Below are 72,089 nucleotides of genomic sequence, written 5' to 3' on the forward strand. Positions count from 1 at the left end.
CAGCATCTGTGAAATATAAAGGCACCCTGCCAAGCTGGCAGGATAGTTGGTTTGTGTAAGGTAGCTTGAACAGGAACACGAAGAAATAGTGTAGTACAAAAAACCAATAGGATGCTAATGATTAAATATGCAACAAGGCTCACCAATATTAAGATAAATGATTATAGAAATAAAATTTTCGGAGGGTAAGGGAAGAAGCAAAGTTCTCTGAGGGAGGTTTCCTGGGTGAGGTGATCTGAACATCTGCCTACTGCAGGTAAATATTATGGGACAGAGTCAGGGGGCTGAGGGTCAGGGGAGGAAGGTCAGGAAAGAAGCTTGAAGAATGGAGCTGAGGCTGCCTTTTAGCCCCACGGTGGGGAGGGAGGGAATTGGGACAGGGCTGAGCATCCCACACCCTATGAGGGCTGGGTAGACCAGCAGCTGAGGAGACCCGGGAGGCTGCTTTCACCTCTCACCAATCTGCTTCTGGGTGTGGCGGTAATGTCCTGTGGGTGAGTCCCTTTCAGTTCCTCTCTCCCTCACTCACACTCTCTCTGTGGGACTTCTATGGTGATAAGATGTGAGAACATGTCAATTGTACCCAAATGAGGACGGTTAAATGCGGTCTTTGCGGCTTTAGCTCAGCTGTCCAACTGCAGCCTTCCTAAGGTACCCCTTGAGATCAAGACACAGGGAGAAGGAACAACACGCACACTCCCTGCTGGATTTGGAGAGAACTGAGAGGAAGCTGCGGTTTAACTAGACCTTCCTTAGGTAAGACCGTCAACATTTGTAGAGCACAAGATGCGGCTAAGAACATGAAACTTCAAGTTTTCTCATATTTGAATTACAGCTGCTTAGCAATGTAACCTAAAATTGGAGACTTTGTTCATATATTTGTACATATAATATTCTCATTAATCTAAATATTCCCAAGCAGAAACTCTAAAATAGGAAGATATGTAAACAAGGTGGTTGATCACTCTTGCATTAGCGTTTACACCCAGCTCAAGAAAGAAACAGAGGTCTCTCATTGTTCCTAATGTTCTTCCTGTGGGCATCCACCTGGACTGATATTTTCCAAGATTCTCTCAGATCAAAGATGGAGTCTCTGGCATTTATGCTGGAGGCAGCAATTGGAAACATATTTAGAAGAGTGGTGTTAGGAATAGGCAAATGTGTATATAGGGTGTGGTATGATTTGGTGTACATGCATATATGTGTAGGAATCTGGCAGAATTGTGAAGAGAACTTTCTCTGGTACCCACCCAAACACCTGCCCGTCCCCATCGTTGCCCTGTTCTTTTCTCCAAGGATCTTTCAAATCCCTCGTGTTACCCTGCTCTTACTCCAGGCCCAAGTCCTGTCACAAAGGTTGTTTCAGTCCATCCAGGGTGCTATAGCAAAATGCCTTAGACTGGGTAATTTATAAACAACAGAAAGGTAATGCTTACGGTTCTGGAGACGGGGAAGTCCAAGATCAAGGCACCAGTAGATCTAGTGTCTGGCGAGGTCCTATTCCTCATAGACGGCACCTTCTGTGTGTCCTCACATGGAGGAAGGGACTTATAAGCTCCTTGGGCCTCTTTTATAAGAATACTAATTCCATGCATAAAGGCTCTGCCCTGATGACCTAATCAGCTCCCAAGGGCCCCAACTCTTAATACTATCACAGTGGGGATTCAATTTCAGCTATGAACTGAGGGACACAAATGTTCAGACCACGGAAAAAGTTTTTAAACCTTTCTAACTGTGATCGTGGGAAGAAATTTTTGCTTCACAAAGACACACACTGAAAAAGTTTGTGAAACGTTATCTACCTGTACCATCTATCTTCTACTGTAATGCTTTCTACTTTTTTTATTTAAAAATTGTGAACTGCATCTATCAAACTAATTTCACAACCCATGGTGTTTTGTAAAGCACGACTTCACCTAGTCCCAGGAAAGGTGTTGATAAGCAAGGTGGATTATTGTTTTGCTTTGCTTTGGTTTTCAATAAGCATCAAGGTTTTGCTACTGCTTGAGCTTTTTGAATTTTATCTGTGAGCTCCAGAAGGCTCTCTTGGCAGCCTGGGTAATGAAGAAAGTTTGTACATAGACTTTCACTTCCATCCCACTTGGGAGGGCAGCCCCCAGGACTCTTGTGTGCTGCTCTGCAAGCTGTGTGTGAAGGACTTGCAGCAGTGGGTGCTCCTCCAAAGCACACTAGAGAACGCAGTGGGCAAGAGGTGCAGTAGTTTTCCCAACATTTGAATTCAGAATTAATTTATCTTGTTGACTTAATGCTACAGAAAGTTCTTTGAAATACAGCATCAGTATGATTCGTCATAACTATTTTCATTTTAACCTTTGTTTACTTTGAGAACTAAGAAGGAGGTCTTGCAGCATCAGGTTCATGGGCTGCTCCCTCTTTCAAGAAGAAGAGTAGGACATCACTGGCACACGAAGGCTAGCAGGTAGGGACTGAAAGTGTCCTTGGAAAAGGCTAAAGAAGGGTTCCTGTGGGGAGAAAGGCAAGAGCTACAATAGATTTAGCTAAAATAAGGCTGCAATGGAGTTGCAGTTACTGGCCAAATGAAGAAGCCAGTAATGTGGAGTTCAGATCATAACAATGAAAAATAAACAAGCCAAATCAGGAACATTAAAGATAGTTAAACATCAATCTGAAACTCAGGGAGGTATATGAATAGAAAAAGTGAGTATCCCTCTACAGTGACTCTGATATAGAAAAATGATCAGATTTGTTGTTCAATTTCCATTCATTAAGCATCTGCTCAAATTGAAGGGATTTGTCTAAGGTCACACAGCTTGAAACTGGATTTAAATCCAGATCTCGGCCAGGTGCAGTAGCTCACACCTGTAATCCCAGCACTTTGGGAGGCTGAGGCGGTTAGATCACTTGAGGCCAGGAGTTCGAGACCAGCCTGGACAACATGGTAAAACTCCGTCTCTACTAAAAATTCAAAAGTTAGGCATGGTGGTACACACCTGTAGTCCCAGCTACTTCAGGGCAGAAGAACTGCTTGAACCTGGGAAGTGGAGGTTGCAGTGAGCTGAGATCATGCCATTGCAATCCAGCCTGGGTGACAGAGTGAGACTTCATCTCAAAATAAAATAAAATAAAATAATCCAGATCTCTCTGATTCCAAAGGTCATGTTCTTTTCACAAAATTCGCAGAATTCCACACACTCCCAAAATTGTTTCTAATCTAGTAGGACTATAAGTGGATGGTTTTTGTGGGTTTGTTTTTCCTCCTTCTTTTTCTGTATTTTTCAATTTTTTTTTTCCTGATTATCTTGAGTGCTTTTTTCTTAAATGAAAAGCAAACCCAATATACTCTTTGTTTTAAAAACATTGGCCACTAGAGGATGATTGCCAGTCCAGGAAAGAAACAGCATTTCATCTGTCTCAAACTGTTTCACCACCACTGGTTTATTTTTATTTATTTATTTTTTCATTGTCTGTATTTCTTTTCTGGCCATTTTATTATTTGTTTCATCTCATGATTATTTCTGAAAATATTTTTACATATCGAGGAAAGGGTTGCTCAAAATGATGTACTCAGACCTAAAATAAAGTATAATCGGTACCACCTGATCATGGAATATACATACCATTAGTGGTTTTGATAAACATTTTAAAAATGAAAGAATTCCTAAAGCTATAGTGACTTAACAAGGGACATTTCATTATATAAGAGCCTGGTGAAAGGGGAGTAGAAGTAGAAGTTTTTATTCTTTTTTTTTTTTTTTTTTTTTTGAGACGGGGTCTAGCTCTGTCACCCAGGCTAGAGTGCAGTGGCATGATCTCGGCTCACTGCAAGCTCTGCCTCCAGGTTTCACGCCATTCTCCTGCCTCTGCCTCCCGAGCAGCTGGGACTACAGGCGCCCGCCACCATGTCTGGCTAATTTTTTGTATTTTTTAGTAGAGACGGGGTTTCATGGTGTTAGCCAGGATGGTCTCGATCTCCTGACCTCGTGATCTACCTGCCTCAGCCTCCATGAGTGCTGGGATTACAGGTGTGAGCCACCACGCCTGACCGCCACTGGTTTATTCTATCCCTAAACATTTTTCAGACTAGAATGCATTTCTTATTTGAGATGCTCCTTATTCTAATAATTTCGTCATTCTGGGGCCACATTTTTAGGCTTAATTCCATTTTCTTTCTTCTCTTTATTAGTCAAAACACAGTTAAACTTTCTAGCTCTTTTTTTTTTTTTTTTTTTTTTTTTTTTTTTTTTTTTTGCGGAGGGGGGAAGGTTGACATAAAGTCCCCAGTGGAAGGAAGTGAATGGAGAGAAAAACTCTTAATTATTAAGGTTAAATAATGGTCAGTATAGCAGGGACTGAAGAGCTCTGATCTTTGAAAGCCTACAGGGAAGCTTTCTCTTTATAATAAAAGGGCACTATAATAAAACAGATTTAGGAAAGTTCAGGAAGGGGGCTGCAGAAGCATATCCTCTTTGCAATTAACTTTTTGTTTAACCGGTCTTAATTCTGCGCCATTCTTCTCACTCCTATTATCTTCACATGTGAATTGAGCAATCGTGACCTCATGCTACTTAGATCCAAAGGTTACCCAAGAAAACACTTGCATGGACTCTCTATAACTTGCACCCTGAGAAAATAACCCCAATAATGTGGTTATTCCCTTCTAGGGCACACTCCAGAAATGCAGCCACAGCAATATTTCTTATGTATGTGACACTGCAACTTTGATATTTGCTTAATAAAATTTGGCAACACATGATCCGAAGTGCTTAGTTTTATTGGGGCACTTTCTAGGTGATTTGTGTCCTCTGATTTGATTATTCAGTCCAGTAACAGGGAAAGTAAAGCAAGTGTGGATTAAGCAAACTGGAAAATATGAGCATAATAATTTTGTCAAATGAAACCACTGTCTTTTACCCCGCTCTGTCTCTCCCTGAAACTTGTTTGCAGTGTATACCTTCCTTTTTTTTTTTTTTTGCATGTAATCATTTTGTCCTTATGGTAGAATAGGAAATAAGTAGTGATTATTTTATTCCAGTCTTTGGCTGGCTAATTCTTGTTACCATAAAGGGATGGGCAAATTAGAGCATCTTTTGTGGCCTAAGGCTCACTTGTTTCCCCAGAGACAAAAGAGACTGAATGCAAATGCTCTAGACAGGTCTGAAGAGCAGATTTTTGTGGACTGAATAATCAAATCAGAGGACACAAATCACCTAGAAATTGCCCCAGTAAAACTAAGCACTTCGGACCGTGTGTTGCCAAATTTTTTTAAGCAAATACCAAAGTTGCAGAGTCACATACATAAGAAATATTGCTGTGACTGCATTTCTGGAATGTGCCCTAGAAGGGAAAAGTGGTCAGGGTCTGGATAAGTCTTTCATGTTCTTGTGACACTGGGAATAAACAATTCTAAGTAATGAAATTTCTAGGTTACAACCTGGAAATCTTCTGCAATATGAGAGAAGGCCAAAGAAGAGTTATGAGGGACAATGGGAAGGGCCTAGGAGACTTGTTTGGGGAGAAAGAAGTGCATTTCTGTAAAAGGAGTAAAAACCACAAGGAAACTCCCCATCCAGTGTAACACCAGACTGCGGTTCCCAAAGAGAACCATTCTGAAAGGGTATAACCAACTGGCCAATTTCATGGCCTCAGGATCAAATGTAATCAACCAATTAAGAATGGATGTGGACCAGAATTCTCCTGGTCATGACAACAGCAAGGAGAATCAACCAGAAACGCATCCTTCTGCTGTGTCTGGAAATGCAATTTTAAGTTGGACTCCAAATCAAGGCGTTTCTTGTGGGCACCTCCATTCTGATTCCTTTTTCTGAAACTCCTGGCCCTGGTGCTTTGGCAAGCTGGGCTTCGAATCAGGCCATTTACTTAAGTCAAAAGGCTCTGTCTGTCTCTCTTTCTCTCCCTGTCCTTCCCACTCTCTTTTAGGAAAAAGAAGCCCAAACCTAGAAGTCTTGGGCCCCGATCTCATCTGTAGCCCATGCCAGCAGCATAGTGGCAGAACACACTGCTTTGCTCAGGATGGTTTTTAAGCTTTAATCTTCTCAAATTAGAGGGGATTAAACCTTTTCTAATATTTCTGGCAAGCTTGAGGAATATGCATCCATAGAGATATAAACTTTTCTTTCTTCTTTTCTGTCCACCACTGTATTGCTGCATTAAGAAAGCATTGAACTGCATCAGCTTCTAAACTGGCTCCGACTCAATGAACTGACGGTCAGAATCAGAGAAGGAAAAATCTACTGAATGCCATACCTGGGGTAATGGAATGGAGTAGGAGGTGAAGTTGAAAGCATTTGGCACTCCTTTAATTTTAGACAAAATTCATTCAGTAACTTTGATACTTGTAAATTCTGGTGGTTTAGGGGTCTTGTCTTCGTGAATTAGCTATGAAAGCTACATTGATGGAAAAAGTTAGTAAAGCGGGCCAATCTCTTAACTAGGAGAGAATGTGGATCTCTATGGGAATGTGCTCTTGTTTCCAGGGTTTCCACAGGAAAAAAAAGACTTGAAGCAGTTTTTTGTTGTTGTTGTTGTTGTTGTTTTTTGCTATAGGGAAATGCACTTCTCATTTATTGAGTCCTATCTTTTCATTCTTCATTGCCTTTTGGGAATGATTTAGCATGTTTATTACTTGATACAGTGAAAAGTAGTTTGAGCTCCACATTCACTTTAAGAGAGTCTGACCGCAGAAATCAAAGAAGATGAAACTGGCCAGAGCTCTGCTGTACACCACATGAAGTACTTTCAAAGAGTCAGGTTTGATATATCTTAACTCTGTCGACTTCTTGTACTATCCCCTTCCATATGGTGGGTTCACACCAAAAGCAAAGGAAATGATGGCATTTCCTTTAACTGTGAGTGGGATTTTAGGAAAGACTTCTTTTGTTGTTGTTAAAATTACTCATGTAAGCTAAGTATGTCTCCAATAGGATGATGGCATAATGCCTGCTCCTGTACTTGTACCTTACCAGTGTTTAGATCAGTTGCATTTGGGCCTGTTATTAGATTACAGTTAGGTATAGAGTGGTATATCTCACTTGTTTCTTTATCACCAGCTCCTAGCTGAATTCCTGCCTCATACTAAAAACTCAGTAATACTTTCTTACTTAAATTAATGATGAACTCTGGTATTTTACTTAGCTTTGGCATGTAGCAAATGGTGCCCCTACCCCAAATATATGTGCCTGTCTTTTCACCTGGAACCTGTGAATGTGACCTTGTTTAGAAAAACGCTCTTTGCAGATGCAATTAAGTTAAGGGTTTTGAGATGAGCTCATCCTGGATCATCCAGGTGGTCCCCACATTCAAAAACAAATATCCTTATAAGAGACACACAGAGGACAGACACACAGAGGAGAAGGTGAGTAAGATGAAGGCAGAGGTTGGAGTGGTGCATCTACAAGTCAAGGAATACCAGTAATTTCTGGCAGAAGCTAGAAGGGAAGCATGGAACTGACTCTCCCTCGGAGCTTCCAGAAAGAACCAGCACTATTCACACTTGAATTCCAGACTTCTAGCCTCCAGAACGGTGAGAGAATGAATTTCTGTTGCTTTAAGCCACCACATTTATGGTAATTTATTATGGCGGCCACAGGAAACTAACACAGGATCTATAGGAAATGCAGAGAAAGCAGAGTATTTATTTTTCAAACATCCCTGTGGAACTGACAGTTTCCATTCCATATTATGTATAGGTTGACAGGCAGAACGTGGGCCACCGTGTTTAACCCAGGGTGTTGTACTCTACCGCAAAGTTTACTGAACAAAGACCTCCTGCTTCTGAGTTCTGGTCCAGCTTCACCTTGGGTGAGTTACTCTTTCTTCCTGGACTTCAGTTTCCTTGTTACAAAATAGAGGTGCTCTCTCAGGCTGGATCCCATGTATCTCACAGAAGTGTCAGAGGTGCGGTGAAGCATAGTGAATTTGTAGAAGGGGTATATGTGAGAGAGAATGATATGAGTGGCACGATTTAAGGCCTAGCTAGCAAAGCATTAACTAGTACAAGATGTCTAGATTTAGTAGTAGCCTCCTACCATGGGTTTATGGCTCCTATGTAATTTTGGAGAGGGGGCACCTGCTCGCTTTTTTTCCAGCCAGACCCAGACCAAAGCTTATATGTGTGTATCATTACATTTATATGAGGAATTAACAATCTTCAGATGACAACACAGCTGTGTCAGCAGAGTGCCTGCAGCTGAGTCAATATAAATTGTAACCAAGAACATTAAACACCTGAAAAATGGTCTATGCTCAAAGAACATCAGTCCCAAGAGAGGCCACCTGGCGCCTTGAGCTTTCACATGGGAGGCTAGACCTTCCTCATCAGCCCTTCAAACGGAGCCATCCTTGCTCATCCACAGCTAGCTTGGACCCAAGCAGCTGCTGCGTGAAATGATTGGGATGCTGCAGAGCCTCCCTTTTCCTTATCCTGAAAGCTCATGTCAGGGAGTCCCCTGTCTGCTTAGTGCTGTGAATCAGCTAAGGGTGGAGCGCAGGAACCTGCCCTGGAGGGCCCACAGCAGAAGATGATTCTTAGTCCCCATGAGAGCCCTGTTCTTGCCCTTGTCTGGGTGCCAGAAGTTGTTAATGCAGACTGAGCAATGCCTTGTTGGTCATCCAGCTGAGAAGAATTTGTTAGCAGAGTTTAATTTTCCGAAGGTCCCATGCCACAGAGCACACATGGCTAATACCCCGAGGCCTGAAAGCAGGCAGAGCTTGTATCACATGGCCCTTCCTAGCACCGGATCTAGAGCCTGATTATTTGGACTGGAATCTTGACTCTGTCCTTTCCAGCTGTAGAACTTCCCTAAGTCTCAGTTTCTTCATTTGTAAAATAATACTAACACAAGCTATTGTTACAAACATATAATCAGATAATTCTTAATAGAATTAATAAAACTAGAAAGGTCAAAATCATACATAGTGTATTCTTTGACCATTACACATTTCTACTCATGGGTGAAAGATGAAAGCACAAGGAAAATTAGAAAACATGTTGATCTTAATAAAAACAAGAATACAAAAAAGAACTATAGCTTTAAATGCTTACATTAGAAAATCTGCAAGGTATAAAACCAACGACATAAGTTTCCACCTGCAGAATCTGGAAGAGCAGGGGCAAAGTAAACACAAAGTAAGTAGAAGAAGGGAAATAATTAAGAAGAGAACTCAATAAAACAGAAAATGTCAACAAGTAGGATCCAACAATATGTCAAAAGTATAATAGAGCATGGCCAAGTAGGTTTTATCTTAGGAATGCAAGTTTGGTTTAACACTCAAAAATCAATTAATGTCATTCACTATATTAACAGAATAAAAGTGAAGAATTATATTGTTTCAATATGTGCATATAAAGCATTTCAAATATTCAGCATCCAATCATCAAGCTAGGAAGAGTAGGAAACTTCCTTAAACTGATCAAAACAAAACCAAACAAACCCTACAATGAATATCATTCTTTCTGGTGAAAGACTGAATTGCTGCACCTTAAATCAAGAAAAAGGTCCCTGCTCACCCTCACCACTTCTATTCAATGTGTTTTGAAGGTTTTAGCCAGTATGATAAGAAATAAAAATAAAAAATAAGGCATAAAAAGTTGAAAGGAAAAAGAATTTGCAGATGATATGATTGCTCGTGTAGAAAATATTAAGAACTCTACAAAACAACTGCTAGAACTAATGAATGAATTTAGAAATGCCACAGCTATGAGGTTAATATACAATAATCAATTGTTCCTTATACATTACTAGCAAACAATAGGAAAATTAAATTGAAAAAATACAATTCCATTTACAGTAGTAACTGAACAACGTAAAATACTTAGGAATAACTAAATTAAAAATGTCCAAGACCGCTACACTCGAAAATTGTAAAACGTGCTTAGAGAAGTTTGAGAAAACCTAAGTAAATGGGGAAGCATGACATGATTATGAATTAGAAGACTTGAGATAATGGAAATTTCAATTATCACCAAATTTGTCAGTGCAATACCAATAAAAATTCCAGCAAGCTCTTTTGTAGAAGTTGGAAAGCGAAAAGCACCTAAAATAACCTATGTGATTTTTCAAAAAAGGAACAAAGTTGGAGGACTTCTTCTACCTAATTTCTAGACTTATTATAAAGTCACAGTAATAGAGACATTTTGGCATTGATAAAAAATTATATATCTATTAATCTATCGATGGAACAGAATAGAGTCTAGAAATAGACCCACAGATACATGATCAATTGATTGATTACAAAGGTGCAATGGCAATTTAATGAGAAACAAAAATGCTTTTCAAAAAGTTGATGCTTGATATGAATATGAAAAATATCAACCTCTACCTCACAGCATACACAAAAGTTATCCTGAAATGGATGAAGGGCCTAAACGTAAAATGTAAAATTATAAAACATCAGGAAGAAACACAAGAGAAAATCTTTGCTACCATGGGATAGGTAAAGATTTCTCAGACCATAAAAAGCAAAAACCATAAAATAAAAAGAATTATAAAATTGGACTTCATCAAAATAAAACCATTTGTTCTTCAAAAGAAAGCGAAAGGGCAAGCCACAAACTTAGATAAAATGTTTGGAACACGTATATCTACCAAAGAACTTGTTTCTAAAGCATATAAAAACTCTTAAATATAAGAAGATAAGCATAAGTCTTATTCAGACACTTCATGTAAGAAGATATATGCATGAAAAATTAACATGAAAACACACTTAACATCATTAGTCATTAGGGAAATGTGAACTAAAACCACGATGAGATATCAGTACACACCTAATACAATAACTAAAATAAGTGACCAACCAAGTTTTGGGGAGGATATGGAGCAACAGGAACTCTTCTGGACTACTAGTGGAAATGTAAAATGGTACAGCTATTTTGAAAAAAAAGTTTGACAGTTCCTTAAAAAACTAAAAACAATAACCAAAAAACAAACAAACAAAAAACAACCACCTATCACAGACCAGGCCATTTTTCTCCTAGAAAAAAGAAGACCTACACTCCCATAAAGACTTGTGTACAAATGCTCATAGCTGCTTTATTTTTAATAACCAAAACCTGGAAACAGCTCAGATGTGTATCAACAGGTGAAAGGATAAACAAATTCTGGTACAGCCAGGCATCGCTTAATGAAATTGATACATTCCAAGAAATGTGTCATTAGGCAACTTTACCTTTGTGCAAACATCATAGAATGTACTTACAAAACCCTGCATGGTATAGCCTACTACACACCTAGGCTATATGCTATAATCCATTGTGCCTAGGCTACACACCTGTACAGTATATTACTATACTAAATACTGTGAGCAATTTTAGCACAATGATAAGTATTTGTGTATCTAATCATAGAAAAGGTACAGTAAAAAAAACAGTATTATAATCTTATGAGACCACTGTCATATATGTGGTCTGTTCTTGACCAAAGCATTATAATTCAGCACAACTTTATATTCATACAGTGGGAAACTACTCGATGGTAAAATGGATAATTTATTGAGATATGTAACAATGTGCATGTATTACTCTGTTCTCATGCTGCTGTAAAGAACTGCCTGAGACTTGGTAATTTATAAAGAAAAGAGAAGTGTTAAACAAAACGGGGAAAAGCCCCTTATATAGCAATCAGATCTCATGAGAACTCACTCACTATCACGAGAACAGCATGAGGGTAAACACTCCTGTGATTAAATTACCTCCCACCAGGGCCCCTTGCGGCACGTGGGGATTATGGGAACTACAATTCAAGATGAGATTTGGGTGGGGACACAGCCAACCCTATCAATGCATAAATCTCAAAATAGTTACGCTGAGTGAAGGAATCCAAGCAAAAAACAGAGCATATATTAATATAATTTAATTTGTTAAAAATAAACTGAGTCACATTCAAATATTCAAGAGTTTATTTCAGCAAACAGGGAGTCATGAATCAGGCAACTCCAGACTGCAAGTGTCTTGGAGGCTTCCCCAAAGGGGTATAAGGGGACACTTTTATAGACTAAACGAGGAAGCAAGGCAAAACAATTTTTAAAAATTGGTCAAAGTGGAGGAGTAGCCTTGTTTGGATCATTCCAGTGGAAAGTCCCTAATTAGAGGTTAGTTGCTACTTTCTGACTGGTGAAGCTTTGTTTTATGTACAGTGAGTTGGTTTTGGTTTGCTTATGTAGGGACCCAGAGCCCGGGAGCTACCTCAGCCTAATGGTCTCGTAATTAATTTTTTTAACACATTTACATAAAATTATAGAAAAATTTAACTAATCTACAGTGACAAAACCGATCAGTGGTTGCCCGGGGACAGTGGTGGATGGAGGAATGGATCACAAACAGGCATGAAGGAAACTTTTGGAAAGTAATGGAAATGTTTGTTATCTTGACGTTCGTGATGACTTTAAGGGTGTATAATATGTCAAAACTCATCAAGTTATACATTTATAATGTGTGAAGTGTACTTCAATTATATCTCAAAAAATGTAAAAGAATTTTAAAATAACATAGGCAGAGCAAAAGAGGAAAAATTAAACAAAGGAATAAAGATAAACCATGTTACATAATTTTGACAACTGTTGAATATGGATGCTAGATACAGAGAGGTTCATTATACTGTACTATCTACTTTTGTGCACGTTAGAAAATTTTCATAATATCATTTTAAAAAATACAACTAACATGCCTATCTGGGAATGATACCCTGCAGAGTCGGAGAGATATAACCTTTTTTTTTTTTAAAGACAGGGTTTCGCTCTGTTGCCAGGCTGGACTGCAGTGGCGCAATCTCAGCTCACTGCAACATCTGCCTCCTGGGTTTAAGGGATTCTCCTGCCTCAGCCTTTCAAGTAGCTGGGATTACAGGCGTGAGCTACTGCGCGTGGCTAATTTTTGTATTTATAGTGGATACAGGTTTTGGCCATGTTGTCCAGGCTGGTCTCGAGCTCCTGACCTCAAGTAATCTGCTCACCTCAGCCTCCCAAAATGCCAGAATTACAGGCATGAGTCACCGTGCCCAGCCTAAACTTCAAATCTATAGCCATTACATGGTTTGGTGACTCAAAAGTTAGAATACGTAGGTAAAGAAACCAGTGGTAGAAGGAGTGATTCCTCTCACTGTCACTCCCAGTGACCCTCTCAGGACATTTGTACTTTCCATTCTAGCACTTTTAGGCTCTGCTGCAGTGGAGGTACTAGTTCACAGGTGTTAAAGTGAACTAAATATGGCCTGATAAGGACTCCGTACTTCTATATTTGAGTCCTTGTGGACCAACCGGAACATAATAGGCAAACATGATTAAAACCTAACAGGAGTGTGTGCCTGTAACAATAGCTGAGTCTTGGTCAATCCCAGCAGTAGTACTTCAACCACTCATACACTGCTGAGTGTTCAGACTGTGTTCCAGTAAGGCAAACACCAACCTGTAACCAGTCCAGCTGTTTTGTACCTCACTTCCAATTTCTGTAGGTCACCTTCCTTTTTTTGCCGATAAATTTGTTCTGACCATCAGGCATCCCTGGAGTCTCTCTGAATCTGCTGTGATTCTGGAGGCTGCCTGATTAGTGTATCATTTTGTTTTCTTGCTCAATTAAACTCCATACAATTTAATTTGTCTGAAGTTTTCTTATAACACAGGGAAGGGTCACAATTATCAGGGAATACTGTCAGTGTGCCATTAAAACTAAAGCAGAGCTCTCACATGTTTTGCTTTCAGGGATCTTTTACACTCTTTGCAGACCAATGAGTTTTATTTGTGTGGGTTTTTCTCTACCACGAAATACCCTATTCATAATTAAAACTAAAAAATTTAGTATTTTTAAATGTAAATAAATTTTACTATTTAAAATGTAAGTAAATATGGTTTTTTAAAAGTAACCATAGTAAACCCATTACATGTTATTATAAATAATACATTTTAATGAAAAAATAAATTATTTCCAAACCAAAAGGTTTAATGAGAGAATGCTATTATTTTATATTTTCACAAATCTTTTTAATACATGGTTTAATAGGAGATAGATTCTCATATCTGCTTCAGTATTCACTCTGTTGTGATATGTTTCGGTTTAAGTATATGAAGAAAATTTGGTCTCTTGCAGATATGCAGTTGAAAATAGTGGACCTCTGTCACCCCCTAAAACAGTGTTGGGAACTGTCAGGGCTCTTTAGACCTCTCTCTGAGATCTTCTTACATAAAGATATAACTTCCACCTAGTCATTTTGGATTCCACATACTAATAGATCAACAGTAAAGACGAGAATTACTGTAGTGGGAGTGGTCATTGGTCCTGATTACTGTAAAGAAATCGGATTGCTCAGCTGGGCGCCGTGGTTCACGCCTGTAATCCTAGCAATTTGGGAGGCCGAGGCAGGCAGATCATGAGGTCAAGAGATCAAAGAGATCAAGACCATCCTGGCCAACATGGTGAAACTCCGTCTCTGCTAAAAATACAAAAATTAGCCGGGCATGGTGGCATGTGCCTGTAGTCCCGGTTACTCAGGAGGCTGAGGCAGGCGAATCACCTGAACCCATGAGGTGGAGGTTGTAGTGAGCTGAGACCATACCACTGCACTCCAGCCTCGTGACAGAGCAAGACTCTGTCAAAAAAAAAAAAAAAAAAAAAAAAAAAGAAAGAAATAGGATTGCTCATACAAAATGCGAGCAGGAAGGATGTCTAGAACTCAGGAAATTTATTGAGAAACTTTTTATTGAGTTCATACATTGTGATCCTTATGACCAGGTAATTCAAGCAGTCATAGTTTAATAAGAGCATGGAATCAGGGACTCAGATCCCTCAGGGATGAAAGTGTATGTTATCACATGAAGCAAACAACCTCGACTAGCAGGACTGCTAAACAAGGGGTAGAGGAGGGAGATAATAATTATCAAGGGTGACTTTGGGATCAACTGCAGCTGTTTAGATTGTATCTTACCCTATTAAACTTTCTGTCGTTTTTCTTCTTTTTTTTTTTTCCTCTTTTGAAATTCTGACCAATCATCTCCTGAAAAATCAGTGTCAGGACTGTGTCCATTTAACATGGGACCCAAAGGAATCTGAGTGATGCAAAGGCTGGACTGCAGCAGACACTGCCAGGTCTGTCCCACAGACCCTGGCAGAGCAACGGATGAAAGGAGTACTCAGACACAGGTATACAGTGTAAAAGCAGCTGGGGGACTGCCCAGCACTAGCGGCCAAAGAGTTAGCAGTCTCTAACAGCTGGAGATACTTGCTTTTATTCAGTACAGACATAATGCCAAAGCCTGGAGCAAACACAATCTGTGGGTAATTAACATTATTGTTCCCCTTGTGTCACACCCACGGATGATCAAAGTTCGGTTCCTGGTCAACATAAGTAAACAGGTCTGTTTAAGATAAATTCCCCTACACTTCCTTGTACCTACTCCTTACCCTCTGCCTCAAGGGTAGAGAACAGCTGCCTTCAGCTCTTCTCCCCCAAAGCTATGCAGAGGCTTCTGACTAATCAGAAAGCCTGCTCCTTTCCCTATAGCTTCTCCCACCACTCTGACCAATCTCCTACAGATGTCCCTGGAGCATCCCTCAACCAATGATGAAAGGCACTTGGTGGATAAATATCCTGGTTCCTTACACCTTGGTTGGGAAAACTCTGAGGTGTGTTATGTGTAGTGTCCTAGAGGTCCCTTGTGGGATAAGTCCCAGTTGCCACAGAAGTAAATGGCTCATTATCACACCCCGTTATTCTTTTTACTTTTCTCTATTTCACTTCACCTCTCCCTAACCCTTGATTCCTTGGCTATGACATCAAATAAATTACTAGTACTTAAGTCTTTGTCTTGGCAACTGCTTCTGGGAGAACCCAGTGAAACTTATCTGACCTGGGTGTCATTACAGCAGAGGTATTCCACCTAAATAACAATTACATGCATTGAAATAAACTGTTTACAGTAGATTTATGTGGTTCTTAAATCATGTTCTTCCAAATAATGATGTAAGGTTATAGCAGCGTGAAACACAATAAATTAATGTGTTGTGGAAATAGAAGACAATGGGTGGGTGGATGGGTGGATGGGTGAGGAGATATGTTACCATTGGAGAGCCCTTCTTATTATGTTATGGGTAGGAGTGAGCTTGGCCTGCAGACTGGTCACTTCTTGAGCTACTTTTTCTTTTTCATCACCCTTGCATTCTAATGTGTTAGCATTCTGTTTCCAATATGTGTTTAGCACTCTTTAAAATTTATTGTAAATCAAATTATTTCCATCAAAACTCTATGATCAGCCTTAGATATATCGTTCCATATGCTTCTTGTGAAATTCCCATTTTACAAAGAAATGTATATATGGACTTTCACTATAATTCTTTAAATGCAGGAGAGAACAAACATTTTGTCATGTTGTACTCATTCTTCTGGTTAAAAAAAAAAAAAGCATATATTTGGATTGGTTAAGGGAAAAAAAGAGGATATAGAAAATGGCTTGTACAACTGCAGCTATAAGCCAGATTTAAAAGTCCAGAATAACTACTATATGTACATTTGTGGACAATTGTATTTGTATGTTTGTTTCATGATAGCATGATATACAGGCTACCTTTACTGCTAGTTTTGGAAAAGTTAAAACTATTCTTAAAACAAAGTTGAAAATTTTTGTCTTGGGAACAATCATCAAAGAAACTGACTAAAATGTAGATTCCTGGGTGCCACTCAAGACTTATAGAATCATAATCCTTAGACTGGGGCTCAGGAATCTGCATTTTAAGTGATCCTACTGTGGATGGTTCTTGAGTCAGACTGAGAAACACAACTAGGGATAGACTCTTCTTGACTAGAACTCAAGTGGAAATCTTACATTAAAATTTATCAAAGTTTTAAGAGGGAACTCCAGAGGGACAAATTTCAAAATGGTGCTCTCTATGTTGAGGTCAATTAGGAGGAAGTTAGAAACCTGAGCAGGATCCCATGTGAAGCTGGGTCAACTTTTGATAAACATCTCAGATATTAGGACAAGGTCTGTAAACCCAGGCCCCAGCTAGCTATGGAACAATTACGTAGTACTTCGAAAGTCAGACAAATTTGATCCACTGGTATGTTCTTTGCTCATGTCCCTGTTGTTCTCTCTTGGCATGTAACAAAGTTGTCTTGGGAGTTACAGCTTAATTGTATCTACACTGGACTTTAAAAGGGAATTGACACACCTTTGGGTCCAAATATGGTGGTGGCTACAGTGTCTAACTTCGGAGAACCCCATGTAGAAGTGTGAGATTTGGAGGGATAAAATTGGAGCTGTCTAATAAGCTCCCTACCTCTACACTGGATTTTCCTTTCTGGATAATCATTGAAAGTTCTGGGTTTTATTCTAATAGAAAAGTAATTTTCCCTACCAGCTTCCTGGGCATTTGTAATAAAGATTTTAAGCCAGTTTTCAGCTACAAGTAGTAGAAAACTTCAAGAAAATTAATTTAAACAAGGAAATGAATAAATTCATAGGTAGGGTGGGCTGCAAAAATGCCTGAGTTCGTGACTCAACAAAGTTTTCAGACGTGATGATATTTTCCATCTCTCTCTGTCTCATAGCTTTTGAACATCTTAAGGCTGGCTCCTCAATTTTAGGGGAATTTGGTGTAAGGTTATTGGGTTATATGGGTGTAACCTATATATATTCGGTGTAAGGTAATATGGTGTAAGGTTATTGGGTTATATGGGATTATAAGATAGCTGCCATTAGGAATCAAGGAAATACGCTTTTTTTTTTTTTTTTTTTTTTTAGTGTCCAGCAGGATAGAGCAATCCCATCTCTTCCAAACTTGAAATAAAAGTCCTTTCCTTTTGACTAAGTGGACCAGTGCCCCAGATAGTTCACACTCCCCAGCCCTGGACCAGTAGCAGAATCAAGAGGGAATATCATGAGCTAATTGGCTTAAGCCTGCATCCTGGACCAATCACTGACAATGGGGATGGGATAACCACGCTTGGATCAATAAGAAGCCACCCCCAAACTGGGAATAGGGTCAACTTCCCCTAGGTAACAAGGACTACAAAGAAAAGGGGTAGTGGACACCTAAAAACATTTGGGATCTCTTTGGAAAAGACAGAAAAGGGAATAGATACCAGAGAAGCGATCAGTGGTTGACTAGACTTAACGGTACGGAGCTTTCCATTTAAAGGTTTCTATCCCAGCTTGCACGGAAACTTCTGCCACCCAATCTTTCCACATACAGTTGGAGAGGCTCTTCCCTATGACCTGTGGAAGAATCCAGGGAGCCCCTCAGCCTTAAAGTGTTTTGGAATGTAGTGGCAAGGTGGCCCAGAGAGTACCACCACAAATGGCATGACAACATTCTGTGGCGAGAATGATTGCTGTCCCCTTCAGGCAGCCAATTTAGTGAAGTCACGATACAGAGGAAGAAATAATCCCCCCAGAGGTCTTGCACACAGATATTTTTTTTTTTTTGAGACGGAGTCTCACTCTGTTGCCCAGGCTGGAGTGCAGTGGTGTGATTTCGGCTCACTGCAAGCTCTGCCTCCCGGGTTCACACCATTCTCCTGCCTCAGCCTCCCAAGTAGCTGGGACTACAGGTGCCTGACACCGCACCCGGCTAATTTTTGTATTTTTAGTAGAGATGGGGTTTCACCATGTTAGCCGGGATGGTCTCGATCTCCTGACCTTGTGATCCACCCACCTCAGCCTCCCAAAGTGGTGGGATTACAGGCGTGTTGCGCACAGATTTTAAGATGATTCTCACTTGTGAGAACACTGAGTGATAAATTGAGAAAACTATGGTTCTCATGTTCAAGACTATTTTCCAGTTGTTCACCCTATATTTCCTATTCAATGCCCCTTTACCCACCTTCTCTGCCCCATCCTGTTTTTCCAGATAATTCTCCCGGTCTAGTAACTCCCCTTTCCTTTTGCTCATTATCCCCAACTTTTAGTACTTTCCAGGTGGCCAGCTCTGGACCCTCTATCCTTCAGGCTCAACTTTGTACTATTTCATTTTCTTTGGTGCAATTATCCTCAATAACTGTGAAATCCAGGGCTCAAATCACTAACAACTAAAAGCTAACTTCTCTTTCCAGGCTGGGGATGCTTAGTCATCATATACTTCCTAGAAGGGAAGAAGAAATATTTGCCTTCCCTCCTGGGTGTGAGGAGTAGGGGCAGAGAAAGTTCCCTCCCTCCTAGAATGGGTTTAATCACTCCTTCCATTCCAAAGAAGCAAAGAGAAACAGAAAACAGGTAGTGATGTCACCATATCAAAACTGGTTAAAAACTCATATCCTGTTACCTTTATATTACCATATGTTGTGTCTTGTATGTTCAGAATAATTTCTTATAATTAAGGGAAGAAAATTATGATGTCCTTAGAACTTCATGTGTGTTGGCTTCTGTTCTTCCTCTGTGTGATCATGCCCCAGTGGGCTGGTGGAAAGGATCTGGTGAAAGTGATTTCATTAAAAATTTCTCTTTTATTGTTACATTGTCTGGGCCCTGGTCACAGAATCTCCCCAGCATCCTTAGCTTAGGTGGAATATTGTTACACCGAGCAGCTTGGATATTCTTGTAGTGTGGAAATGCAAAATGAATAAGAAAAAGCAGGTGTGCTTTTATTAGAAAAATCCTTAGACACTACAATGTGCAAGTCAGAGGATTATGGGAAGAAGGGATACCAGAAAAAAAACCCATCTTGCCCTTTGTTGAGCCAACTCTTGAAGCTTTAAGGACTGAAATATTTTTCTGGTGTGCATAGATAAAGACTTAAAGTTTCAGGTTTGCTTGTCTCTTACTAAAAGGAAGAAAAATATTTCTCTGCCTCCCACCTTTAACCACTTCATTTCAGACCACAGAGCTTATTAATATTCAGTGATATGTCTAGGCTTAAACAGATAAAAATAGCCAAGCCTTTCATTTAGAAACAGACTTCTGTAAGCACAAGCTTATTTTCTCTATCGCTGCAAGTATAACTGCCTGTCTCTGCAGATAGATCATCCATCTCCTTCCAGTGACCAGCTTGTGAAATGATGGTCATTGTGACTTATTTTGTTTCATGAAAGGCTGCCTGTTAGCACATTTGTCTGTTTCCCTTTCAACCCTACTTGAACCTGCAACTCCCCCCACCATATTAAAACACGTTAAATATCTGTTAAATATCCCTATATCTGTTAAGAGGAAGATTATTCTCCAGTAAGAGGCAATCCTTGGTCATCCCCAATGTTAGCATTATCTGCACATTATAGAGCTATGCTGTCTGATACAGCAGCTGCTGGTCATGTGAAGATTTACATTTACATTTATTAAAATAAAATAATTCAGTTTCTCAGTTGCACCAGCCACATTTCAAGGGCTCAGTAGTTGCATGTGGCTAGTGACTACTCTACTAGGTGGCACAGAGTATTTCAATTTTTTCAGAAAGTTCTATTAGACAGTACTGCTATAGAAGCTCTACTGAGTAAATGTATCTGTTGACTAAAGAAAAAAAAATCAAGCTTTTAGAGAATTAAAGTTAATTTTATTCAGAAGTCTTACTGAGGTCTATAGACTACGGTCTATAGCCCCAGGGCAGTTCTGTCAGCCTGTTTCAGCACAATATTTTAGCCCACAGCTTATGTACATGTGGTAGGGGTTCTGTACTTGCAAAACCACATAAAACTTGCTCAGAAGTTGTATTAAGGCAGAATCACCTCGAAGTTTGGGTGTAAAAATACATCTGGTTGTAGATTACAGAAGCATAATCACTAACTCTGTCAGATGTTATCTTATGTCCAGGAAAAGGCAAGGACAGGGTCATTTATCTTTTATGAAATGTAGTGACTCAGGCAAAAGACGTGAGGTGGGAGGGAGGTATGTGCTCTCTGTGTTTTGTCTCCAAAACATCTTTCAAAAGAGCTGCACATCATCGTAGAGTCAGAGGCTTTGTGAAATTATAACAGCAAAGGGAAATGAGCAAACATGGCTTCTTTGCTACTTTGTCTCACACGGTATATAGAAAGCCATTTCAAATTCCAGGTTGACTATGACTATTATTTTTATGACCGCTCATGATGTTTAACTAACTATAAGTTTTGTGGGGTTTTTTTGTCAAATGGTTTTGCGGGTTTTTTTTTTTTTTTTTTTTTTGGTCAAATAGTTCATGTTTTTCTTTTCTTTTTTCTTTCTTTCTTTTTTTTTTTTTTTTTTTTTTTTTGAGATGGAGTCTCACTCCATTGCCCAGGCTGGAGCGCAATGGCGCAGGCTCAACTCACTGCAACTTCCACCTCCCAGGCTCATGCCTCAGTCTCCCAAGTAACTGGGACTACAGGCACCTGCCACCACACCGGCTAATTTTTGTATTTTTAGTAGAGACGGTGTTTCACTACTTTGGCCAGGCTGGTCTTGACTCCTGACCTCAAGTGATCTGCCCACCTCAGCCTCCCAAAGTGCTGGGATTACAGGCATGAGGCACCGTGCCCGGCCTCATGTCTTTCAATCTGCAAAAAAAAAAAAAAAAAAAAAAAGACTCTTACATGCACCACTTAAGAGTAATAATCCAAAAACCAGGCAGTCCTTGGTCTAGTTCAGATGTCACCACCACCAGCTGTATGTCTCCCTTAACCTCTGAGTGTAGATTCTTCCCTATAAAATGGAGACAGTGATGTTGCCTGCCCTGCTATTTCATCATCAATAAGCAGGGATTGTGTCTTATGTCTTATTTATCTTTGTAACCATGAAGCTTAAAACAGTGAGTGGTATACAGCTGGTGCTCAATAAATGTTCATTAAGCTAAACAATGAAACAATTTACATGGCTCCCTTTCATTACTTCAACGTGTTCTTTGATATATAACTAGATGGAAGGACTTTATCTGCTAAAATTTGAGGAAAGGTGCCGATGGCAACATAAAACTTAGGCTGAAGAAAACATGTCTAAAGAGGATTTTTAGAAAGTTTTAAGGAAATTACAGCAAAGATCTTGTAAATTCTTGAAAGCTTTCTGAGTCAGTGATGCGATTTAACTGTTACCCTTAGCTGCACCTGGCTTCAAAGCAAGAGTGACCAGGCCTAGTTGTATACGGGTTACAGTTATATGAGAGATTAAAAATAGAACATGTAAATTAATTTCTCAGTATCATTTAAATGATAAAGGATCTTTTTCTATTTTGCCTTCTGTTCCCCACAAGCCTTACTACCTCCAAGTCTGTATGACAGCCATAGTTTTGAGAGGGTTTAGAGAGAGCACAATAACTTCTTGCCCAGTAGATACCGGCACTTTTTCATAGGTATGATATACATGAAGCCACATTTTTAAAATGAACACTCACAAGACAAAACATTGCAGACCACTGACCAATATGCATGTTTAAGTCAGATTTTTTCAAGTAGCGTCTAAATTACTAGGGAAGCAAGCCAACCAGCCAGATGTGTGTGCAGTAGAATTCCAGCTGAGAGAAGCACAGAAGTCAGGCTGTACTGGCAGTGTGGAGGAAGGGTTGGGTTACTCTGGGAAGACGTTCTGGAAAGAAGGACCAAATGTTCAAAACAGATTAGCACCCTGACAGATTGGGAACGGGTTGAAGAATCTTTGGGGCCAAAAGACTATGAGGATTACATTGTTCTTTGCTTTTCTTTGTAAAGTCAGGGCCCAGATGTGCTGCGCTCCAGGGATGAGCTGACCAAGCACATTGCCAGGTCTCAACTCTTCATTTACTTCACAAGGAGATAAAAGTCAGCTCTCTGCAGCTCCTTAGCACAGAAGAACTTGGTTCGGTGTTTGCCATTCATTATATGCCACCTTTGCTTAGGTGGTTTCACGTACACTCATCTTCATTAGGTGATGTTTGGTGGGCCTACGCTCATTTGCATGTTTTACAAGACTTTTGTCATGTCATTGAAGTGGGAAAATGGCCCTGGCTGTCTCTTTTCTAATCTGGCTTCTATATCTTATCATCTTCTTTATTTAATTAAATGGGAGTGATGCACAGATGAGGAGGTCTGGGGCGGTATTCAATTTTCTGTCTGGTATTACTTTGATCTGTTATTGATCATATTCTCAAAATACACTTTAAGGATGGTAGAAAATATACTCTCCAAATGTGGATTGGTGCAGACCAAATTCTATAAATTCAATAAATAACAAATTAATATTCCAAATCCTTTCCCTGCCGCTTTTGTTTTCTTAGGATAGTCATTCCAGATCTGAGTTCCTTTAGGATGTCAGAAGCTCTTTTGCAGACATCAGGCAGCATTTCAAGTCTTCTCATTTCTATGCTAAAACATTATTATGTCCTTTGGCTCCTTAGGTTGCATGGGAGTCTGGATCCTTCTGGCCTAAACCACATAAGTGATTGGTCAGTCTCAAATCTTGAGCATTGTCCCATCCTCTCATCCACCCTTTTCCAAAACACATACAAACACAGCTCATCCTGGGAGACTGTGTGGTCCAGGGAAAGAATAACTGGACAGACAGGGAGTACAGAGGCCTGGGTTCTAGTTGCCAGCAACTAGCGTAGACAACTCTCTCCACTCCTCTGTTTTCTTCAACTGCAAAGTGATAAAGCTGGAATAGGTCATCGATAAGGCACTGCCAGCTATGACATGCCTTAAATCCATGAAGCCTGGAGAATACTAAGGCAAAAACCATAGGGAGGGCAGAACTCATAAAGAGACTGCATCTCCTCATTGCGAATGTAAGAAAATTGGAAGCAGCAGACTTAGGCTTCTCAGTTGGTACTTTTCATCTGGTTTGGAAAGAAATCAGAAAGTAAAAGATAGAAGAAACACTTGCTTAAAACTGCTTCTTTTAATGAATTTCTTTTTTAAAAAATTGCCTTAAGTGTTTCTCCAGAAATAAGAGATTTTTCCTTTCCCACATCTCTGATTCCAGGAAGTTTCTAAGTTCTCTGTGTTGCAGAACATTTGGTAAAGTATTTGACTTATGGCATGGGATGATGACTATGAGAGAGCTATTTTTGGATATTTCTTTTATCTGAAAATCTTTAGGCACACTCTTTTTTTTTTTGGAGATGGAGTTTCGCTCTGTCGCCCAGGCTGGAGTGCAGTGGCGCGATCTCGGCTCACTGCAGGCTTCCCCTCCCGGGTTCACGCCATTCTCCTGCCTCAGCCTCCCGAGTAGCTGGGATTACAAGCACCCACCACCACGCCTGGCTAATTTTTTTGTATTTTTAGTAGAGATGAGATTTCATTGTATTAGCCAGGATGGTCTCAATCTCCTGACCTCGTGATCCACCCGCCTTGGCCTCCCAAAGTGCTGGGATTACAGGCCTGAGCCACTGCGCCTCTCCTATGCACTCTTAAATAGTTTTTAAATGTGTGTGTGTGCATCCATGTCTTAGAATTCATAGTGTATGTAGAGGAAAACGGATTAATTTCTCAAAAAAGTAAAATTTCATAAATTTATCTACTGTGCAAATTAGCAGCATATTCCTTAGTGTCTTCCCTAAGATTCCTCACTGTTTCTGTGTCATATTGCTCCTCCTCCTGTTGTACTGTTCTCCCACTCCTTTGCCCCAACCACATATACCCCAGGGTTTAGAGCAGCAGCTTCTAGACCATTTTCACAGTCTCTGATCCCGGCAGAATGCCTATTGAGTCTTTGGTCTTTATATCATAACCTTTCATTCATTCATCTAATCCAAAAAAATATTTTATATGCCAGACATTTTGCTAGATGTGTCATAAATAAAAGGAAAGGGCCCTGTTCAATCTCTCCACCCAATTGTAGGAGAAACTGACATTAAATAAATAATAGCTGATTATTTTGTTAAAATTATAATAGTGTTACATAGGAGAAGTCACTGTGTCTCAGGAGTGTAGAACGGGAAAACTAATTAGTCAGTGACTGTATGAGAGGAGTGTTAGGGAAGACCCCCCAGAGGAAATGATATTTTCTTAGACTTTAAAGGAAGATGAAGAGTTGTCCAGTTGAAGATAAAGTGGGGTGATGCCTAATGCATTGCTCAATAAATATTTGTTGAATGAATTTGTAAACAAAACTTCCAGCAAGCATTATGGGCATTGATTATGCGGCTAATCGTAGTAGTCAGCATGTATAAGAAGGTAAAAACTACGTATATTTTAGGACCAGGCAGCTCTTATTCATTCTGGCAGTGACATGGAACTGAGAAAGGCCAGCTGACCTAAAGAGATCAAACTTTTGACCTTGCCCTATTTAATCCAGGACCGTAAACCACTGTGGTAACTAGACACAGACAATTGTAATATTTGAATACTTCAAAAGCCTTAAAAAGGAAGAATATTGAGTCTCTTGTGAAAATACTCCTGATCACAATGTTTGCATTACAAACTGAAATCCAATGGAATAAACCCTGGCTGGCCTATGAGGTAAAACTATCATATTTTTCATAATGGCTGTGTAAACTCATTATAAAATCATAATTTTGAGGTTTCATACCCATCATGGTTCAAGATAAGTTAGTTTTGGCAAAATGCATCTTCTTGGCTTTAGAGACTGTGATCCATCTTTGTGGCATCAAAGAAGGGGAGCATAAGTGTTGACTGGAATCCCAAACTTTTCACCTTCCTTTGATGCCAAGCCAAGCCTAAGCTTTCATCAAAAGTACATAAATTTTTTACATGGTGTAATGAGGAGTTTGTAGCATAATTTGCAACATAGGTTGCTTTACTTGAATGGTTTTTCCCTTCCTGGATCCTTTTTCCTGACCTGAGAGAATGAAAATAAATCTCACATCATCTTCACCAATTTTCTCTTCATCCCACCTGGATGTGCGTCCTCTTAGGTTACCAACTGCCCAACAAATACGTCAACTGCAAGATATTCTATCAAGCAATTCACTACTTCCTCCCATCTCAATCTTCGGGCTGCGCATATGGAAATGAACATTTCATTATGACCGTATGACCTACAGATCTCCCTCCCTCTCACTCCCTATCATCTCTCCCAGGGAGGCAATCAAAATGAAATGATTTTAAGATTCTAGCACTCCCAACTCTAAGGTAAATAGCATCTGACGTCCTCATTAAGTCTATATTCAGTTTTTAGGTCTTCTGGTTGAAAGAAGAATAATCTAGAAGGACAACTAATATTTAAAAAGGTCTTTCCCCTAAAATTTAATATTGTAGGTGGTAGTACTTTTTTGGACAGCACAGACTTGGTTTGGAAATCCAAAAATAACAAAAGGTGGTTTAATTTTCTTACCCCATGTCAAGTTTTACCTGTTTTTTGTTTGTTTGTTTGTTTGTTTTAATTCTCAAAATAGGGATAGAAAATGTTGTGGTATGAAAAACTATGAAAGATCTTACCTCTGAAAAAAACTCCATTTGAATGAACCCTAATTTAATGGGCAGGTGAAAGGTCAGCAACCTAGAAAACTGGAGCATAGTCACGGAATTTACAAACCCTCTAACATTACTGGGCCTAAATTTCACCTGTATGTAAAGTGGAAAATAGTGGTCCCCAGCCCTTTCCAGAGTTTTAATGAAATAGTCTATTGCTTTAAATTAAAGACACATCTGCTAGGTTCCTTTACCAGCATCAGAGTTGATGTTCAAACATATTATTTCAAAATTATTCTGCGAAATGTTGAGGGTATCTGTCTTTAAAGTGCTGTTGTGAAAGTATATTGTTGAATTTGTAACTGACAGCTAGAAAGCGATATAAATCTTGCAAGTTGCACTGAGGTCTTTCTAGAGGAAAATCATCCAGCAATCATGAACTCCTGTATTATCTGTCACTATCTCATAAGTCACATGATTTGAAGAGAAGATCATTCGGAGCAGTGGAAAAATGAAATCAGACATAGCTGCTACCTCAGATTGAAGAGATGTCCTCTCTGATTCTTTAAAGCATTCCCTGTTCTCCTACCCACCTCCTCTGTTGTCTGCAGGACTCAAAAAGATAAGTTTATAGTGAGATAAGAATCCTCCAACTTACATATTAGAGCTTCTGCAATTAAGGAAAAAGAGAAATCAGGCTGGGCACCATGGCTCATGCCTGTAATCCCAGCACTTTGGGAGGCTGAGGCAGGTGGATCACCTGAGGTCAGGAGTTTGAGAGCAGCCTGGCCAACATAGCAAAACCCCATCTCTACTAAAACTACAAAAGTCAGCTGGGTGTGGTGGTGGGTGCCTGTAATCCCAGCTACTCAGGAGACTGAGGTAGGAGAATTCCTTGAACCCAAGAGGCAGAGGTTGCAGTGAGCCGAAATGGCACCGCTGGACTCCAGCCTGGGTGACAGAGTGATACTCTGTCTCAAAAAGAAAAAAAGAAAAAGAAAAATCTGTGGGTGAAGACAGATGGAATGGCATACCTTGGAGTAGCATTTGCTAATTCAAACCATACTAAGGTTGTCAGCACAGAGGGGAGTCCATCTGCTATGTAGATGAGAGAATGGGACCAGGAAAGTCAGGAAAACAAAGCCATGATTCTTTCAACTTTTTGGCACTTTAATAAATGAATGGCGTGTCCTGTCTTCTCCATGAACTCAGCAAAGCTACAACTAAGCACCTCACCTTGAAAGTTCACCATGTGCCCACTTTAACCTATGGATGGGCCCCTTGGCCCTCTACCTTTTCAGTGTCCTCAACTGCGTAAGCTTCCTGTGCTGCACTGACTGCTGTAACCAGGCGATGTTTTGGGAGCTTCAATGTCTCGTCTAGCACATGACCTGAGGCTGTAGCATGTTCTTTCAAGTTTTATCGCTAAAGAGGTCTCATTCGACTTCCTCTGACTGATCAGGCCAGTGTTTTCAGCTACCTGGCCCTTCTAAGTCAGGGTCACTAGAGTATCAGGAGGTTTGTAACTTCTTCATTGGTGTCTTGTGTTTTCCTGTCTTTGAACTTGAGGAAAGCTGGCTCTGGATGTTCACAACATCAACCAAACAATGAAAACCACAGCACCCTACAGGAAATTCTGCATTTCTCTCAAAACATGCAAAACACAAAATTGGGTGGAACCATAGAAGGTTATGGATAACTCACTACAGTTTGGACTTTCAAAGGTAAATGTAATATTTGACTCATGGCTGTTACTTCTGGGAGATTTTTCAGGAGAGATACCTATGTTTCTGAAAGTCTGTATGCTTGCCTTTATTTTTTCTAACTTACTATTAATTCTTGTCAATTCTGGTCATTTTGGTTAAACTCGTTTCTACTGTCACTTGTTCATGCTGTCCACTAATAAAAACAGTGATTTTTAGACTGTGCTTCATGGAGCCCTAGGGGCCCGAGAAAGCATTTCAGGAGCTATTTTGGGGCCAGGGAGAGGCTGAATGAGTCAGGAACCAGATCACACTGTTTCTGTCACCAAATACAAACACACACACACACACACAAACATACACACACAGATACAATACCAAATACAAAATGAGGCACAAAGTCCAATAAAAATAATCCCTTGTGTATACTATATATACATATGTTTTATATATGCATATATATACATGTGTATGTATATATTCATATGTATATATGGTATATATAATATATACTATGAGGTTGTATATATACTATGCCTCATATAGTATATATACAACATCTATAGTGTATGTATATATATACACACTCTGTGTGTGTATATATATATTTGTTTTGAAACAATGAAACTCTATATAAAACTTTGGAGAAAAGAGTTCTTTAATTAAAATGAGTTTGAAAAATCTCTGGGTTGACTATCCAAAACTGTGTATACTGTTGAATACAATCCATGAAATCCTAAGTAATATACTAGTAGAGAACAGAATTGTCAAGATTGCATTCCTTTTGGTTAAGTTCTGTGTGCATTAGAAAGAATTGAGTACAGACAAAAAACCATGCTCATTCATTTAGACATTCATTCTGCTACTATTTATTGACATTTTTTTTGTATGTGTTCCAGGCCCTGGGAAAACTAACCTACTTTTGTGAGATACTGTTGTTCTACCTGTAATGTGAGTGAACAAATCGTAATAAGGACAAATACAAGTTTTTAAATGTTTACCATATTTTCTCATTTGTTTCTTTCATCAAGCATTCAATCTGCTGGGTAATTATTATTATCTGCTTGCTTCAAATAAGGAAAGTGAACCTCAGAGAAATGAAGCAATTTTTTCGTGATCACTCATCCAGTGAATAGTCTTTCAACTCTTTCCTAACCCTCTCCAGCTTGTCAGTTTAGCTGTGGAATCTCAGACAGGGCACACTGCCTCTGAGCTCAGCTGAATCACAATAAAATATATGTAATATCTTTCCTATCTCATACGTTTGCAAAACTTTAAATGAGCTAACATGTGATAGTGCTTTTCAAGGCAAAAACCAAACCACATTATACTGGTACTAGTTGATGAATTATTTTTACTGGACTTTGTGCTTGATTTTTGTACTTTGGGCTTTGCTAATCAGAAGGTCAGAATCAATCATTATACAACTATGGATCAAAAGCAAGGCATGGGCAGTTGAAAAGACCACAAGTTAAAACGATGCTTCTCAAAATATCTGGGGTTAAAAACCAGCTAGTTATTTCAAATTCCCAGTTCCTCATGGATGAATACACAAAGTATAAACAACTCTTTTCTTGTCATTAGCTTTAAGGGATTTTAAATTATTGCAACATTCTAAATGCGATTCTCAATTTCGGTATGAATCTTGTCATGAACTGAGAAGAAACAGTTGTCAGTAGTCTGTGAACACACTTTCCACAGTACTGGGTTAGGATATCTGCAAATTGGTTGAAGTTTCAATTTTCAAAATTCTGTACAGAGTTGTCCTTGAACCTACCAATAAGAACAAAAAATCAGCCCCCAAAAAAAGAGAATAGGAGAAGAAAAAAGTTCTTCATACACTGTATCAGGTTCCCTAGTCTAGAGAAATATAAAGGGGAAATTTTGTCCCAAAGCAGTCATTTCACGATTTATGTAATAGAGATGCTCCAACCAAGGACACCATAAAACCAATTTGTATAAAGCAGGTTTTATGTATATCCATCACAAAACTCCTCTAAATGCTTCAACTAAAATTGAGATATAGTTGAAAGATTTTGCTTTCTCCTCTATAGAGTGAGAGGTTATATTAATATTCCTTCTAATATTTTGTGCTTTTGCATTGGAAGCTAACCCTGTGCCTAGGTATTATAACAAGCCAGCAGAATTTCTCTGGTAGGAACTTTCTGCCCAGAGACCTCTGTTCTATTGCTTTTCCCTTGCTGTTACTCACAACTGCATGTAACAATCTCATACCTTAGTTATCTTCTTTTTTTTCCTGCCATTTAGAATGTCTAGTAGAGCTGCAAATGGCATGTCAAATTTTATCAGGAGATGGCATTGACTGATGTGTGCAGCAAACACCCCTGAGTTAGACACTTTGAGTCATGTGCAATGAGCAGTTCAGTACTTAACGCTTCACAAAGCTCAAAGCTGTTTAAATGAAACGTGTATTTTTGGCTTTTGGTAGTCTATGCTGCTGTTGTAGAAGGTTATAGTTAGCAGGTTTAGGAAATATATTTTTGGGCTTTCTAGAGTGAGTAATTTGAATGGTACCAGCAGCAATTCTTTGTGAGCTGAAGACTTGATGCAGTCTCTTAGGAACTGTCCTTTTAGAAGTAAGAGCGGGTTCTTAGAGGCCACATCCTGCCTTTCAGATAGAGCTATCAGTTTCTCCGAGGAATAGTTCCTTTCATCCTACACATAAGTAGATAGTGAGAATAATTAGCACGATTGAAACCGCCTTTGCAAAATTATGACTGAGACAGTGAAAGAGATCTAACTTAACTGACTCCATCTTGCTTCTCACCTCCATGCTGTCCTTGTTCATTCCTGGGCATAGGACGAACTAACTTTGGGAGAAATTTAGTTTATAGTTTTAAAAAAAGATGGTTACAGCCCTTTCTCAAAGACCTCCTTCCTGCCTGGGGACTAGACCAACATTAGCCACAAGATTAGAAATTCTGAATTTAGGAGTCATAAAGCTGGAGGCTACAAGAATCTGACCCTCCCCAAACTGCTCCTAAGATCAGGGCTTGAGATACTTTGCAGACCCTGCACTTGATGGATCAGCTGGCACCGCCCAGATCAATAAACTGGCTCATCTGATCCTATGGCCCCCATCCAGGAACTGACTCAGCACAAGAAGACAGCTTCCACTCCCTATGATTTCATCCCTGTCAACCAGCACTCCTGGCTCACTGGCTTCCCCCGACCCATCAAGTTATCCTTAAAAACTCTGCTCCCTGAATGCTCAGGGAGATTGATTTGGTAATAATAAAACTCCAGTCTCCCACACAACCGGCTCTGTAAATTACTCATTCTCTATTGCAATTTCCCTGTCTTGATGAATCAGCTCTATCTAGGCACCCGGCAAGGTGAACCCCTTGGGTGGTTACACTAGCACTGGTTTTTGTTTGCCACTGCAGCATGAATTATGGTTTTTTAATGGCAATAGAAATTTTTTTTACTGCTCTTTATTTTATTTATTTATTTTTTTTAAGATGGAGTCTCGCTCTGTCGCCAGGCTAGAGTGCAGTGGCCTGATCTCGGCTCACTGCAACCTCTGTCTCCCAGGTTCAAGCGATTCTCCTGCCCCAGCTTCCTGAGTACCTGGGACTACAGGCTCCCGCCACCATGCCCAGCTAATTTTTGTATTTTTAGTAGAGATGGGGTTTCAGCATGTTGGCCAGGATGGTCTTGATCTCTTGACCTCGTGATCTGCCAGCCTCAGCCTCCCAAAGTGCTGGGATTACAGGCGTGAGCCACCGCCCTTCCGACTTTTCTATTGTACCACGCTGATGGCAAGGAAGGGCAGTAGGAAAGCCTGCCGAGGAAAGTGAGGACTGGCCTGCATATTCTTAAGCACTGTGGGACACTGTTCTGTTGACATTGCCCACCCCATTGCTTTCTCGGGGAGGGATGAGTCACAGCCAGATGACCAGCTTCTGGTCATCTACTGTACCACGTATGCAGAGGGAAGACACACTCCCAGAGAAGAAAATGCTGGGAAAAAGAGACCGCAGCCTTTGTATGGTGGCTCAATGTAAGTCCTTCTTGACATGTCCAGGTGTACAACTCCTCTTTGGGGTTGGAGGGCTTTGCTTTTGAGGGTGTAGATTGGGGTGTGGGGAAGTGGTGAAGTGATGTGAAACTGGAGGTCTGGAGCTCCCCCTAGAGGCCAAATGTATTTTACCCTGACTCAAGAAAGCCTGGAGCTGGAAGTCTGGAGGCTTGGCTCATCAAACTTAAAGTAAGAGTAAGAATCAGCAGTATTGTCAGCACTACCCCGGGAAGGGAGAGATACGAAACCTAGTGAACAGTGCAGGTCCAGAATCCTTTACATGAAGTTCTAAAACTCAAACAACTTTGAAAACGGAAACTCTTTTGAGACCCATTTGGCAACAATGTTTACCTGCAATATGAGGACATAGTCTTTATTATCTTAATGTATTTTTATATTTTATGACAGATATATTAATGTGTTTAATCATGAGAGGCTGCCCGTATTCCTACTAAGAATGTTAAAAGGTAGAGTTCCCACTAGGGATGTTTTAATGTACAGTATATGAACTGTTTACTTCTCTCAAATCTTAACAATTCAGAAATCTGAACTACATCTGGACCCAATCAGCCAAAGAACTATAGGCCTGTGTATTATAATGCTCACTACTGTGTGGGCCTCAATCACAGCTCAACCTGTGCCATGCGAGTTTGAACAAGTGGCTTACTGGCTGGAAGGCTCAACTTCTTCTTTAGTAAGATGGAGATATTACTAGTTTAGATATTAAATGAGTTTACGCACAGTGTTCAGCCCAGGACCTGGCAAATAGTAAACATCTAATAGTGTTAGTGATTATCATCATACTTTGTTATTATTGCTTAATCTGAGAAAGTGCATACCTCACTTTACTCTGATTCACAGTCACCAAAGAGTCATTTGACTACCAGTCACCAGGTCCACTGTTACTAGGAAGGTGAAATCTTGAATGATGAACATGAGCTTTTGGGCCACTGATGATCCATTATAAATCAATAATTTGATATTCTAGATCCTATCATAATCTCTTACCTAGAAAAATCAAACCAAACGAAAATCAGAGATACCCTTGGTTCTAAGACACACCTATACACCTACAACCTTACTGGTTGCAAGCAGGCTTTAGTTACAGCCAACCAGACAGCCAAGAGCATTTTCAAGGTGGGAAAACTAAGGCAAAGAAATAGAATAATTTTTTTTTGACATGAGCACAATAATTGAATGTGGGTCTTGGCTAATGGTTTGTCATTAGTTTACAATGATCCAAAAATCTAGAATAAAATTTTTTTTGTTTATTTGTTTTTGACACAGAGTCTCACTCTGTCCCCCAGGCTGAACTGCATTGGCACGATCTCGGCTCACTGCAACCTCTGCCTCTTGGGTTCAAGCGATGCTCCTGCTTCAGCATCCCTGAGTAGCTGGGACTACAGGTGAGTGCCACCACTCCCAGTGAAATTTTGCATTTTTAGTAGAGACGGGGTTTCACCTTGTTGGCCAGGCTGGTCTCAATCTCCTAACCTCAGGTGATTCGCCTGCCTCAGCCTCCTAGAGTGCTGGGATTACAGGTGCGAGCCACTGCACTTGGCCTAGAATAAAATTTTCTAAAATGTTGTACATAAAATACTAGTGCTGTAAGAATAAAAAAATTTCCCCAAATTATTTAAAAATGAAACCCTTCTTTCAGGGAATATTTATTAACACCCACAGAATTTGTGTTAGATAGAGTGTACCTGGGGGAATACTGTTTCAGAGAGTATCAACTTCTGTTTATAATTCAGGCAGATAATTCTTGGCTATTAGGTAATTTCAAGCATGTCAAAATTTATTTTTTTTATTTTATTTTATTTTTTTGAGACGGAGTCTCGCTCTGTCGCCCAGGCTGGAGTGCAGTGGCCTGATCTCAGCTCACTGCAAGCTCCGCCTCCCGGGTTCACGCCATTCTCCTGCCTCAGCCTCCCGAGTAGCTGGGACCACAGGCGCCCGCCAGCTCGCCCGGCTAGTTTTTTGTATTTTTTAGTAGAGACGGGGTTTCACTGTGTTAGCCAGGATGGTCTCGATCTCCTGACCTTGTGATCCACCCGTCTCGGCCTCCCAAAGTGCTGCGATTACAGGCTTGAGCCACCGCGCCCGGCCCCAAAATTTATTTTTTAAAAAATAAAATAATCACTCATCTGAATGTATAATGAATACATATCAAATATTTTATTTAATACATTAATGAAGAAATCAGTAAGATGTTAAAACTGATTCAAAAATAATCTGAAGAATAGACATATATAGGCACTCAGCAATACAGGAATGAATTTACTAATTGATGCAGAACTATTTAATATCTATAGGACAATAAAATTTAACGTTTGAAATGATCTTTCCAGCCGGGCGTGGTGGCTCACGCCTGTAATCCCAGCACTTTGGGAGGCCGAAGCGGGTGGATCACTTGAGGTCAGGAGTTTGAGACCAGCCTGGCCAATATGGTGACACCGTCTCTACTAAAAATACGAAAATTTGTTGGTCGTGGTGGTGGGCACCTGTAGTCCCAGCTACTCAGGAGGCTGAGGCAGGAAAATCGCTTGAGCCCGGGAGGCAGAGGTTGCAGTGAGCTGAGATTGCGCCACTTCACTCCAGCCTGGGCGACAAACAAGACTCCATCTCAAAAATAAAAATAAAGTCTTTCCTACAAGGCATGCATCAACTATATACCAATTAGACAAAATGCATTTGTATTTCTAAAGAGAAGAATTATTTGCATCACCCTGTTTCTCCAACTAAAAAAGTGATTAAAACAGTGATGGGGATCAGGACATGCTACAATATGGCACCTTTGCAAATGAGATATATAAATACGTTGGTATGCTCTTCTCTTGTTAATCCGTATTGTTACAGGTGCTCCAGCAAGTGAGGCTACAATCCATAGAAAGAGAAGATGTACCATGTGACTTTGAACAAGTGACTCACTGGTTCTAAGGCTCAGCTTCTTCTTTAGTAACATGTGGCTATCAGCAGTTCAGATATTAAGAGAGATTATGCAGTGTTCAGCCCAGGGCCTGGGAAATAGTAAACAGCCTTGTCAAAGCAAGGCGACTATTCCTTTAGAATCAGATAACTCCCTGGTTTTCCACTAGGTAACAATGAGCATTCCAGTGAACGCACACTGCAGTAGGCAGAATAGTGCCCCTCCAGCCCCACATCCCAAGACATCTATGTCCTAATTCCCAAAACCTATTAATATGTTATTGTGGCCAGAATTGGTGGGTTCTTGGTTTGACTGACTTCAAGAATGAAGCCACTGACGCCTGTGGTGAGTGTTACAGTTCTTAAAGATGGTGTGTCCGGCGTTTGTTCCTTCAGACATTCAGATGTGTCTGGACCTTCTTCCTTCTGGTGGGTTCATGGTCTCACTGACAGAAGTGAAGCTGCAGACCTTTGCAGTGAGTGTTACAGCTCTTCAAGTCAGCGCGTCTGGAGTTGTTCCTTCTTCCCTGTGAGTTCGTGGTCTCGCTGACTTCAGGAGTGAAACTGCAGACCTTCGCGGTGTCACAGCTCATAAAGGTGGCATGGATCCAAACAGTAAGCAGCAGCAAGATTTATTGTAAACAGTGAAAGAGCAAAGCTTCCACAGCGTGGAAGGGAACCCAACCAAGTTGGCACTGCTGGCTCGGGCAACCTGCTATTATTCCCTTATCTGACCCCACCCACATCCTGCTGATTGGTCCATTTTTCAGAGAGCTGATTTGTCCATTTTGACAGAGTGCTGATTGGTGTGTTTACAATCCCTGAGCTAGACAGAGTGCTAGACAGAAAAGTTCTCCAAGTCCCCACTAGGTTAACTAGATATAGAGTACTGATTGGTATATTTACAAACCTTGAGCTAGACACAGGGTGCTTATTGGTGTATTTACAATCCCTGAGCTAGGCACAGAGTGCTGATTGGTGCATTTACAATCCTCTAGCTAGACATAAAAGTTCTCCAAGTCCCCATTAGATTAGCTAGACACAGAGCACTGATTGGTGCATTTACAAACCTTGAGCTGGACACAGAGCACGATTGGTGTATTTACAATCCTTTAGCTAGACACAGAGGGCTAGACAGAAAAGTTCTCCAAGTCCCCACTAGGTTAGCTAGATACAGAGCACTGACTGGTGTATTTACAAACCTTGAGCTAGACCCAGGGTGCTGATTGGGGTATTTACAATCCCTTGGCTAGACGTAAAGGTTCTCCAAGTCCCAGCTAGACTCAGGAGCCCAGCTGACTTCACCTAGTGGATCCCGCACCCGGGCCGCAGGCGGAGCTGACTGCTAGTCTGGGGCCCTGCCTGCACTCCTCAACCCTTGGGCGATTGATGGGACCTGTCACCGTAGTTCAGGGGGTGGTGCTTGTCTGGGAGGCTTGGGCCCTACAGGAGCCCAAGGCGGTGGGGGAGGCTTGGGCATGGAGGACTGTGGGCTGCAGGTCCAGAGCCCTGCCCCATGGGGAGGCAGCTGAGGCCTGGGGAGAATTTGAGCACAGTGCCTGCGAGCCAGCACTGCTGGGGGACCCTGTGCACCCTCTGCAGCTGCTGGCCCAGGTGCTAAGCCCCTCACTGCCCAGGGCCAGCGGTGCCAGCTGCTCCGAGTGTGGGGCCCACCGAGCCCATGCCCACCTAGAACTCATGCTAACCCATGAGTGCCTCACGCAGCCCCGGTTCCCACCCGCGCCTCTCCCTCCACACCTCCCTGCAAGCAGAGGGAGCTGGCTCTGGCCTCTGCCAGCCCAGAGAGGGGCTCCCACAGTGTCATGGCGGGCTGAGGGGCTCCTCAAGCACTGCCAGAGTGGATGCCAAGGCCGAGGAGGCGCCAAGAGTTAGGGCTGCTAGCATGTTGTCACCTCTCATTATGTTACATGGAAAAGGGGAATGAAGGTTGTAGATGAAATTCAGTGCTAATCTAATGACTTTAAAATAAGGAAATTGTCCTGGTTTATCCAGATGGACTCAGTGTAACCACAAGTGTCCTTTAAAATAGAAAAGGGGGGCAGAGGGAGAGGTCATAGTCAGAGAGAGACATGAAGATACCACACTGCTGGCTTTGAAAATAGAAGACGAGGCCACAAACCAAGGAATACAAGCAACCTCTAGAAGCTGGAGAGACAAGAAAATGGATTTTCCCCTACAGCCTTCGGAAGAAATGAGGCTCTACCAACACCTTGATTTTAGCTTAGTGAGACCCAGTTCAGACTTCTCACCTCCAAAGGTATAAAATAATAAATTTGTGTTGTTTTGATCTACTAGGTTTATGGTGTTGGGGCTCAGAAAACACTACCCAAAAGTATTAAGAAATGAAAGAGCATGGGAGGGCCTCAGAAGCAAGAAGGTCCTTGTGACCTTCGCCTACTTTTCTGCTTGAGAACTGATCAAAAAAGAAATTCTCTAACCTAACTTGCCTGAAAATATTTCATAAGATGCTCATTCCAGAGGGGTCCTGCCCAATACTTGGGGGAAAGAAATGCTATAGAGAGAGGCCAAGAAGAATCTGAGCAGACAGGTCTTGCCAGGTTTTCCATCTCAGTCTATTATCATTAGATCATACCCTTTTGTCCAGTCACATTTCTACACAGTTGTCCATTCTTCATCAAACCTAAGCATAAAAATAGACCGTTTCCTATGGGTGTTTGGGTCTTCACTTCTTTTTCTTTTTCTTTTTCTTTTTCTTTTTTTTTTTTTTTTTTTTGAGACAGAGCCTTACTTTGTTACCCAGGCTGGAGTGCAGTGGCTCGATCTTGGCTCCCTGCAACCTGTGTTTCCTGGGTTCAAGCAATTATCATGCCTCAGCCTCCCAACATAGCTGGAATTATAGGCATGCACCAGCATGCCTGGCTAATTTTTGTAATTTTATTAGAGACGGGGTTTCAGCATGTTAGCCAGGCTGGTCTTGAACTCCTGTCCTCAAGCAATCTGCTTGCCTTGGCCTCCTTAGTGTTGGGATTACAGGCATGAGCCACTGCACTTGGCCCCTGGGTCTTCATTTCTGAAGGCTCCTGTATCATTATTAAACTTTGATTAAGTAATTTGTTATGCTTTTCTCTTGCTAACTTTTCTTTTGTTATAGGAGTATCCAATTTGACCCTTATGATGGATGAGGAAAAGTATCACATTTTCCCGCCTCTACAGTGGTAATTTGTCATGGTAGTTAAGAGAAAACCAATAGAGACACCAAGTAATCTCTGTGCCCATTTCAAAGTATTTTATAAACTTTCCTAATAAAAGTACCAAACTTTGTAAAAGTGAATTTAAAAACTTACAAAACTTCTTTAAATACTTAAAATTTACAATGTAAAATAGTGCATGAGACTATAGATAAAAGGACTTAAATTATTTATCAAATAGGAAAATTATAAGCAAAGTAAAAAGAAGTAATTAAAAATATTTGGCTAAGATTATGAAACAATCTAGAAGTCTCTTCAGACTTTTAACAGAGATGAGGTTTTAATCTTTTCTTATAGAATTAGTAAACACTTGATCATACTATAAATGTCTGCTAAAGAGCCTTCCCTAGAGGTTGAGATAGATCCTATATTTGAGGACTTTTGCCTAGATTAGGTAGTCATGTGGTACTGCTCTAAATTCAATATCCTCTGCCTACAACTCGGTGAGGATTTTGTTGTTTTGCAAATCATCATATTTTAGGAACAAGTGAATTTTTTTACCAAAGGGGATTTAGCTAACTGTGAATTCTTCAAGGGCTCACTTTGCAAATAGTATTAGTTGTGCCATCCATTGCTTGAGAAAGGTCATTCTTCCAGCTGGCTTAATGGAAAGAAAGGCTTCTATAAATGATTGTGTAGCAGAGTGGTATGTAAAGTACAGTTGATTCTTGAGTAACACAGGTTTGAACTGTGTGGGCCCTCTTAATGCAATTTTTTTTCAATAAATATATTAGAAAATTTTTTGGAGATTTGCAACAAAAAATCAACTTCCTTGCCTACCATAAGGGTCAAAGTGGATATTCCTATAACAAAAGACAGGTTAGCAAGAGAAAAGCATAACACATTTATCTAATTAAAGTTTTACATGATGCAGGAAACTTCAGAAATGAAGACCCAAAGACCCAGAGGAAATTTGAAAAAATTCATAGATGAACCATGTAGCCTGGAAATATAAAAAAAATTAAGAAAACTTAGGTATGCCAAGAATGCCCTAAGTATATGTAGATATTAGTCTATTTTATTATTTACTAGTATCAAATATACACAAATCTTTATAAAAGTTAAATTATCAAAACTTAAGCACACAAACATAAATGGTGCCATTCACCATTTTCAGTGCAGAGAAATGTAAACAAATGTAAAGACGCTGTATGAAATCATCACTGCATGAAATAACCTGTTGTTATTGCAGTGACCTCAAGAGTCATGAATATCCACTCAAAACATCTTGTTAAGCGAATCATCTCTGTGTGAGCAGTTTGTCTCTCCAGTGAATTGGATATCGAGGCAAGAAGTGATGTCTCATGGTTGTCACGTATCTTTCATTGTGTGTAGTGCAATACTGCAAACCTTGAATTACACCATGAGACACATACGAAGTACCACTAGTGATGCTGAAAGTGCTCCCAAGAAGCCAAGAAAAGTTATGACATTGCACGAAAAAGTTGAATTACTTGATATGTACCACAGGTTGAGGTCTGCAGCTGCAGTAGCTCACCATTTTAGACAGGTGGTTCAACTTGTAAACAGACACATAAATTTATGATATCCATAAATACATTAAGTACTGTAAATGTATTTTCTCTTCCTTGTGATTTTCCTAGTAATATTTTCTTCTCTCTAGTTTGCTTTATTGTAAGAATACAGTATATAATACATATAGCATGCAAAGTATGTGTTATCAACTTTATGTTATGGCTAAGGCTTCTGGTCAACAGTAGGCCATTAGTACTTAAGTTTTGAGGTAGTCAAAAGTTATACGTGGATTTTTCCACTGCATGAGAGTCAATGCTCCTAGCCACCTTGTTGTTCGAGAGTCAGCCGTAGTAATGGAAAGTACCCCTACTGCTCCCTTTCCCACTGGGAAGTTTAATTGGAAATGGCTGTTGTGGATACAAGCCACCTTGAAAATAATGACCCAGAATCCAAATTACCAAATTAAAAGGATGTTGTTGAGGAAACTTATCTACTCCTATTCCTTGCCCTGGGAGGTGACAAGGACAAGCTTCAGGAGACAGCTGAAGAAAAAGTACTTGAAAATGAAAAACAGAGGGTATTTGTGTTGGTGTTGGTGTTGGTGGTGATGTGTGTGCATGCACGTATGCGTTTGTGCATGTGTGTATGCATTTTTGCATGCATAGGAGCATGTGTTTGTATGTTTGTGTATGAGGAGAGGGGTTGCTGAATAGGTCTCCCTGCAAAGTTTGGGAAGTCAAAAAGTAGGACATAAAGTCATTCTATACCTTGGATGAATTTTACTGAGCACGGCTTTAGAATTGCAGCCAGCACCACAGGGCTATATGGAAACAGGGCAGCAAGGCTCAAAGAAAGTAAAGATTTCCCTGCATGCCACACCCAGTTTTCTTCCCTGGTTCGCAATTTGTGGGACTTTGTAATTTTCTTGTGGCTCTATAGAACTCTGGATGTCAGTTGGTAGTGCACATTTATTTGCCAACTCTAAGAGGCCACTTGGTAATCAAGGGGACAGAGAGACACAAAGGATGCTCATTTGTGTCTCTCTGTCCCCTTGATTACCAAGTGGCCTCTTAGAGTTGGCAAATAAATAGATGCTCACTTCTGCCTGGGGGAAGAGGTAGAAGTGGCTATAGTTTCCTGAAATCAACTGAAGTCACAAATCTTCCTAGGGAGAAGATGGTTGTCATATTTTAGCCAATTTTCAGCTGTCAGCTGCTGAGCCTGAGACCAGACTTAATGAGCTCCTTAGGAATGCAGAGATAGTGCAGGACAAATATTAGAAAGTGGGGGCATTCTCCTTTATTCTCTCCAGGGCCATTGATCCCAAACTGGCTTGGAGAAGAAAAGAAAGAAATATTTATGTGAATTGAATGGTCAGTATAATACATTTGAATTTGACTGGATGAGAGTAAGTATCTGAAAGTGACTGGGTTAATTTTTTGCCATCATTACAAATAGAAGATTTATGCTAAGTTATGGAACGGACTGTTTTTGTGCTCCTGAGTTAGGTGGACAGTTGTAATGGGAAAATACCATACTGGTTTTATCAAGATGGAGAAAATAATCCAGGAGATAAGTCAGGAGGAACAATATCCCAAAAGAACAATGGAATTGAAACCATTGTCTAGAAGTGAATGTGTAGAGAAAGTAACTCAGAGGAAGGAGGGATTGAATCTTCTGAAAAGTCGCAGCAATTGAATCTCCCCTCAAGCCCACTAACTCCTGGCTGTTTTGCTGATCTCTTTGGGAATTAATAATACAGCAGCCAAAGGAATCTGGAACGTATTGTTGGTGACTTTGAAGTCCAGGCTACAAATCAAAGCAGTTGGAGCATTTGGAAGAGGAAAAGGCATCAGGGAAGTGAACCATTGGCCACAGAAATTATTTTAAAGTGTTGTAGGCCATGATTTTTCATACCAGAACATCTGAGCTTTGGCAAGGGATGATGTGCACTGCATGAGAATAGGAAAACTGTGTTTGATAGGAGAACTTCTAGCCTGTTCAAAAGGGATTTAACCTGAAATATGAAACAGGATGAGGGGAAAAGAAACCATAGATAAAGCTGTAAAATAAGTCCGGTGATTAACTGATACAACATTGGAAGAACCATTGCCAAGAAAGTGCTCAGTTATTCTAACAAGAAAATATCAAGGAAGAGAATCAACAAGTAAATTTATGACCCTGTCTTACTATATATTCCAATGCACAGAGAATGGCTACAAACTAATAGAACTTGACTTTTAACACAGGTGGTCAATGCGACTTCAGGACATCGCTGTGAAGACATGAAGAGATGAGGCTTACAATTGTGACATGCTGTATGAAGGGTGATAATTAAGACTACTCTAGTTGGTGCAGCTACATCAAAGAGCAAAGTGGCAGCTCTTGGTCAGATTTACTATATGTATGTCAGCAACCCAGCAATTTGGCCTTTGGGCATATCTCTCAGGTTCATAATTATGAACTTAGGCAGGTTCATAATTTACTGCAGCTGTTTTGGTGGTGATAGGGAACCGGAAGCAATCGGAGTGTCCATTGGGGAAAAGTGGATAACCACATGTGGTAGGTGAATGCCAGAAAGCATCATGCAGCAGTTAGAACCAGCAGACTAGAAGTAGATATAGCCCCATGTATGAAACTAAAAAAGATGGTACTGAGTAAAAAAAGTAACAAATAGGACGATATATATGAAATAGAATATCAGTTATATGTTCTAAAATACATTCACATAGAAAAATTCAGCACATTTTGAAAGTACATTTATTAACACATGAATTCACTAGACATATGAGAATGATTTGGAGAGGTTGGGGTATGGTGATAAAAAGAATTTGGACAGACTCATATGATAGTATATCATGAACTAAACAGTATGAAGGGAGGAAGAGTGAGAAAGATAGAGAGGGGAGGGGTGAGACAGAGAGCGAGCAAGAGTGAGCAAGAAAGAGAGGGAGAGAGAATGTTTTAGTAGAAAGAAAGCAGCAGTAGGATCTCTGTAGAAAAAAAAGTACTGCATTACACTTGTAGAGAAACCCGTGCGTATGTCTTTGTTCTTGACAAAATCTTGTATGATGTGTTATCAATAACTAGAAGAAAGATGTAAATGTAATACTTAAAAACTTTTGATGTGACACAAACCTGGAATAATTGGTTACTATGTTGGGTGATGAACATCAGAAATAACATCTCAGGAGTAACCAGATAAGTGGTGGCTCCCAAGTTTAGTGCCACTGTCTTTCTCTGATGGTGATGTATAAGATACTTTCGTTGGCAAAGAGGAATCTAGTGATAGGCAACCAGACTTCTAGAGAAAACAGAGCTGTAACTCTACACCTGTGGGCCATTACTGACTCAGTTTTTTTTTACTGCAGTGGGAGACACTCAGGAAGAGCCCCCCTACATACACCATGGGACCTGAGCTGCCCTGATACCCATAATTTTTCCTTCTTATGAAAAACATAAGGAATTAATATTATATCATTATTCCCTGTTTTTCTAAAGTAATGCTATCAATAACCAGCATTTACTAAACTCATATTGTGACTCTAGTACTACTTTAAATTCTTTAAATAATGTATTTTAATCACTTTACAATGACTCTATAAAGTACTACTACCATTTACTAAACTCATATTGTGACTCTAGTACTATTACAAATTTTTAAAAGAATTTCTTTTAATCACTTTATAATGACTCTATAAAGTAATACTACAATTATCCTACATTTATAGGTCTGGAAGGAAACTGAAGAAGAGTTAAGAAATGTGTCCAAGGTCACACAGCAATAGGTACCAGAACCAAAATTCATACCCGAACTATCCGATTCCAAAATCTATTCCTTTAACCATTACACTGTAGCTCTCCAACAGTTGAGCTGCCTATTGCGTCAAGGAAAGAGAACATGTAATATTGCCAAATTCACTAATAAAAGGCCCTTTTAGGTTGGAAGGTGCCTGCTTGCTTTTTAGTTTTTTGGGTTTTGTTTTTTGTTTGTTTGTTTGTTTTACAATCAGCAAATGATGTCTTCATTTTCTCTGTTATGCACTAGGTTTGCAAGTTTGCACAGTCAGCTTGATTCTTGACTCTCTCACGCCAAGCCTGCAGGGCTTAACAGTAGTAGATGATCCTTTTATCAGAAGCCTTTGTACACCTGAGAACAGGCACTCAGCTAAAGCAATCCATTTCTCCAGTTCACTCAGTTTTCTTCAGTGCTTGCCTGCCTTTTATATCTCTAAAAGAAGAAAGAGAAACCTGCTCATAATATTTCAAATTTGACAGAAGAGTAGCGATAGGATGACACTGTGCTACCCAAGGCACACCCTCCTGCTGTCAGCCTCAGGTCACTGAGGGAGCAATGCCAGACCTGGGGCCCAGAACCTTTGGAGAAATGAAGAATCCCACTTTCAGGCAGAGGCCAGACATCCGTGTGAGTAATTGCTGAGGATGGCTTGGCACTGCATTTGATGGATGATAAAGGACATGTAAAACCTTATGGTTTCTCTTAGTGCCCTGAAATTTCCATTTCATCATAATCCAAAGAACCAAGTCTAATCTTGCCCAGAAAGGAGAGATATTTTTCATGTTGGCAGCCTCACTACACTTCTTCAGATCTCTTGTTTTTAAAAGCTATACCACATTTCTTCGTTCAGTCAGGAAATTTCAATCCTTCAGTCTCTTCCTTGCCTCCCCTCCCCTTCTCCACTCCATGTCTCTCCCCTCCCCTCTCTGTTTTATTTTTTGTATTTTGTTTACTTGTATCTGACAAGTATTTTGCGTACTTGTTTTTTGTTTACTAATCTGACATCCCGACTACATTTCAAATTTGTTGAGGAAACATATTACATTTTTCTCACCTTTTCCATCCCTCACCTGCCAATTTAGGAGAGTGTTTTGCATATAGCATTTCTCAATAACTATTTGGTGAATTAATGTACATATGCATGCATCCATTAGTTGTGGTTACTAATTTGTTTCTTACTAGGAACATCTAGGGGAAAGTCATTGTCTATAGTTGTCAGTGGATGTCATTTCATGACTCTGACCTTCCACTTTCTGGAAAATGTAACTGATGAGGTCTACAGATGCTCTTTATGATGGGCTTACATCTCCATACATTTATTGTAAATTGAAAATATCATAAGTTGAAATGCATCAGGTTATATCTTGATAAGCCTATCATAAAGTTGAAAAATGTCAAATCATTTTAAGTTGAGGACCATTTGTATTGTATAAGACTAGAAATAAATTATCTTCCCAAGACTTATCTACAGCTGAGAGTATCTTACTCTTCTCCTTTCTTCTTTTTCCCATCCTTTTTCCCTTTGCTTCATTTAATATTATCTTTTGTAGTTTTTTTCAAAAAATAAAATTATTAATTTTAGTGAGACTTAGGCTATCAATAACTTTAATTTATTGGAAGACTATTTTTTCTTTAATCCAATGGCCTAGGCTGAATTAGATTGATTTTATTGGCATAAAGATGTAGTGTTGTTGTCTTTTACTTAGGGCAGGGATTGGGTGGGATGAAGTTAAGTGTGGTTGGAGAAGCCAGCCTTGGCTCCTAGAATTTGATTTGATGCCAGTTGGTAGAAATTTGAAAGTTTCTAGTTCTTTTCAATATGACTACATAGTAAAGAGAAAAAATGTTCAAACTAGGCAGCTGAGAAATAATTTTCCTCAAACCATATAATAAAAAACTCAAGAAGCATTTTGATATTAATTTGGCTGCTATAAAGCTGGAAAAAACAAGGGATTTTTTATTTTTATTTATTTATTTATTTATTGGACAGAGTCACTTTGACACCCAGGCTGGAGTGCAGTGGCTCGATCTCAGCTCGCTGCAGCCTCCATCTCCTGGGTTCAAGCGATTCTCCTGCCTCAGCCTCCCTAGTCGCTGGGACTATAGGCATGTGCCACCACACCCAGCTGATTTTTGTATTTTTATTGAGACGAGGTTTCACCTTGTTGGCCAGGCTGGTCTTGAACTCCTGGCCTCAGGTGATCTGCCCACTTCAGCCTCCCAAAGTGCTAGGAATACAGGCATGAGCCACTGCACCCAGACTATTTAAAGGTTTTTAGTACATCATCAGGAAGCCAACTGCAACTTAGATGATCCTTACAAAAGACATGTTTTTTTCTATACAGAAAAAAAATGACCTAACCTGCTTCGAAATACAAAAATGCTAGTGCTTCAAGTGGGATTCTAGAAAATGTCACTTATTAATAAACTTTAAAGCATGCCTTTATGGTAGGCCAAAATATTTATTTGAAACTATTGATAGTAAATGAATGGCAGCTTTACTCTTGCTTCTACCTCTCCCTGTTTTTGACTCTTCATTATTTGTAACATGTATTCAAAGATTCTCCACTTCTTCCTCTCCCAGAAATGCAATTCTAGCTCTCTTGCACTCCTGGCCATACATATTGTAGACGCTCATCTTTCTGGAATGTGATTGGGTCTGGGCAGCCTCATGAAAATATTCCTATCATCCCAGCTTTATTACCAAGTTCAGTTTTCCCACAGATCATTGGGAAATGTTGATTGCTTTTTCGCATTATCTGACAAATATATCTACCCAGGAAACATGGCATCTAGTGCTCTGTTAAATTAACTTTGCTTTCTGGCAAAACTATATGGGGTAATGATATCAGTCATGAAAAAATATTGATAGTCATGTGTTTTTGGCCAGGCGCAGTGGCTCACGCCTGTAATTCCAGCACTTTGGGGAGGCCAAGGCAGGCAGATCACCTGAGGTCAGGAGTTAAAGACCAGCCTAGCCAACATGGTGAAACCCCGTCTCTACTAAAAATACAAAAACGAACAAGTCGTGATGGCAGGTGCCTGTAATCCCAGCTACTCCGGAGGTTGAGACAGGAGAATCGCTTGAACCTGGAAGGTAGAGGTTGTAGTGAGCTGAGATTGTGCCACTGCACTCCAGCCTGGGAGACAGAGTGAGACTTCCTCTTTCAAAAAAAAAAAAAAAAAAGTGTGGTTTTGTCTCCAATACTGTTTAGAATATCCCACATATCTTTGCTAGTTTCTCTGAAGCTTTTATTACATTTTTGAAGGTCTATATATCTCAGGCGAATCCAACATTGCTCATCTAATCTTCGCAGACTTCCTCTTCTTCCTAGACACATTGCTGGATTACATTTTCCAACCCTCAAGAAGTTATCTGTGGACATTTGAGTTCTAGGCAATAAAATTTGGGTAAAAGAAATATGACCACTTTCTAGCTTAACCTCTAAAACTTTGGAGTGATCCTTCAAGCCATTATTCTCAACTAGGGGGCACACACTCTTGTACACACACATCTACTCTCCCACCCCTCGGCACAACTGGCAGGTGGTCACTGGTGGCCAGGGATACTGCTAAACATCTTATAATGCACAGAACAACAAATGAGAGATGATCCAGTCCAAAATGTCAATAATACTGTATTAAGGTTCTTCAGAGAAACAGAACCAATAGGATATACACACATACATATAACGGGAGATTTATTATGAGAATTGGCTCACACAGTGATGGAGTCCTAGAAGTCCTACATTTGCCAGCTGGAGACCCAGAAAAACCGATGATATAATTCAGTCTGGGTCTGAAGCCCTGACACTCAGAGGCAGAAACCAGAGAACTGAGGGGCAACTGGTGAAAGTCCCAGAGTTGGAAGACCCAAGAACCAGGAGCTCTGATGCCCAATGGCAGGAGAAGATGGATGTTCCAGCTCAAACAGAGAGAGAATTTGTCCTTTTTCTATTGTATTATTGAGGCCGTCAATGAGTTGGATGTTGCCACTCTCATTGCTGAGGGCAGATCTTCCTTACTCAGTCTGTTTATTCAAATTCCAGTCTCTTCCAGAAATACTCCCATACACATACCCAGAAATAATATTTTACCTGCTATTTGGGCATCCCTTAACCCAACCAAATTGACACATAAAATTAACCATACAAATACTGAGGTTGAGAAAGACTGCTTTAAGCTTTTCCTTACTCTTTCTCCAGCCTGGATGCAGAGGGTCCACACAAGGATTCTGAGAACCTAAAAGTTGGTAATTACCACCTTTGTTGATTCAGACTGGGACTCTGAATCCCTACATAATGGCCTTCACTGAATGTCTAATTGGCCTGTGACTTGGGCAAGGAAGAAAACTTGTACTTTGTTAAGTCACTGAGATTTCAGTCATTTATGAAGCTATAGAATAATAATAATAAAATAACCTTTGACTAATACAAGCCAGAATATTGGGCAAATTAATCTCTTTATCCTAATTTCCCCATCTATTAAATAGAAATAATGATAGCACCTACTTCATAGGTTTTTATGAGGACTGAATGAGCCTGCATTTTTTTTTAAGAGCCAGGGCCTTGCTCTGTCACTCAGGCTGGAGTACAGTGGCACAATCATAGCTCACTGCAGCCTCAACCTCCTGGGTTCAAGTGATCCCACTGCCTTGGCCTCCCAAAATGCTGGGATTATAGGCATGAGTCACTGCACCTAGCCTCTGAGTCTGCATTTGTAAAACACTTAGAACAGTGCCTAGCTTATTGGCTAGTTATTACATTCATGAAAACCTATTTGTCCTGTGACCCATTTCATAATAGACTACTCCATGACAGTTACTTATTTAGTGCCTCTATGTGTTCAGACCCTGGAGTTAGCAACATTATATACTATCATCTCATTTAATTACTATGAAGTACAATTACTATTGTTGTTTTCATAAAATGATTGACTCCTGGCAGAATTTTCTTAGCTCTCTTAGTGCAAGACAGAGATTTAAATTCCAGCAGCAATGCTTTTTCTACTACTCCATTAAGAACTGATAAAGGTTTGTGGCCCTGCTCTTCTCAACAAACCATTTACATAATGGGTGTATTAGTCCATTCTGACATTGCTATAAAGACATACCTGAGACTGGGTAATTTATGAAGAAAAGAGGTTTAATTGATTCACAGTTTCGCAGGGTGTACAGAAAGCATGGTGGGGAAGACCTCAGGAAATGTACAATCATGGTAGAAGGGGAAGGAGAAGCAAGGCAGGTTTTCACATCACCAGAGCAGGAGGAAGGGGGAATGAAGGGGGAAGTGCCACACACATGTAAACAACCAGATATCAGGAGAACTCACTCACTACCATGAGAACAGCAAGGGGGAAATCCATCCCCATGATCCAGGCACTTCCTACCAGGTCCCTTCCCCAACACTGGGGATTACAAGTCAACATGAAATTTGTTGGGGGCGGGGGACAAAGAACCAAATCATATCAATGGGATCATTCAGAATTTTAACCAAAGTGAGAGACTAAAGGTGGATACTTCTCTAGGTTGGAAGCTGTGTTACTCTATTATCATATTGCTATAAAGAAATACCCAAGACTGGGTAATTTATAAAGAAAAGAGTTTTAATTGGCTTACAGTGCTACAGACTTTACAGGAAGCATAGTGACTTCTGCTCAACTTCTGAGGCAGCCTCAGGAAACTTTTACTCACGGCAGAAGGCAAAGCATGAGGAGGCATATCACATGGCCAGAGCAGGAGGAAGAGAGTGAAAGGAGAGGTGCCACACACTTTTAAACAACCAGATCTCACGAGAACTCTACCATGAGAACAGCATTAGGGGAATGGTGTTAAACCATGAGAAACCACTCCCATGATCCAATCACCTCCACCTCCAGCTTTGGGGATTATAATTTGACATGAAAGGTGGGTGGGGACACAGATCCATACTGTTTCAGAAGCCATCTCTTGACAGTGCTGTTCAGTATTACTTTCTGCACTGAAGGAAATTTACATCTGTGCTGGCCAGTACAGTAACAAGTAGCCACATATTGAGGACTTTTGAGGACTTAAAATATGGCTAGTGCAATCAAGGAACTGAAGTTTAGATTTGTTTGTTTTTGTTTTTTGTTTTTTATTTTGTCGTTGTTTTTGAGATGGAGTCTCACTCTGTCACCCAGGTTGGAGTGCAGGGGCATGATCTCGGCTCACTGCAACCTCTGCTTCCCAGGTTCAAGCAATTCTCCTCCTTCAGCCTCTCGAGTAACTGGGATTACAGGTACTTGCTACCATGCCCAGCTAATTTTTGTATTTTTAGTAGACACGGAGTTTCACCATGTTGGCCAGGCTAATCTTGAACTCTTGGCCTCAAGTGATACACCCACCTTGGCCTCCCAAAGTGCTGGGATTACAGGCATGAACTACTGCGCCCGGCCTTGTTTGATTTTAATTAATTTAAATTTAAATAGCTACATGCTCGTCGATGCGACTGTATTGGACAGTGAGGCTCTATAGTACAGGGAATTGTTCTGATTTGTTCATTGTTGCATCCTCAGTGCTCAGAACTCTTCCTAGCTACTCAATTAATATAAGGTGAATGAATTTCAGCCCATGGGGAAGATCGTTCTGGGGGGAGGACCCATGTCTCTATATAATGTAATAAAAGCAAAATTAGTATGTATGTTCTGGGCTAAACTGTAATCTGTTACCCTTCATCCTCATTGAAAAGCTCCTTATTTCAGATGTGTGTTAGTTCATTGTGATTCTGAGTTCCTAGAATCTCTCACCCAAGTGTCTGTGTAGCTAAGTAAGACTGTATTCTCCCTGACTTTGTGGTTGCCTCATGCATGAGCCCTTTTTTCCACACTGACCAATCCTGAGGAGGGAACACTGATCTATTTCTTTCCCCTGATGCACCTTGACATTGCTGAGAGGCTGGAGGAGGCCTTTCTTAACATGAACCCCACAAAAGAAACACCGCAAACATGGTGATCACACCCCAGCTATATGCCTTCTTAATACTGTCTAAGCAGGGTCTCTGAAGTTAGCTGGTCTCATACAACACCAATAGAAATCAGGACTGTGGTTACTTGTCTGCACTTACCTGTAGGAGGACAGGGATGAAGCAGAGGACGGAGGAGTTTTGCAACCTAGAGGTGCTGTGTGGCCATGTAGAAACCTCAGAGACTTGAGTTAATGTGAAAAAGTAATGGAGACCTTGGAGGACTTCGACATAACCAATTCACATTGTAGGTCACCTCGTCAGTTCTGTAGGATGGGACACCTACATTTCCTTTTCCATGTTTGTGACTTTACTGGCTTTCAGCTTTTTGTTGAATATGCTGTGTAAAATTGTGGCTATGTGCCTTAAAAATGACTGGCAGTGTACATTGATTCCCAAAGATAGATGGAGACTATAAATTGACATTTTTTAGGGAAAAACTCAACACTTCCCAACCACCAAAGGAAATACAGAGCTAAGTTGGCAGGGTTCAGCAACTTGGTTCTATAGAAAGCAGGTGCAGAAGGTAGTGGCCCTTGAGCAGAGAAAGTGGACTGATAAAGCTGGATCTGTTCTATATCTGGCTCTTTGTCCAGTATTTCTATTATTCTTATGCCTCTCCCTACCATCCTGAGGCTTAGCACCCATCCCACGAACCTCTGTGGGTCTTTCTGCTGCACCCACTCAGGGCATCAACACTTTCTTTAATTTTTGAAGACTAAGTTCTTCATGGCAGCAGCTTTTATCCCAATCCCATCCTTTTCTTCCAATGCAACTCTTCTCAAGGGTTCCAAAATCAAAATCTGTATTCACCTAAGGAAGTGTGGTGAGGCAGAGAGCTTCATTTGTACCAAAGAAAACCATTTAAGCTTCTGATACTTGTTCATATAGACACTAACTGTGTCTCCAAATCACCTGGGAACTTTAGAAAACTATAGATGCTTAGGTCTTACTCCCAGAGCTTGGGATTCACTGGTCTAATGTGCAGTCAGGGTTGAGGTCACTATGTAGATCCTCATACATAAACGTAAACAGACAAATGAGAATGCCCTGAGGAAACAAATAATTTTAGAACAGAAATGTGTGTGTGTGTGTGTGTGTGTGTGTATAGAATCAAACAATAGTATATGACAATAATATAACATACAATGATAATATATTTGTTACTTTATTTGTTACAAGTATTTGTCACCAAAATTATTTTATAATATATACATAGTATAAAATAATTATGTATATATACATACATATACGTGTCTGTGCCTTTTCACTGGAAGCAATTAGCCCGTTTACATTTATGGTTAGTATTGATATATGTAGATTTGATCCTGTCACCACATTGTTAGTTTTTATGCCAACTTGTTTGTGTGGTTGCTTTATAGTGTGACTGTCCTATGTATTAGGTGTGTGTTTTGCAATGGCTAGTAATGGTCTTTTCTTTCTATATTTAAAATTTAATATATATATTAAAATATATATATACACACACTATTATTTGAGAATTTTGAGAGGCCATCACATCTGTGAAATAAGCAAAAATGCTATAAAGAGAACATTTGCATATAGAATTTAGGATCCTTTTGAACTTTTTTTCTCCTTGTTTAAACACCCCGATTTCTTTGACCCCAGGCTTTTCAGCCTTAGCACTGACATTTTGGGTCAGATAATAGAAGTATTTCTGGCCTCTACCCACTAGATGCCAGTAGCATAGCCCCTCTCCCACCTGTGACTTCACTAGTTCTCCAGCAAGGGTTCTTAACTGGGCTGAAATGACTGAAATGACAGAAATAAAATTCAGAATGTGGATAGTAATGAAGATCATTGAGATTCAGGAGAACATTGAAACCCAATTTAAGGAAGCTGAGAATCACAGTAAAATGATACAGGAGATGAAAGACAAGATAGCCAGTATAGAAAAGAATATAACAAACCTGAGAGAGCTGAAAAACACTCTACAAGAATTTCATAATGCAATCACAAATATTAACAGCAGAAGAGATCAAGCTGAGGAAAGAATCTCAAGCTTGAAAAATGGCTTTTTGAAATAAGATAGTCAGACAATAATAAATAAAAGAGAAAAAAAGGAAAAAACAATACTTCTGAGAAATATGGGATTATGTAAAAAGACCAAATATATGACTCATAGGCATCTCTGAAAGAGATGGGGAGAATGGAAGCAACTTGGAAATCATATTTAAGGATATCACTCATGACAACTTCCCCAACCCAACTAGAGGGGCAAACATTCAAATTCCAGAAATATGGAGAACTCCCACAAAATACTTGACAAGACAATGATGCCCAAGACACGTAATCATCAGATTTTCAAAGTCAAAATGAAAGAAAAAATATTAAAGGCAGCTGGAGAGAAAGGACAGGTCATCTACAAAGGGAAGTCCATTGGACTAACAGTGGACCTCTCAGCAGAAACACTACAAGCCAGAATATATAGGGGCCTATATTCAACATTCTTAAAGAAAAGAAATTCCCACCAAGAATGTCATATCCAGCCAAACTAAGCTTCCTAAATGAAGGACAAGCAAATGCTGAGAGAATTTATTACCACCAGACCTGCCTTACAGAGCTCCTGAAAGAAGCACTAAATATAGAAAGAAAAGACCATTACTAGCCACTACAAAACACACACCTAATACATAGGACAGTCACACTATAAAGCAACCACACAAACAAGTTGGCATAAAAACAACTAACAATGTGGTGACAGGATCAAATCTACACATATCAATACTAATCATAAATGTAAGCAGGCTAAATGCTTCCAATGAAAAGGCACAGACTTGCAAACTGGATAAAGGAGCAAGACCCTATGGTATGCTGTCTTCAGAGACTCATTTCACATGCAGTGACACCCACAGGCTCAAAATAAAGGGATGGAGAAAAATCTACCAGGCAAATAGAAAACAGAAAAAAAAGAAGGGGTTGCAATCCTACTTTCAGACAAAACAGACTTTAAACCAACAAAGATCAAAAAAGACAAAGAAGGGCATTGCATAATGGTAAAGGGTTCACTTCAACAAGAAGACTTAACCATCTTAAATATATATGCACCCAACACAGGAGCACTCAGATTCATAAAACAAGTTCTTAGAGACCTACAAAGAGACTTAAACTTTCAAATGATAGTAGCAGAAGACTTTACAACCCCACTGATGGTATTAGATCTTTGAGACAGAAAATTAGCAAAGATATTTAGGACCTGGACTCAACACTGGACCAAATGGATCTGATATACCTCTGCAGAAGACTCCACCCCAGAATAACGATTATATATTCTTCTCATCTGCACCTGGTACATACTCAAAAATTGGCCACACAATTGGACATAAAACAATCCTCAGAAAATGCAAAGGAACTAAAAATCATACTAACCACTCTCTCAGACCACAGTGCAAAAAAAAATAGAATTCAAGGCTTAAAAAATTGCTGAAAACCATATGATTACATAGAAATTAAACAACCTACTCCAGAATGACTTTTGGGTAAATACTAAAATTAAGACAGAAATAAATGTTATTTAAAACTAATGAAAACAAAGCTACAACATACCCAGAATCTCTGGGCCACAGCTAAGACAGTGTTAAGAGGGAAATTTATAGTGCTAAATACCCACATCATAAAGTTAGAAAGATCTCAGATTAACAACCTAACATCACAACAAAAAGAACTAGAGAAGCAAGAGCAAACCAACCACAAAGCTAACAGAAGCCAAGAAATAACCAAAATCAGAACCGAACTGAAGACAGCTTTTGAGATACAAAAAACCATCTAAAAGATCAATGAAGCCAGGAGTGGGGTTTTGAAAAAAATAATAAGATAGATAAACTGCTAGCTAGACTAATAAAGAAGAAAAGGAGAAGATTCAAGTAAACACAGTCAGAAACAACAGAAGGGATATTACCACTGACCCCACAGAAATACAAATCGTCATTAGAGACTACTATGAACAACTCTATGCACACAAGCTAGAGAATATAGATGAAATGGATAAATTCTTAAACACATAACACCTCTCAGGACTGAACCAAAAAGAAATTGAATCCCCGAACAGACCAATAATGAGCTCTGAAATTGAATCAGTAATAAATAGCCTACCAGCCAAAAAAACCCTGGACCAGACAGATTCACAGCTGAATTGCATCAGTTGTACAAAGAAGAACTGGTACCATTCCTCCCAAAACTATTTCAGAAAGTTGAGGAGGAGGGACTCCTCTCCAGTTGATTCTATGAGATCAGCATTATCCTGATACCAAACATGGCAAAAACACAACAAAAAAGAAAACTTCAGGCCAATATCCTTGATTAACACAGATGCAAAAGTCTATATTAAGTCAATAAAATACTGGCAAACTGAATCCAGCAGTACATCAAAAAGTTAATCCACCATGAAAATAGGCTTTATCACTGGGATGCAAAGTTGGTTCAACATATGCAAATCAATAAACATGATTCATCAGATAAACAAAACTAAAAACAAAAACCATATGATTATCTCGATAGATGTGGGAAAAGGCTTTCATTAAATTCAACATCCCTTTATGTTAAAAACTCTTAACAAACAGAGAATTGAAGGAAGATACCTCAAAATAATAAGAGCCATCTATGACAAACCCACAGCCAACGTCATACTAAATAGGCAAAAGCTGGAAGCATTTCTCTTGAAAACCGGCACAAGACAAGGGTGCCCTATCTCACCACTCTTATTCAACATAGTATTGGAAGTTCTGGCCAGAGCAATCAGGCAAGAGATAAAAAGCATCCAAATAGGAGAAGAGGAAGTCAAACAATTCCTGTTTGCACATGACATAATTCTATATCTAGAAAACCCCATAGTCTCAGCCCAAAATCTCCTTAAGCTGATAAACAACTTTAGCAATATTTCAGGATTCAAAATCAATGAACAGAAATTGCCAGCATTCCTACATATCGACAACATCCAAGGAAGGCTGTTGTCAGTGTATAGGAATGCTGGCAATGTTTGTACATTTTATACATTGCTTCCAACACCAACATAGGAAACATCACAGTACCCAACTTCAAACTATACTACAGAACTACAGTAACCAAAATAGCATGGTAGTGGTACAAAAACAGAAACATAGGTCAACAGAACAGAATAAAGACCCCCGAAACAATGTTGCACATCTACAACCATTAGATCTTTTAAAAAGCTGACAAAAACAAGCAATAGGGAAAGGATTCCATATTCAGTAAATGGTACTAAGATAACTGGCTAGTCACATGTGGAAGTTTGAAAGTGGACCCCTTCTTTATACCGTACACAAAAATCAACTCAAGATAGACTAAAGACTTAAATGTAAAACCCAAAACTATAAAAAAAAAATTTGAAGACAACCTAGGCAATACCATTCGAGACATAGGAACTGGCAAAGATTTCATGACAAAGATGCCCAAAGCAATTGCAACAAAAACAAAAATTGATAAATGGTATCTAATTAAAGAACTTCTGCAGAGCAAACAAAACTATCAAGAGAGTAAATAGACAACTTACAAAATAAAAGAAAACAGTTGCAAACCATGCATCTGACAAAGGTCTAATATCCAGCATCTATAAGAAACTTAAACAAATTTACAAGTTAAAAAAATGACCCCATTAAAAAGTGGACAAAGGATATGAACAGGCACTTTTCAAAAGAAGTATATAAAAAAAGCTCAATACTACTGATTATTAGAGAAATGCAAATCAAAAACAAAATGGGATACCATCTTATGCCAGTCAGAATGGCTATTACTAAAAAGTCAAAAATAACATGCTGGCAAGGTTGCAGAGAAAAGGAAATGCTTATACACTGTTGTTGGGAGTGTAAGTTAGTTTAACTATTGTGGAAAGCAGTGTGGCAATTCCTCAAAGAGCTAAAAACAGAACTACCATTCAACCTAGCAGTCACATTACTGAGTATATACCCAAAGGAATATAAATTATTGTATCATAAAGACACATGCACATGTATATTCACTGCAGGACTAATTGCAATAACAAAGACATGGAATCGACCTAAATACCCATCAATGGAAGACTGGATAAAAAAAAAAAAATGTGGTACACAGCCAACATCATACTGAATGGGCAAAAGCTGTGACCGTTTCTCTTGAAAACAGGCACAAGACAAGAATGCCCTCTCTCACCACTCCTATTCAACATAGTATTGGAAGTTCTGGCCATAGCAATCAGGCAAGAGAAAAAAATAAAGGGCATCCACATAAGAAGAGAGGAAGTCAAATTGTCTTTGTTTGCAGATGACATGATCCTATATCTAGAAAACCCCATCAATTCAATCCAAAAGCTTCTTTTTATCTTTTTATTATTCCAGAGGTTGTTGGGGTACAGATGGTATTTTGTTACATGAGTAAATTCTTTAGTGGTTATTTGTGAGATTTTGGTGCACCCATCACCCGAGCAGTATACACCGTACCCTATTTGTAGTACTCCCTGCCACCCTTCCCCACAAGTCCCCAATATTCATTCTATCATTCTTATGCCTTTGCTTTGTCTTAGCTTAGCTCTCACATATCAATGAGAACATATGATGTTTGGTTTTCCGTTCCTAAGTTACTTGACTTAGAATAATAGTCTCCAGTCTGTCAGGTGGCTGCAAATGCTGCTAATTCATTCGTTTTTATGGCTGAGTAGTATTCCATCATATATGTATATATACACACCACAATTTCTTTATCCATCCACTCGCGGATTGATGGGAACTTGGGGTGGTCCCACGATTTTGAAATTGCAAATTGTGCTGCTATAAACATGCATGTGCAAGTACCTTTTTTGTATAACGACTTTTTTCCCTCTGGGTAGATACCCAGGAGTGGGATTGCTGGATCAAATGCTAGTTCTACTTTTAGTTCTTTAAGGAATCTTCACACTGTTTTCCATAGCAGCCGTACTAGTTTACATTCCCATCAGCAGTGTAGAAGTGTTCTCTGATCACCACATCCGCGCCAACATCTACTGTTTTTTCATTATGGTCATTCCTGCAGGAGTAAGGTGGTATTGCATTGTGGTTTTGATTTGCATTTCCCTGATCATTAGTGATGTTGAGCATTTTTTCATATGTTTGTTAGCCATTTGTATATCTTCTTTTGAGAATTATCTATTCACGTCCTTTGCCTGCTTTTTGATGAGATTGCTTTTTCCTTACTAATTTGTTTGAGTTCATTGTAGATTCTGGATATTAGTCCTTTGTCAGATGTACAGATCATGAATATTTTCTCCCACTCCATGGGTTGTCTGTATACTCTGCTGACTGTCCCTTTTGCCATGCAAAAGCTCTTTAGTTTAAATCCCAGCTATTTATCTTTGTTTCTATTGCACTTGCTTTTGGGTTCTTGGTCATGAAATCCTTGCCCAAGCCAATGTCTAGAAGGATTTTTTCCAAAATTATCTTCTAAAATGTTTATAGTTTCAGGTCTTAGGTTTAAGTCCTTAATTCATCTTGATTCAATTTTTGTATAAGGTGAGAGATGAGGATCCAGTTTCATTCTCCTACATGTGGCTAGCCAATTATTCCAGCACCATTTGTTGAAAAGGGTGTCCTTTTCCCACTTTATGTTTTGTTTGCTTTGCCGAAGATCAGTTGGCTGTAAGTATTTGGGCTTATTTCTGGGTTCTCTGTTTCGTTCCATTGGTCTGTGTGCCAATTTTTAGTACCATCCTGTTTTGGTGACTATGGCCTTATAGTATAGTTTGAAATCAGGTATTGTGATGCCTCTAGATTTGTTCCTTTAGCTTAGACTTGCTTTAGGTATCAGGGCTCTTTTTTGGTTCCATATGAATTTTATAATTGTTTTCTCTAATTCTGTGAAAAATAATGGTGGTATTTTGGTGTGGATTGTGTTGAATTTGCAGATCACTTTTGGCAGTATAATCATTTTCACAGTATTGATTCTATCCATCCTTGAGCATGGGTTGTATTTCCATTTGTTTGTGTCATCTATGATTTCTTTGAGCAGAGTTTTGTAGTTTTCCTTGTAATGGTCTTTCGCCTCCTTCCTTAGGTATATTTTTAAGTGCTTTTGTTTGTTGTTGTCATTTATTTTGCTTTCTTGTTTGTTTGTTTTTGCAGCTATTGTAAAAGAGATTGAGTTCTTGATTTGATTCTCTGTTGGTCACTGTTGGTGTATAGAAGAGCTGATTTGTGTACATTAATCTTGTATCTAGAAATTTTGTTGAATTCTTTTATGAGTTCTAGAAGCTTTCTGGAGGAGTCTTTAGGGTTTTCAAGGTAAACGATCATATTGTCAGCAAAGAGTAACAATGTTTGACTTCCTTTTTACCAGTTTGGATGCTCTTTATTTCTTTCTCTTGTCTGATTGCTCTGGCTAGGACTTCCAGTACTACGTTGAAGAGGAGTGGTGAGAGTGGGCATCCTCGTGTTGTTTCAGTTCTCAAAAGGGATGCTTTCGACTTTTTCCCATTCAGTATTATGTGGGCTGTGGGTTTGTCACAGAAGGCTTTTGTTACATTGAGCTCAATGTCTGTTGTGTGCCAGTTTGGCTGAGAGTTTTAATTATAATGAGATGCTAGATTTTGTCCAATGCTGCTTCTGCATCTATTGAGATGTTGGTGTAATTTTTGTTTTTAATTCTGTTTATGTGGTGTATCACATTTATTGACTTGCGTGTGTTAAACTATCCCTGCATCCCTGGTATGAAACCCACTTGGTCATGGTGGATTATCTTTTTGATATGCTGTTAGATTCGGTTAGCTAGTATTTTGTTAAGGATTTTAGCATCTATGTTCATCAGGGATGTTGGTCTGTAGTTTTCTTTCTTGATTATGTCCTTTCCTGGTTTTGGTATTAGGATGATGCTGGCTTATGGAATGAATCACTGAGGGTTCCCTCTTCTCTATCTTGTGGAATAGTGTGAAAATGATTGGTACCAATTCTTCTTTGAATGTCTGGTAGAATTCTGCTGTGAATCTGCCTGGTCCTGGATTTTTTTTTTTTTTTTTTTTTTTTTTGGTAATTTTTATATTACCCTTTCAATCTTGCTGCTTGTTACTGGTCTGTTCAGGGTATCTAATTCTTCCTGACTTAAGCCAGGAGGGTTGTATTTTTCCAGGAATTTATCTATGTTTTCTAGGTTTTCTAGTTTATGTGCATAAAGGTTTTCATAATAGACTTGAATGATCTTCTGTATTTCAGTGGTGTCAGTTGTAATATCTCCCATTTCATTTCTTAATGAGGTTATTTGGATTTTCTCTCTTCTTTTCTTTGTTAACCTTGCTAATGGTCTATCAATTTTATTTATTTATCTTTTCAAATAACCAGCTTTTTGTTTCATTTATCTTTTGTATTTTTGTTTGTTTGTTTGTTTGTTTGAATTTCATTTAGTTCTGCTCTGATCTTTGTTATTTCCCTTTTTCTGCTGGGTTTGGGCTTGATTTGTTCTTATTTCTCTCATTGCTTGAGGTGTGACCTTAGATTATCAGTTTGTGCTCTTTCAGTCTCTTTGATGTAGGCATTTAGGGCTATGAACTTTCCTCTTAGCACCACCTTTGCTGTATCCCAGAGATTTTGATAGGTTGTGTCATTATTGTCGTTCGGTTCGAAGAAATTTTTAATTTCCATCTTGATTTCATTTTTGACCTAATGATCATTCAGGAGGAGGTTATTTAATTTCCATGTATTTGCATGGTTTTGAGGGTTCCTTTCGGAGTTGATTTCCAGTTTTATTCCACTGTGGTCTGAGAGAGTGCTTGACACAATTTCAATTTTCTTCAATTTATTGAGGTTCGTTTTGTGGCCTATCATATGGTCTATCTTGGAGAAAATTTTATGCCCTAATAGAATGTGTATTCTGCAGTTGTTCAATGAAATGTTTTGTATATATCTGTTAAGTTGATTTGTTCCAAGGTATAGTTTAAATACGTTGTTTCTTTATTGACTTTCTGTCTTGATAACCTGTCTAGTGCTGTAAGTGGAGTATTAAAGTCCCCCACTATTATTGTGTTGCTGTCTATCTCATTTCTTAGGTCTAGTAGTAATTGTTTTATAAATTTGGGAGCTCCAGCATTAGGTGCATATATGTTTAAGATTGTGATATTTTCCTGTTGGATAAGGCCTTTACCATTATATATAATGTCCCTCTTTGTCTCTTTTGACTGCTTTTGCTTTAAAGTTTGCTTTGTCTGATATAAGAATAGCTACCCCTTCTCGCTTTTGGTGTCCATTTGCATGAAATGCATTTTTCCACCCTTTACTTTAAGCTTATGTGAGTCCTTATGTGTTAGGTGAGTCTCCTGAAGGCAGCAGATGGTTGGTTGGTGAGTTCTCATCCATTCTGCAGCTCTTTTAAGTGGAGCATTTAGGCCATTTACATTCAATGTTAGTATTGAGATGTGAGGTATCATTGCATTTATTGTGCTGTTCGCTGCCTGTGTATCTTGATTTTTTTGTTTTTTGTTTTTACTTTTTAAATTGTATTTTTGTTTTATAGGTCCTATGTGATTTATGCTTTAAAGAGGTTCTATTTTGATGTGTTCCCAGGATTTGTTTCAAGACTTAGAGCTCCTTTTAGTAGTTCTTGTGGTGGTGGCTTGGTAGTGGCAAATTCTCTCAGTATTTGTTTGTCTGAAAAAGACTGTATCTTTCCTTCATATATGATGCTTAGTTTCACTGAATACAGAATTCTTGGCTGATAAAATCATTGTTTAAGGAGGCTGAAGATAGGGCCCTTTTAGCTTGTAAGGTTTCTGCTGAGAAATCCACTGTTAATCTGATAGGTTTTCCTTTATAGGTTACCTGGAGTTTTTGTCTCAGAGCTCTTAAGATTCTTTCCTTCATCTTAACTTTAGATAACCTGATGACAATATGCCTAGGCAATGATCATTTTGCGATGACTTTCCCAGGTGTTCTTTGTGCTTCTTATACTTGGACGTCTAGGTCTATAGCAAGGCTGGGGAAGTTTTCCTCTATTATTCCCCCAAATATGTTTTCCAAACTTTTGGATTACTCTTCTTCCTCAGGAACACCGATTATTCTTAGGTTTGGTCTTTTAACATAACCTCAGACTTCTTGGAGGCTTTGTTCATATTTTCTTATACTATTTTCTTTGTCATTGTTGGATTGGGTTAATTCAAAGACCCTGTTTTCGAGCTCTGAATTTCTTTCTTCTACATGTTCAATTCTATTGCAGAGACTTTCCTTATCATTTTGGATTTCTATAAGTGTGTCCAGTGTTTCCTGAAGTTTTCATTGTTTTTTCTTTATGCTATCTATTTCCTTGTATATTAGTGTTCTCTTAGAGGGACAGAACTAACAGAATATATATATCAGACTTGTGGGCAGGAAGAATCCAGCATGGGAGAAAGATGTAGGCAGAGAGCCTAGACCTGTCTCTCTTTTTCACATTTTTCTGCCCACTTCATATTCACTGGCAGCTGATTAGATTGTGCCTACCAGATTAAGAATGGATCTGCCTTCCCCAGCCCACTGACTCAAATGTTAATCTCTTTTGGCAACACCCTCACAGACACACCCAGGATCAATACTTTGTGTCCTTCAATCCAATCAAGTTGACACTCAGTATTAACCATCACAATTCCACCCCTTGTCAACTTGAACCCATATACATCTCCTGAGATAATACGTAATCTTCAAATAAAGACAATGAAAAGGTCATAATTATGCCTAACATAAGACAACTATCCTTTGTACAACCAGAAACCCACCAATCCTCAACCCAAACACTATTTCATAAAGTTAGCAATACTTAAATGCTGATATGAAGTCAATAAATCTTATATCACATGATGAAAGAGAAAGGAAATAAAATTAAGGTATTTTCTTAGTACAAGTGTATACATGCACAAACATGTGTTTAACCAAAGAAGGATAAAATACTCATGACAATTACAGCCCTCATTTCTGTATCTGGTCACATGGTCATAGCTGGTATTGATGACTACCTTCTTCTACCACCCATTCTGTATTCCCTTTGCTTTCAGCAAGCACCTCAGCAGGTTGAGATTTTTTCCTGGTGGAGTGACCCAAACCTTCATTCCTGAAGGGTCTGGGTCATTTGTAGTCCTGCCTGGATTGGGCTGTTGTAGCTTCCCATTGGTCTTAATCACAGGGCATGGTAATATAAAAAGATGCCCTAAAGGATCTCCTGTATTCCATATGTACTATTCCTTACCTCCATTGTGGAGTAGTAGACTGATTTCATATTGATAGTCTGGGTCAATCACCCCAGCCAACACTGTAACTCCCTTCTTAGCCTGTTGACTTAAAGGTAGGAGAAGCCCAAAGTGGCAATATTAACTTCCAGTTTAATTGAATTGTTGTGTCTCCTGGTGGCAGCATTCCTCCCTCTGGAACTAAGACCTCTAGGCCAGTAGAATGTAATGTTGCAGGAACAGGAAACAAAAATTTTGCTAGTGAATCACTAGGGGTGATGGTGAGTGGTGCCACTTCCACTTCCACCCCTTGATTCCTGGACCCACAAATCCTGGCTATGGGAGAAACAGTACCATATATTAGACACTGATTCAGAGCATGCACAGCCTTCTGGAGGACTTTGCCCCAGCCCTGCAAAGTATTGTCACCTAGTTAGTGTTGTAATTATGACTTCAAAAGCCCATTCCAGCTATCAATCCTGCTGCTTCAGGATGAAGGGGAACATGGTGAGACCGGTGAATTCTATAGCATGAATCCACTGCTGCATGCAGTGAGTGTCTTGGTCAGAGGCAATGCTGTGTGAAATACCACAGTGGTGGATAAAGCATTCCGTGAGCCCACAGTTGGTAGTCTTCGCTGAAGCATTTCGTGGAGGACAGGAAAATCCATATCTGGAGTAAGTGTCTATTCCAGTGAGAACAAACCTCTGCCCTTTCCATGATGGAAGAGGTCCAATATAATCAACCCGCCACCAGGTAGCTGGCTGATCACACTGAGGAATGGTGCCATATTGAGGGCTCAGTGTTGGTCTTTGCTGCTGGCAAATTGGGCTCTCAGCAGTGGCCGTAGCCAGGTCAGCCTTGGTGAGTGGAAGTCTATGTTGCTGAGCCCAAGTGTAACCTCCATCTCTGCCACCATGACCACTTTGTTCATGGGCCCATTGGGCGATGAAGGGGGGGCTATAGAAAGAGGCTGAGTGGTGTCCACAGAACAGGCCATCCTATCCATTTGATTACTAAACTCCTCCTCCACTGAGGTCACCCATTGGTAAGCATTCACATGGGATACAAATATCTTCAGTTTTTGACCACTCAGAGAGGTCCATCTACATACTTCTTCCCCAAATTTCTTTGTCACCAATTTTCCAATCATGCTTCTTCCAAGTCTCTGACCATCCAGCCAAACCATTGGCTACAGCCCATGAATCAGTATATAATCACACCTCTGGCCATTTCTCCTTCCATGCAAAGTGCACACCCAGGTGCATTGCTCAAAGTTTTGCCCACTGGGAAGATTTCCCTTCACTGCTGTCCTTCAGGGATGTCCTAGAAAGGGGCTATAGGGCTGCAGCTGTTCATTTTGGGGTGGTGCCTGCATATCATGCAGAACCATCTGCAAACCAAGCCCTAGTCTTCTCTTCCTCTGTCAACTGATCATAGGGAACTCCCCATGAGGCCATCTGTGCAGGCTGGGGAAGAGAAAGCAGGAGGGCAGGAGTGGAGACCATGGGCTTTTGAGCCACTTCCTCATGTAACTTACTTGTGCCTTCAGGACCTGCTCGAGCCTGATCACGTATATACCACTTTCATTTGATGACGAATGCTGCTGTGCATGACCTACTTTATGTCTAGATGGGTTAGAAAGCACCCAGTTCATGAAAGGCAATTCAGGTTGCATGGTGATTTGATGGCCCATAGTCAAACATTCAGTTTCCACCAAAGCCCAACAACAGGCCAAAAGCTGTCTCTCAAAAGGAGAGTAGTTATTTGCAGAAGAAGGCAGGGCCTTGCTCAAAATCCTAGAGGCCTCTGCTGTGATTCACCTATGAGAGCCTGCCAAAGGCTCCAAACAGCATCCGTATCTGCCACTGACACCTCAATCACCATTGGATCTCCTGGGTCGTATGCCCCAAGTGGCAGAGCAGCTTGCACAGCAGTCTGGACCTATTGCAGAGTCTTCTCCTGTTCTGAATCCCAATCAAAATTGGCAGCATTTTGGGTCACTTGATAAATGGGCTGGAATAACACATCCAAATGAGGAATGTGTTGTCTCCAAAATCCAAATAGGCCCACTAGGCATTGTGCCTCTTTCTTGGTTGTAGGAGGGATCAAATGCAGCAATGTATCCTTTATCTTAGAAGGAATATCTCAACAGACCCCACACCAGTGGACCCCTAGAAATTTTACTGAGGTAGAAGGTCACTGAATTTTAGTCAGATTTATTTCCCAACCTCTGGCATGCAAATGTCTCACCAATAAGTCCAGTGTGTTTGCTACTTCTTGCTCACTGGATGCAATCAGCATAATGTCATCAATGTAATGGATGAGTGTGATATCTTGCCAAAGCAAAAAGTGATCAAAATCTCTGTGAATATGATTATGACACAAAGCCAGAGAGTTGATATACCCATGAGGTAGGACAGTAAAGGTATATTCCTGGCCTTGCCAGCTGAAGGCAAATTGCTTCTGGTGGGCCTTACAGACAGGAATGGAGAAGAAGTCATTTGCCATGTCAATGGCCACATACCAGTTACCAGGAGATGTGTTAATTTGCTCAAGCAATGAAACCACATCTGGTACAGCAGGTGCAGTTGGAGTTACCACTTGGTTAAGCTTACAATCATCCACTGTCATTCTCTAAAATCCATCTGTCTTCTGCACAGGCCAAATGGGAAAGTTGTATGGGGATGTGGTGGGAATCACCACCCGTGTGTCTTTCAAGTCCTTGATGGTGGCACTAATCACCGTAATTCCTTCAGGAATGTGATATTGTTTTTGATTTACTATTTTTATATGTAGAGGCAGCTCTAATGGCTTCCATTTGGCCTTTCCCACCATAATAACCCTCATCGTGCCAGTCAGGGAACCAATGTGGTGCTCCTGCCAGCTACTAAGTATTTCTATGCCAATTATGCTTTCTGAAACTGGGGAAATGACCACAGGATGAGTCTGGGGACCCACTGGACCCACTGTAAGTCAGACCTGAGCTAAAAATCCATTAATTACCTGACTTCCATAAGCCTCTACCTTAACTGGAGGATCACAATGAGGTTTTGGGTCCCCTGGAATCAAAGTCAGTTCAGAGCCAGTGTCCAATAGTCCCCAAATGTGTAATCATTTCCCTTTCCCCAATGCAGTTACCCTGATAAAAGCCCAGAGGTCTCCTTAGGGAAGGATGGGAGAAAGATTCACTGCATAAATTGTCAGTAATGTAGTGGGTCCTTCCTCAAGGGGACCAGGCGTCTCCTTCATTCAAGGGGGTCTGGGTCTGAAAACTGGCTCAAGTCTGGAAATTGATTGAGAGGCCATGATTCTCTGTTTTTGTAATTCAAATTAGTCTTTCATCCATTCAATCTGGAAGTTTTTTGTTTGTGTAATTTAAGTAGGAACACAGTAGGCTTCCTATCAATTTCACTTCTAGGAACACCGTGATTAATTAACCAATGCCAGAACTGTACATGAGTCATACTATTCTAATTGCCACTTTGTCTCTGCTGTCCATTATGGTAGCTACGCCCACCTTGCCTTTGACAGTTGAGTGCTGCCACTTGGCCTTTGACACCTCAGGATCCAACTATTCCCATTGTATTTAAATTTCATAGTTGAGTGACTGCATCTCCCACTGTTAGCTCTGACTTACAGAGAAGAGCAATTGCAGGGCTCTTCAAAGATGCAGGTGCTGCCCTCACAAATCTGTTTCACAAGGCATAGGTCAAGGGTATATCTTCTGGACCCTCCCGGGTGGGATGAGTAGGCCTAAAGTGACATCCACTCCACCATCCCAGTCGCCCTAATCCTTTGGATCCCTTCCTCCACATTAAACCAAGGGAGATCAGGCATTTCCAGCTTGCTCACAGTGAGTCATCTTTTAATCCATATTTCAGCTAACCAAGCAAATGAACTGTTAGAACTTTTTTTTTTTTAACTCCCCAAGCTGCAACATTAAATGCAGAGTCCCTACTTAGTGGGCCCAAATCAATAAATTCAGCCTGATCCAACTCTATTTCCTTCCACCATTATCCCATACCCTTAATATTCATTCCCATGTGTGCTCTTCAGGTCGCTGTTTATATAAATTAGAGAACTCAAGCAGTTCTTTTCAAGTGTAGCAGACCTCCTCATAGGTCATACTCTCAACCTCACCTGTATGGTCCCACTGGGACTTAGTCTAGTTGTAGGTCTAGAAGCAAACAAAGGTATTGGGGGTGACTTCTGAGGAGAATCAATATTATCTTGCCTGGCAACTGCCTCAGGGGAGGCCAACACTGTTGCCTCAGGCAGTGCAGGGTTTATCTCTTCAGATAAAGGTGGAAAGGCTGATGGCAGCATGGGTCAGAGAGGGGATGTTGCCACTACTGGGGATGGAGAAGCTCTTCCTTCTGATGAAAAAGATTCAGCAGAGTTTACAAACTCAGTGTCCCCAGCTTCATCAGGGTCCTCCCACATTTCCCAATCCAAGTTGCAGGGTCTCCTTCTTTTCTAATTGACACCCTCACTTTAACAGTAGACACTTGGTGAGGCTGTGCATGTACCTTTCATTGCAGATCAGCCACTTGCATGATAAAAGCTCATGTCTGTTTTTCCACAGTTTCAGCTCTTTCTCTACAGGAGATAATGTTCTCACTTAGGGCAATCTTAGCAGATTTGAGGCTCAGTATCTGCTTCTGAAGCCAGGAGACAGAATCCCTGAGTTCATCATTTTCTTTCACCACTTTGACCACTGACCTTAGAAGAAACCAACCAGCTTCATTATGTTCCTTGGTTCTCCACATATGGTCAAAGGCATCATGTATAGAGTCAATAAACTTCTTGCCTCTCATGAGTGGTGAATCAGGAGCGTCAAATGCATTTATTTTGCATAACTCACTAAACAGTTCATGTCAAGGACTATCAGTGTTCTCCATATTATTAGAAGTAGAGTCCTTAGCATTTTTGGGTCTAATCATATTAAGCAGCCAATTCCAGAAACCCCAAAACCAATTAAAGCACTCCATCCTTAATATTCTGTTCCTCTAGAATCACTCCTGATACCAAAATCTGTATTAGTCAGGGCTCTCTTAGAGGGACAAAACTAATAGGCTATATATATCCTATTAAGGAGGAGAGTTTATTAAGTATTAACTTACATGATCACAAGCTCCCACAATAGGCTGTCTACAAGCTGAGAAGCAAGGAGAGCCAGTCTGAGTCCCCAAACTGAAGAACTTGGAGTCTGATGCTTGAGTGCAGGAAGCATCCAGCACTGGAGAAAGATGTAGGCTGGGAAGATAGGCCCATCTCTCTTTTTCACATTTTTCTGCCTACTTACCTTCTAGCCTTTCTGGCAGCTGATTAGATTGTGCCTACCAGATTAAGAATGGATCTGCCTTCCCCAACCCACTGACTCAAACTCTTTTGGCAACACTCTCACAGACACACCCAGGATCAATACTTTGTATCCTTCAATCCAATCAAGTTGACACTCAGTATTAACCATCAAACCTTGAATATTTCTCCCTTCACTTCTTGTATCAGTTTTTGGATTTCCTTGCATAGCCTCCCTGATTAGCTTAATAACTAATCTCCTGAATTCTTTTTCAGGTAAATCAGGGATTTCTTCTTGGTTTGGATCCGTTGCTGGTGAGGTAGTGTGATTTTTTGGAGGGTGTTAAAGAGCCTTGTTTTGTCGTATCACCAGAGTTGGTTTTCTGGTTCCTTCTCGTTTGGGTAGGCTGTATCAGAGGGAATGTCTAGGGCTGAAGGCTGTTCTTCAGAATCCTTTGTTCCTCAGGGTGTTCCCTGGATGTAGTACTCTCTCTTTTCCTATGGATATGGCTTCCTGAGAGCCGAGCTGTAGTTACTGTTATCTCTCTTCTGGGTCTAGGCACCCAGCAAGTCTATCCGGCTCCAGGCTGGTACTGGGAGTTGTCTGCACAGAGTCCTGTGAGGTGAACCATCTATGGGTCTCTCAGCCATGGACACCAGCACTTGTGCTGGTGGAGGTGGCAGGGGGGTGCAGTGGACTCTATGAGTGTTCTTAGATTTGGTGGTTTAATGTTCTATTTTTGTGCTGGTTGACCTCCTGCCGGGAGTTGGCGCTTTCCAGAGAGCATCAGCTGTGGTAGTATGGAGAGGAACTGGTGGTGGGTGGGGCCCTAAAACTCCCAAGAGTATATGCCCTTTGTCTTTAGTGACCAGGGTGGCTAGGGAAGGCCCATCAGGTGGGGGCAGGGCTAGGAGTGTCTGAGCTCAGACTTTCCTCGGGCTGGTCTTGCTGCAGCTGCTGTAGGGGATGAGGGTGAGGTTCCCAGATCAATGGAGTTGTGTACCTAGGAGGATTATGGCTGCTCTGCTGAGTCATGCAGGTTGTCAGGGAAGTGAGGGAAAGCCTGCAGTCACAGGCCTCACCTGGCTCCCATGCAATCTAAAAGACTGATCTCACTCCCACTGTACTCCTACTAACAGTGCTGAGTCTGTTTCCAGGCTGTGGGCGAGCGAAGGCTGGAGAACTTGCTCCAGGGTACCCGCCTCCCAGCTGCAAAAGAAAAGGGCTTCCTTCTTCCCCAGCCTGTGGAGCCTGCATACCGAATTTGCGCCCTCCCTCCAGTTCTGGCCAGGAGGCTTCTGACCCCAGTTCAAATTGTTACAAAGTTCAGCTAGGGATTTGCTTCTCCCTGTGTAGTTTTACTCCCTTCTCCTCTGGTCACCCTCCGAAAAGATCCCTGTGATGCCGGGCAGGAATGGCTTGCTTGGGGACCCATTGAGCTCCCCGGACCTTTCTTACTGCTTCTTTTACTCCTGTATTTTGCTTGCGTCTCTAAATGGACTCCATTCCAGCTAAAGTCAGAAACTTCTCCTGCAAAAGAGAACTTCAGTTTCCCCAGTAGCGGGGAGTGTGTTCGGGATCAGAGGATCTCCCTTTCCCATTTCCACAATTTGGGCACTCATAGTATTTGAGGTGTCTCCCGGGTCCTGCAGGAGCAGTTCACTTCCTTCAGAGGGTCTGTGGGTCCTCTCGGGATTCCTGGTTTGTTCTTCAGTCATTCTGAAGCTAAAATTCATGACGCAAACCTCTACATGCTTCTCTGTCCATCTGAGTCAAAGCTGCAATCTAGTCCTGCCTCCTGTCTGCCATGATAATCTCTCAATTGCTTTCCCAAAGCTTTTTAAGCAGATAAACAACTTTGACAAAGCTTCAGGATACAAAATCAATGTGCAAAAATCACTAGCATTTGTAGACACCAACAGTTAAGATGAGAGCCAAATCAGGAACAAACTCCCATTCACAATTGCCACAGAACAATAAAATACCTAGAAATACAGCTAACTAGGGAGGTGAAATATCTCTACAAGGAGAACTACAAACCACTGCTCAAAGAAATCAGAGAGACACAAACAAATGGAAAACATTCCATGCCCATGGATAGGAAGAATCAATATCATTAAAATGGCCATACTGCCCAAAACAATTTACGGATTCAGTACTACTCCTATTAAACTACTATTGACTTTCTTCACAAACTAGGGAAAACTATCGTAAAATTCATATGAAACCAAAAAAGAGCCTGAACAGCCAAAGCAATCCTAGCAAAAGAACAAAACTGGAGGCATGACACTATCTGACTTTAAACTATGTTATAGGGCTACAGCAACCAAAACAGCGTGGTACTGGTACAAGAACAGACACATAAACCAGTGCAACTGAATAGAGAACCCAGAAATAAGACTGCACACATACAACCATGTAATCTTCAACAAACCTGACAAAAATAAGCAATAGGGAGAGGATTCCCTATTCAATAAAAGGTCCTGGGATAACTGGCTAGCCATATGTGAAAGATTAAAAGTGGATCTCTTCCCTACAGCATATACAAAAATTAACTCAAGATGGATTAAAGACTTAAATGTAAAACCTAAAGCTATAAAAACCCTGAAAGACAACCTAGGCAGTACCGTTCAGGACATTGGAACTGGCAAAGATTTCCTGACAAAGATGTCCAAAGCAATTGCAACAAAAGCAAAAATTGACCAATGGGATCTAATTTAACTAAAGAGTTTCTACACAACAAAAGAAACAATCAACAGGGTAAACGGGCAACCTACATTGTAGGAGAAAATTTTTGCAAAGTATGCATCTGACAAAGGTCTAATATTTACTATTTATAAGGAACTTAAAGAAATTTGTGAGAAAAAAAAGACCCCATTAAGAAGTAGGCAAAGGACATGAACAGACACTTTTCAAAAGAAGACATACATGCAGCCAACAATCATGCGAAAAAAAAAGCTCAATATCACTGATCATTAGAGAAATGCCAATCAAAACCTCAATGAGATACCAGCCAACACCAGTCAGAATAGCTATTATGAAAAATTTAAAAAATAACAGATGCTGGTGAGTTTGGGGAGAAAAAGGGACACTATACACTATTAGTGGGAGTGTAAATTAGTTCAACCATTGTGGAAGACAGTGTGGCAATTCCTCAAAGACATAAAAACAGAAACACCATTTGATCCCACAATCCCATTACTGGGTATACACCCAAAGGAATATAAATTATTCCTTTATAAAGACACATGCACACATATGTTCATTTTGGCACTATTCACAATAGCAAAGATATGGAATCAACCCAAATGCACATTAGTGATATACTGAATGAAGAAAATGTGGCACATATATGCCTTAGAATACTATGCAGCTATAAAAAAGAATGTGACCATGTCCTTTGCAGGGGTATGGATGGAGCTGAAGGCCATTATCCTTAGCAAACTAACACAGGATCAGAAAACCAAATATTGTATGTTCTCTCTTATAAGTGGGAGCTAAATTATGAGAACACATGGACACAAAGAGGGGAACAACAGACTCTGGGGTCCACCAGAGGGTGGAGGGTGGGAGGATGGAGAGGTGCAGAAATAATACCTACTGGGTATTAGGCTTAGTACCTAGGTGACAAAATAATCTGTACATCAAACCCCTGTGACACGAGTTTATCTATATAACAAACCTGCACGGATATCCCCGAATCTAAAATAAAAGAGGTTTTTATTTGTTTGGTTTTTATTTTTTTAAAAAGGAAGAGGTAACCAGACATAGAACACCAAAAGCTTATCCAGTAGCAGTGAGACTCATGGGAAGAGGATGGCTTACAGTCATACACACCTAGGTCTAAAATGTGGTGTGGCCAAAAAAATTCCAGTTCTGAGCCTCAGTTTCTTCCTCTGCACATGAGGGATCATGGCGACTAACCCACACAGAGTTTTGATGTGTGTAAGGCATCACGCAGAGTTTCCGGTCCATGGTCAATATTCAAGTAATGGTAGATATTCTGGTGGTTAAAAGGCCATTCCTTGCTAATTTACCTCTGAAATTTGACCCGTGGTTCTCAGTGCTCCTGCTTTGAATTCTGGCTTTAGTTTTAACATTTTATGCTACTTGTTCCTGGCATCAGCACCTAGTTTATATTTTATGTCTAATTTAGTCACTTGCCTCTCCTGTGCAACCTGCATTGGGGCCTTTGTGTCCTGGCATTTTCCTGTGCCTCTGTGACCTCTGGATTCAGCTTGCCCCGCATTCCTAGCTTT

The 72,089-nt window shown here is 40.1% G+C and overlaps 2 long non-coding RNA genes across 2 annotated transcripts; both read left to right on the top strand.

Moving 5' to 3' along the window:
* The first annotated feature begins 405 nt into the window (after positions 1-405).
* LOC144339414 (uncharacterized) lies at positions 406-15,973 on the top strand. Its single transcript, XR_013414404.1, has 3 exons — positions 406-756; positions 7,689-7,800; positions 14,994-15,973. It is a non-coding gene; the product is annotated as an uncharacterized LOC144339414 (long non-coding RNA).
* Positions 15,974-33,207: 17,234 nt separating this feature from the next.
* Positions 33,208-37,183, top strand: LOC144339415 (uncharacterized). Its single transcript, XR_013414405.1, has 2 exons — positions 33,208-33,355; positions 35,274-37,183. It is a non-coding gene; the product is annotated as an uncharacterized LOC144339415 (long non-coding RNA).
* The last annotated feature ends 34,906 nt before the right edge of the window (positions 37,184-72,089 follow it).

This window comes from Macaca mulatta, chromosome 2, assembly GCF_049350105.2.
Source record: "Macaca mulatta isolate MMU2019108-1 chromosome 2, T2T-MMU8v2.0, whole genome shotgun sequence".
Classification (NCBI taxonomy): Eukaryota; Metazoa; Chordata; class Mammalia; order Primates; family Cercopithecidae; genus Macaca; species Macaca mulatta.